This window comes from Anarhichas minor, unplaced genomic scaffold (assembly GCF_050575085.1).
Source record: "Anarhichas minor isolate MPS153535 unplaced genomic scaffold, ASM5057508v1 ptg000033l, whole genome shotgun sequence".
Classification (NCBI taxonomy): Eukaryota; Metazoa; Chordata; class Actinopteri; order Perciformes; family Anarhichadidae; genus Anarhichas; species Anarhichas minor.
Genome location: NW_027466479.1, coordinates 3,547,983 through 3,620,071, shown reverse-complemented (window position 1 = coordinate 3,620,071; position 72,089 = coordinate 3,547,983). Strand labels below are relative to the sequence as shown.

General features: G+C 40.7%; 3 protein-coding genes across 9 annotated transcripts in view; 2 read left to right on the top strand and 1 right to left on the bottom strand.

The window, feature by feature from the left end:
* arhgef2a (Rho guanine nucleotide exchange factor (GEF) 2a) overlaps positions 1-24,146 on the top strand; it is a 60,633-nt gene extending 36,487 nt beyond the window's left edge. Inside the window, exons 13-22 of one of the 3 annotated variants that reach the window (XM_076105684.1) lie at positions 892-968; positions 1,142-1,314; positions 10,288-10,355; positions 11,701-11,889; positions 14,574-14,660; positions 15,190-15,239; positions 17,697-17,744; positions 18,414-18,740; positions 20,141-20,303; positions 21,274-24,146. In XM_076105684.1, the coding sequence (XP_075961799.1) occupies positions 892-968; positions 1,142-1,314; positions 10,288-10,355; positions 11,701-11,889; positions 14,574-14,660; positions 15,190-15,239; positions 17,697-17,744; positions 18,414-18,740; positions 20,141-20,303; positions 21,274-21,302 (1,211 nt within the window). In that variant the 3' untranslated portion in view covers positions 21,303-24,146. Of the gene's footprint in view, positions 1-891; positions 969-1,141; positions 1,315-10,287; positions 10,356-11,700; positions 11,890-14,573; positions 14,661-15,189; positions 15,240-17,693; positions 17,745-18,413; positions 18,741-20,140; positions 20,304-21,273 lie in introns of all 3 variants that reach the window. The other 2 variants (XM_076105686.1, XM_076105683.1) reach the window with 2 other exon arrangements.
* Positions 24,147-33,089: 8,943 nt separating this feature from the next.
* On the top strand, positions 33,090-44,026 carry tpm3 (tropomyosin 3). Of its 3 annotated transcripts, none has more exons than XM_076105708.1 (9): positions 33,090-33,467; positions 36,562-36,612; positions 38,276-38,358; positions 38,978-39,095; positions 39,402-39,472; positions 40,172-40,247; positions 42,139-42,201; positions 42,374-42,443; positions 43,674-44,026. In XM_076105708.1, exons 1-9 carry the CDS (start codon positions 33,354-33,356, stop codon positions 43,754-43,756), a joined length of 729 nt encoding a protein of 242 aa, XP_075961823.1. In that variant the 5' UTR covers positions 33,090-33,353; the 3' UTR covers positions 43,757-44,026. The 3 variants fall into 3 exon arrangements, with proteins under 3 accessions (XP_075961823.1, XP_075961824.1, XP_075961822.1); XM_076105709.1 differs by having other exon boundaries at positions 36,562-36,663; positions 38,327-38,358; XM_076105707.1 differs by having other exon boundaries at positions 36,562-36,687; positions 38,225-38,358.
* A 5,780-nt stretch (positions 44,027-49,806) lies between these two features.
* Positions 49,807-69,777, bottom strand: LOC142965024 (death-associated protein kinase 2). Of its 3 annotated transcripts, XM_076105703.1 has the most exons (13): positions 69,524-69,776; positions 68,880-68,911; positions 63,939-64,073; positions 56,581-56,802; positions 56,001-56,139; positions 55,769-55,898; positions 55,511-55,559; positions 55,213-55,239; positions 54,808-54,960; positions 54,426-54,471; positions 54,244-54,333; positions 52,645-52,731; positions 49,807-51,424 (listed from the first exon to the last, which is right to left on the bottom strand). In XM_076105703.1, the coding sequence occupies exons 3-13, from the start codon at positions 63,998-64,000 to the stop codon at positions 51,344-51,346; spliced, it is 1,086 nt and encodes a 361-aa protein (XP_075961818.1). In that variant the 5' UTR covers positions 64,001-64,073; positions 68,880-68,911; positions 69,524-69,776; the 3' UTR covers positions 49,807-51,343. The 3 variants fall into 3 exon arrangements, with proteins under 3 accessions (XP_075961818.1, XP_075961817.1, XP_075961819.1); XM_076105702.1 differs by lacking the exon at positions 68,880-68,911; XM_076105704.1 differs by lacking the exons at positions 49,807-51,424; positions 52,645-52,731; positions 68,880-68,911 and adding an exon at positions 52,739-53,838 and having other exon boundaries at positions 69,524-69,777.
* Positions 69,778-72,089: the final 2,312 nt, after the last annotated feature.

The window sequence follows — 72,089 nt, the reverse complement described above, 5'->3', positions numbered from 1 at the left end:
GTTTACAGGTTTACATTAAGTCTCATAGGCAAGACCATTAAACAAAAAAATTATAAAACATGTGGCGAGTAGGCAAGTCAGCTAAAACTGCAAGGGTATCGTGAAATAATCACCAGTTCAGTTTATTTTGGTTAAAAGTAGTTCTAAGACAGATGCCACTTTAAAGTTGTATTTATATATATATATATATATATGTATATATACAGTAGAAAGTACTTTATAGTTTGAGGTTTAACAAGATGATTTTGTATGGCGTGATGATCACGTTAACTTAATTTCATTTATATAGCCCAATATCACAAATTCACCTCATGGGGCCTTACAATCCGTACAGCATATGACACCCTCTGTCCTGAAACCCTCGATTCAACTCAGGGAAAGCTCCCCAAAATCCTTTAACAGGGAAAAATAGATTTGTGTGCAGAATAACCGATCGGATGGCCGATCCACACCTCATCCTTTTCCTGTTCCAATGGTAGGGACCTGGGACAGAGGATGTTGTATGTGTACGACATCCCCATCTGAGGCAAATTTGTGATTTTGGGCGAAACAAATACATTTAATTGAGTTGAATTTTACTAAGGTCAGTAATGAAAGAGGACAGACTACACAAATACACAAGCACTCCACAGAGTGCTGGAGCTTTTTTCTTGATGCTTTAAATCTATTAAAGAGAACAGTATCTAACCTAGGAGACAACTCAATGCTCCTGAATAAGGTGGAAAATGATTTACTGAGAACAGTTTTAGCACAGACTTGGGGATAGGTATAGGTAGGCCATTCTGCTTCAGGTTTACATTTGTTAAAATTTTTGTACTTGATGGAAAAAAAACAAGAACTTGAATGTGTTTCTGAATGTGATCGTATGTTGTGTGTCTTTGTGTTGCGTAGATACACAGGTCTTATTGATGACAGACATCCTGGTGTTTCTGCAGGAGAAAGATCAGAGATACATCTTTCCATGTCTGGTAAGAAAATGTATTCACTTACAAATACAAAGACACACTAACATTTAAAATACCAATTGATCAATTGTTTGATTGTAATGACTGGAAAGACAATTGTTCATACTGACGTTCTCCCAACTTTCCTTTGTGTCTTTATTACTTTTCTTCAAACAAAACTATCCTGTGTGATCCAGGACAAATCTCCAGTACTTTCCCTTCAGAACCTGATAGTGAGGGATATAGCCAATCAGGAGAGAGGCATGTTCCTCATCAGTGACTCCTCTCCTCCTGAGATGTACGAGTTCCATGCTGCCTCCAAGGAGAACAAGAATGTCTGGATACGCTACATCCAGCGCACTGTCAGCAAGTGGGTAAATGCACCAACACAAAGACATAACGCTTTTCTCTCTCCACTGAAAACAAAATCTGTTGAATTGAATAAACTGAATTTTTACTTGCTAAACATAACTATTATGATCTTAAAAAAACATTTTATTATATTCAGTATTTAATCACTATCTGTTAAACTAAAATTACATCTTAATGGATTATATATACACTAGTGGCGGGCCGTGCATTTTATACCTGGGCCTTCAGTGCTGTCCTACTACAGTTGAACCACCTCCTAATAACCTCATTATGACGCCTCAGCTATGGGTTATTATTTGTTTCTAGGGGTGTAACAATACACGTATTCGTATTAAGCCGTTCGGTACGAGGCTTACGAACTGAACAATACTTTTGAATAATACTATTGCATTTGGAAAATGCAGAAGCTTAAATTGTGGGAAATATAATGTTCTCCCGGACGGAGGACATCGTATGGTGGTGGAAAGAGCACTTTGAGGAACTCCTAAACCCGACCAACATGTCCTCTGCAGAGGAGGCAGCGCCTGAGGACCTAGGGGGAGGCTCACCCATATCCCTGGCAGAGGTCGCTGAGTAGGCGCCGGGGGTGGATGAGATCCGCCCTGAGATGCTGAAGGCGCTGGACATAGTTGGGCTGTCCTGGCTGACACGCCTCTTCAATGTCGCATGGGGGTCGGGATCAATGCCCATGGAATGGTGGTTCCCATCTTCAAAAAGGGGGACCGGAGAGTGTGCTCGAATTACCGGGGTATCACACTACTCAGCCTCCCGGGGAAGGCTTATGCCAGGGTGCTGGAAAGGAGGCTCCGACCGCTTGTCGAACCTCAGATTCAAGAGGAGCAGTGCGGATTCCGTCCCGGCCGTGGAACAGTGGACCAGCTCTTTACCCTCGCAAGACTACTGGAGGGGCTCTGGGAGTTTGCCCAACCAGTCTACATGTGATTTGTGGACTTGGAGAAGGCTTTCGACCGGGTCCCTCGGGGGGTCTTGTGGGGGGTGCTGCAGGAGTATGGGGTCCCGGACCCGTTACAACGGGCGATCCGGTCTCTGTACGACTGCAGTAGGAGCTGTGTCCACATTCTCGGCAATAAGTCAGACACATTCCCGGTGGGTGTTGGCCTCCGCCAGGGCTGCCCTTTGTCACCGGTCCTGTTCGTGATTTTCATGGACAGGATATCTAGGCGCAGCCTGGGGGCGGAGAACGTCAGTTTCGGGGGTCTCGGGATCGCCTCTCTGCTATTTGTAGATGATGTGGTCCTGTTAGCCTCCTCGGATCATGACCTCCAGCATTCACTTGGGCGGTTTGCAGCCGAGTGTGAAGCGGCGGGGATGAGAGTTAGCACCTCCAAATCTGAGGCCATGGTTCTCTGCCGGAAACCGGTGGATTGCTCCCTCCAGGTGGGGACGGAGTGCCTACCTCAAGCGAAGGAGTTTAAGTATCTTGGGGTCTTGTTCACGAGTAAGGGTAAGATGGAGCGGGAGATCGACAGGCGGATCGGTGCGGCTGCAGCAGTAAAGCAGGCACTGCACCGGACCGTCTTGGTGAAGAGGGAGCTGAGCCGGAAGGCAAAGCTCTCAATTTACCACTCGGTCTACGTTACTACCCTCACCTATGGTCACGAACTCTGGGTCGTGACCGAAAGGACAAGGTCGCGGCTACAAGCGGCCGAAATGAGTTTCCTCCGTAGGGTGGCCGGGCTCAGCCTTAGAGATAGGGTAAGGAGCTCGGTCATCAGGAGGGAACTTGGAGTCGAGCCGCTACTCCTTCGCGTCGAAAGGAGTCAGCTGAGGTGGTTCGGGCATCTAATTAGGATGCCTCCTGGACGCCTCCCACTGGAGGTTTTCCAGGCACGTCCAACTGGGAAGAGACCCCGGGGAAGACCCAGATATTCAAATATTATTCACATCAGGGAGGGAACAATATTAACCATATCATAAAAACGACACCATAGACAAATTAACACAGTTAACACTGCAGATGTAAAAACACAAAAGCAGTCCAAAGCTGCTGTTCACTTAAGACAAAGTCCATCCTCCTTTCTTTGATTACAAAGAATTTATTACCGCGGTTGTACAGAACATCGGTGCGTTTCAGTTCCAGTCAGAGGTCCTCCTGCGAATGTGTTCGTTGAGTTTTAGATCCATTCGTGTCTCAGCAAAATTTTTCAAAAGCACCGTAGTTTGTAAGTGTCCTGTCGTGCTATGGTGTCGTGTTGCTGCCTTGGTAAGCAAATCCAGCTCAGCTCCGAACACCAAGACGCTCAGTTGCAAATAAAACGCATTCTTAGCCATAAAATGTGCAATGCTTCTCCGACGCTGTTAGCCAGGAATACCGTTCGTTCAAATCCTTTTCCTGGCTGGGTCAGGGCTGCTAGCTGTGGGGTTGTCATAACTTCTTACATATCTTTCAACTTGAACTCTTACTACTACTACTAAGTTCTGCCAGCTAGCTTCAGCTTCACAACAGACACGCTGGCCCACTGACCAATCCCACCACACATTAATGCTGAGCTGCACGTTAATGCTGACGTACTTGTAGGCTACCTCGGTAGTTCTGACATGTCAAAAAATATGCCCAACATGTCAAACTAAAAATCTGATTGGTTGAAGACTATGACAATCAACAATATCGTCCCGATTTACTTAAACTGCAAAAGGCTTCCTTGTGGGCCTCTCTTCTTACCTAGAAAAATATTTTTTTAATTTTATTATACTATATTTATCCCGTTAAGGGGGAAAGGGTTCAGTGTCTTGGGACACTTCGACACGTGCCAGCAAAGGATTAAACCGTCGACCTTGCGGTTGTCAGACAACCCTCTGAGCCACGGTTGCCCCAAATAGGGGTGAAATCTGATTGGATAGAAGCTCTACTTAAAACAAGCTGCACTGGACACTTCCGAGTAGGCAGCTCGTCGGAAGGGCTCTGTCGCTATTTGACATTTATTCTGCATTTGCTGTACTATTTACGCGTCTGAGACTTGGAGAGCCTGCTTCTAAAACATATTCCTGCTCGGGTGTACACTGTATTCAGTTCAACATGGGCAAATCTAACACAGCCAGAGGTAAAAAAAAACCGAGAGCGAGGAAAGACAAGATCGCGGCATAGCATCAGACCTAGCCAGCGGCGACACCACACATGGCGACGGTAATAACCCAGCGGTATCACTCGCTGATATACAGAAACTACTTGCCGGTATGGAGGAGCGAATAATCACAAATCTGACAGCACGAATTTCAGCCAACCATGCCACTATTACCAGTTCACCTCCATCTTTTGGAGGGAATTCTGCACTTTGCTGGGAGCCACTGTCAGTCTGTCCTCGGGGTTTCACCCTCAGTCCAACGGTCAGACGGAGAGGAAGAATCAGGAGATGGAAACAGCCCTTCGCTGCATGGTCTCCCGGAATCCTGCCTCCTGGTCCCACCAGTTGATGTGGGTGGAGTACGCCCATAACACCCTGACCAGCTCCACAACAGGCTTGTCACCTTTTCAGTGTGCATATGGGTTCCAGCCACCTCTGTTCCCTGGATTGGAAAAGGAGGTTTCCTGCCCATCTGTCCAGACATTCATCCGCCACTGCCGGCAGACCTGGGCTAGGGCCCGAGCAACCGGTCTGCGGGCCGCGCTGCTACAGCGGCTAACCGACACCGCACTCCAGCCCCTATCTACCAGGTGGATCAGAGGGTGTGGTTGTCAACCAGGGACCTACCTTTGCGGGTGGAGTCTAAAAAGCTGGGCCCAAGGTTCATAGGGCCGTTCGAAATTGAGAGGATCATCAACCCGGCGGCAGTAAGGCTCAAGCTCCCCAGATCCATGCTCATTCACCCCACGTTCCATGTATCCAAGGTCAAACCGGTCCGGGAGAGTCCTTTGGTGCCGGCTGCGCCACCTCCTCGCCTCATCGAAGGAGGTCCAGTTTACTCGGTTAATCGCCTGCTGCGCTCCCGCCGCTGGGGGCGAGGGCTTCAATACCTGGTCGACTGAGAGGGATACGGTCCGGAGGAGAGGCAATGGGTTCCGGCTCGGAACATCTGCGACCCTCGACTCATCGCCAGATTTCATCGACAACACCCAGAACAACCGTCTAGGACCCAGACAACTGCCAGGAACACCCAGCAGGTCCCCGGTGTGGACTATGAGAGACCTCCCTCCGGGCCCAAGAACCCCTATCACCCACCCGTAACAGAAGCAGCATATAATGCAGCTGGCACGAGAGAAAGGTCCCCTGTCCTACAGGGGCTGGGAAATTCACGTTTAAGCCGACTAGAGTGCTGAAGTGGCCAGAAAGAGAGCTACTTTTTCCTGTGTCAAGACCGCACTGAGGAAAGCAGGGCACCAATTCAGCCTGCTCTTCCCGGCTAAGCTTCGAGTGATCGTCGATCGAACCAGACACGAGTTCAACACTCCGAGTGAAGCTACCGCCTTCCTGGAGAACAGACAACCGGCAGTATGAGACCCCTTGGCAACCATGAAGTTAACAATGAAGAAATGACTCTGGCGACATTACCATTTTTTAGCTTAAGTTTGTTGGTCTAACCGGTGAGTGAATATTTTTGCTGGCTAAGCTGACACGTTATATAAAGAGTAAACCTTATGAATAATATATTGCTAAGTTGATCATGTTCACATAACACTGGACATCCACATACACTTCCCCCAACTTTACACACCGAATTTGAAATTGTCCTAACCATTACGGTAATCATATGTTACATTACATGACAACCTTCTTTCCCCTCTGTTGAACTTTAAAATGGTTAATACTTTATGACCGGTAACGTTAAAGCCGCATGTTAGGTCAGCTGAAAGAGTCACGTTTTCGAGCATCTCTGTGTTATTAAGACTGGCGTAGATTACAGGGACATTATATCCCCACTTTGATTTAACATAATCATAGTTAATGCGGCTCGTTCTTAGTTTTTATTTATTCATTACTTTACTCAAATATTTATCTCCTTTCCTCTTTGGTATACTCACCCCATGGATATACAGAACGGCTGTTTGTTGTGATGGTCAGTGTTTAGAAAATGGCTTTCACTGCACTGTTCCGTAGATTCTTTAGAAGAAGTGGTTCTCAGGTTTAAACCCTCTTTGTTTTTGCCTTTACAATCATTCTTAAAGACAGAGTTTAAAGTGCATGATAGAGCTATGCACAAAGTTTGTAACAGTACAAAGGATAGGGTTTACAGGTCTAGGTACACAAGACTGTAGCCTTTTACTCTTAGTGTATTTTCTTTTTCTTTTTTTCCTTTTTTTTTTTTTGCCCATCAAGTGGCTACCACCTGCAATATCACAAAGATTCAATCAGACACAGGTGAAACATTGATAGATCATGATGACTTAAATAAAGCTTTTTTCCAATTCTATTCTAGCCTTTACACCTCAGAACTTAGCAATGACCTTGGCCCCTCATAATTTGACTATCCCCACCGTGTCAGAGGAACAAAACATTAACTTAGGTGCAGATATCGCGGTTGCTGAAATCATCATGACCATAAAATCTATGCAGAACAAGTCCCCAGGCCCGGACAGGTTTACGACGGAATTTTATAAAAAGTTTTGCTATCAGCTGGCACCAACTCTTAAAGCAATGTTTAAAGCACTCTCCTTAAGCATTCTTCCTATAACTCTGAGACATGCCTTTATATCTCTACTGGCTAAGAAGGATAAAGATCCGGTATTTTGCTCATCATATCGCCCTATCTCCCTGCTTAATGTGGATTTCAAAGTGCTGTCTAAGGTCTTAGCTAAGCGCCTGGAGAGTGTGATCCCAGATATTGTCTCACATGATCAAACAGGATTTATCCAAGGCCGACACTCCTACTCAAATTTAAGAAAACTATTCAATGCTGTCCATTCGGCCCGGTTAACGTGCCCAGAGGTAGTGGTTTCTCTTGATGCCGAGAAGGCCTTTGACCGGGTCGAGTGGAAATACTTATTTGCTGCCCTCCAAAAATATGGCTTCTCTGAGGAATTCATTGCCTGGATTAGATTACTTTATTAGCAGCTCTTATCTCTAACAATACTCAATCTGACTACTTCGCCCTTGGACTGGGAACAAGACAGGGGTGTCCTCTTTCTCCTCTCTTGTTCGCACTAGCCATTGAGCCGCCCCTAGCAGTGGCACTGCGACTCTGTAAGGACTTGAAGGGTATACCTCGGGGTGATTTAGAACTGAAAGTTTCTCTTTACGCGGATGATTTGCTGTTGTATGTCTCCGACCCATCTCTATCTCTTCCCTATATTCTAGATATCATGAATCAGTTTGGGAAAATATCAGGGTATAAGCTAAAATTGCAAAAAAGTTAACTTTTCCCTCTAAATTCTGAAGCAGAGGCACTCCCTTCCAGCCTTTTCCCCTTTAAGGTGGCCCAAGATGGTATTAAGTACTTGGGGATTGAGGTCACGTGCTCCTTCCATTCTACTTAAAAAATATATATATATTACCCTTCTGAATAAGTGCAAACAGGATATGACTCGCTGGGCCTCGTTACCGTTATCATTAGTGGGCCGCGTTAACCTAATTAAAATGATAGTATTACCCAAATTTTTATATCTCCTTCAAAATATTCCTATCCTGATTTAAATATTTTTTTTTTTTTTAAATCTTGATTAAAAACATCATCTCTTTCACATGGGGGACCAAACCTAGTCGGATCAGCAAGACTCAACTCCAAAGACCAAAGCGCGCAGGAGGCTTAGCTTTACCCAATTTTCTCTTTTACTAGTGGGCATGCAATATCCAGAAGCTACTTCACTGGTTTGAAGACAGGCCAATGGTAGGAAAGGCAGACTGGGTGCAAATAGAATTCTCCTCCTGCCGGCACCACCTCGGCTCAGTGGTCTGCGCAGCCCTGCCCCTTCTTAGCAATAATTTGAGTACAAACATAATAGTAAATCACACAATAAGAATATGGGCTCAGTTTAGGAGACATTTTGGGCTCTCTACCTTCTCCCCCATCAAATTGAATCATATGTTTATTCCATCCTGTACAGATAACGCATTTACTCTAGGGTTTGATAAAAGGATCAGATCAATCGATAATTTATACATAGAAGACACATTTGCTTCATTTTCCAAACTATCACAAATCTATTACTTACCAAGGAACAATTTTTTCCGTTACTTGCAGGTCAGGAGCTTCGTACGAAATACTTTTGACTCATTTCCAAATAAGCCCATGAATTCCCATGTTGACAGCCTCCTAGAATTGAACCCGAACAGTAGAGGATTGATATCCCAGACTTACGAGCTCATTGACAATATCAACCCACACTCCTTGGAAAAAATGAATATACACTCAGAGGGTCCTCCCAAACCTTTAGTAAAGTATGGAGACCTTTTCTAGACTTCTACGACTCCTTACAAGCAGTGAGCAGTGCCCCTCCCCTTTTTTCTTTTTCTTTCTTTCTTTCTCTCTATTTTTATTTTTTTATTCAATTGTATATTTTTTACATGTGACTTCTCACTCTATTATTTATTTTTTCAAAATTGTTTTACTTTACTCTTGCTCTGTTTGATCAATTAATGCAATTATTTGATCTTATGTCTACATCTCCGCCACCTGAATGTACCTGAGTTTACCTGAATGTATAAGTTCTGTAGCCTGTAACCCTACAATGGGTGGGTAGGGTCGTGAATGAGGTTTTAAATTTCAATCTGTAATTGCATTCAGACATGTGTGAATCCTCTTCCCTGGTGGGATAAAACCTGTGAAAATCAATAAAACATATTTACAAGAAAAACGAAAGGAAAAAAAAGCTGCACTGGAAGCAGCGCTGCAGGCTGGAAGCAGAGCAACTGAGGAAGACAGTAGCTGTGCAATGAGAAAATAAGCTAATGGGAAAAGTAATTAGAATACATGTAGTGTATTTATGAAAAATTATTAAATTATAAAATTGCTATAACTTTGTGATTCTGTTTAGGCCAGCAGAGAAGGCTTTGCCATAATGCCTCTGCTAACCTAACATAGTTGCACTACTGCGTATTACTATAATTGTATTAATACTGTCTGCCTTATATTTATAGTGAACTTTTCCTTATGTGGTGTGTTGTTAGCGTGAAAAAATGAAGATATACCTTTGTTAAAATTCATTGTTTGCTACCCAAACCTCAATGCTGTGAGGTTTGGGTATTCTGGTGAACCACAATGGAAAAATGGCAACAATTGAAGTGTGTTTCCATCGATAAGACAAAATTAAGACCATATTGTTTATTCAAGAAAGAATATAATGTGAAAAACCTTTTGGTATAATTTGTCTAAAGGTTAAGTTTAGTTATAAAAATGGTATTGTCCTCAGAGAGATCATTTGTTGTACAGCACAAACAGAGACACATCACAAAAGGTGCAGTTGGTTAGTTTTAAACAAAGTGGCATTAATGTCTACATACAGTGGTATGAATGTACAACATGAACAACATTAGCCTTAATACAAATCCAAAACTAAATAAAATGTGTTTCCCGCCCGGTTGGTCCTATTTTTAGCAGTCACTGTGTTCTTAGAGCTCAGCTTTGACATAAATAAAGGTAATATTTAGCAAAGCTTCTCAAACAAAGAAAAATGAACAATGCCAGGAATAACAACCATCTACTGGTTACCCTTCCACAACTATACATTACACACAACCCATAGTCCGCACCAACTCTAAAACCACACCATCGTTACAACACATCATCATAACTCCCACAAAACCCTTATTATTGTTGTTGTTTAGTCTGAGCAATGTCCATATGAGTTAACTGTTACATTGTATGGTAGGTTGTATATGACACTTCAGCATGACATGATCTATGGTTGTATATCATTGTTGTTGTACCAATGCCTCTAGTATCAGTATCAAATATGTAACAGTACATTTTAATACCCTAACAAGTGGTTTGTTTTTCTGTAACATTTCTGAAGATATATTTACTGTCCATCACATCATTGATAACAGGACCTGTGTGATCTGTGCTTTTGTGTGCTCAGGTGCCCATCACGAGAGGAGTTCCCCCTTATAGAGACTGAACACAAGGCCCATCTTAGGAGACTCAAAGGTCAGGAAACATAAATGACATGATCAAAGCAGTATTTATAAATGGCATTTCACTGTATGTCTCTTCAATGAGCACATAGTCCTACTCCTCTGTATTGTAACTAGTACTTTTGACTCATTGTGAATTCTTCTTTCTGTTCTGTGAATTCCTGTTGTTGCTGAAGATTCATACTCCCCTTTTGACTAGTTGATGAGGCTTAAATCTATACAACTGGTTATTGCACCAGAATTCTCCCAATGAGTCTGAGATTTAAAGAAAATCTTTAATAAAAGCAATTAAAGTAGCGTGATAACCAGACGGAATTTATTTTAGTGTATTATTCATGTTAGCTGGTATTTTTCCCTAGCCACCAGCAGTGACTGCTACTAGCAGTTTAACATTTTACATGTAGATCAAAAAAATATGTCAATTCAATTTGTTACACCTGTAAGGTAACCTATGTCCCCATTTCTGTTTTGAATGGATTCTGTTTTGCAGCTCTCTCTCTCCTCCGCAAGGGCTGGAACCAGGCTTGAATGAAAGCAAAGTGTATTTTAGGAGTTCATCGAGATTTAGAGATACACACATATTCTATTTTTTTATAGTGTAGAGGGTACCCAAATACCCCAATATCCACCCAACACTGTTGAAGTATTGACAGCACAATGAAAAGGTTGGGATAGGGGGTATAATCTTAGTGAGTGTATGATTAATAGAAAGCTCATGAACCAAACCACACACATCAGCAAAAACATACACAGACTCCCACACACTGGGATGACAGGTGTGTTTTCTCTCTGCGTTAAAGATGTTTTTCACCAGTGTGATGCGAAAAGGTGGTGGAGAAATACAGGAAATTCACATGCAGATGCTATCTGATGTGACTAGCCCTGTTCCGTAACCAACATTTAACTTTGGCAAGTGCATATCAACTTAATTACCATCTTCATCATATCTCAGCTGCTGAGCAATCTCAAGCCATGTGTTCCTTTATTTGGTTGTTGAGATTGTCGTTGCTGTTTCTTGTACAATATTGGGTGTTGAGAAACCAAAATGACAAAACATATGTCCATTTTGACAGCAAGCTGCCTGGAGTTATAGCTGAACTGAGGATTTCATTGATCATATATTTCCATAGGCGGAAATCCACTGAAATCGAGGTGTAATGCAGGGTTTTATACATTTGCGTTTGCTGTGAAAAATGTATTCACACAAAGTTGATGGCTGGAGAGTTTTTGCAGTTGGTGTCTATTCGCCGCATTCAATAGATGTGAGACTTGTTTAAAATAGGCAGGCTTTGTGGTCATGTGTTGTTTTAGATTTGTGTTGGATGCACGATTGATTAATCCTCAGAAACCCTCCACAGCTGACCTCCAGCAGAAGGACCGGGAAATGCTGGAGCTCCTGCAGGAGAGGGTGACTCTATTCTGTGAGCTGGCAGAGGTGACAACTGGTCAGGAGGCCCTACAACCTCCCATCACTCGCTACTTGTTCAGGGCAGACACACCCCAAGCGCCCCGTGCAGAGAAACTCCTACTGGATGCCACAGCTGAGGGTAACACACCAAGTTTCATGCCAACTAAAAATAATTGTTAATAATTTGTTAGTTGGAAAGACCAGCTGGTAATACAGGTTAACATGCATAACTTCAGTGTTGTCTGATTTGACGGAACAGGTCAACTTTTTCACAATTTAAATGAACATTTTTTATCTCCAACCTCAAACTGAATTGTTTTAGTAGCCCTGGGCCCTAACACATTAAACACAGGATGTGACGCCCTGTCTCCATTGTCAAATGTGCCATCTACCATGACCTCCCCACTAGGACTATTGTGTGATATATGAATGTTGTGAAAAATATTCCAGGTCGCTAAGAAATGTATAGCAAAGCAAAGTAGTATAGAAAACATTTTTTGAAGCAGACATGGTTGATTTTTGTACTGTAGCTATTACTATTAATGCACCTGCCGGTGGAATGGAGAGAAGGCTGCAGCAGGCTGATAAATTACATCCGTATATTCCAGAACAGAAGCAGAAAACTGCTTCAACAATACTCTCAATAATACAAGCTGGTTCTGCTGCTGTTCAAAAGACAAGCTTCTGCCTCAGTTTACCAATGTTTATAGTGTCATTTGTTGTGTTTTTGTTTAGTTTTGTATCAATTTAAAACGTTAAAACGTACTTATTAAAAACAAAAATATGACTTTTCGTGATGCTGCTCTAAATTGGCTGCTTGTTTATTTAAAAGATATTGAACAGTATGTCTTAATTAATAGGTACAATTTAAATAGAGCCAAGCTACTTTGTGAAGTACCTCAAGGTTCCTTCCCTTGACTTCTCTTATTTTTGATATACATGAATGACCTACTGCAAAAATGTACCGTCTCTTTTATTTGCTGATGACACGTCTTGTTGCTTCACACAAAAAGCACAGTTATTGCAGAAACAAATGAAGAGCTATCGTCTATATCTTAATGGTTACAGATGAAAAAACGGTCTATCAATACAAAAGCCAAAATATACAAAGACAACATTGTAATAACTTAAATTCCTAGGAGTCATAGATGACAAAAAATTGCCAATACCACTTCAAATGTATCTTTAAAAAGAAAATGATGTCAGTTGGAACAGTCCATTAATTGATAAATCATTCCTGTACTTTTACTTTTTTATTAAAACTTGATTTGTCCTTCATGCTTGGGCCGCCATATGTCCCATTTAACAATAAAAAAATGCCCTATCAAATTTAACAAAATGTATTCATAGTTGAGCATTATTTTGCTTGAAACAAGCTAATTGGGATGCCAGAACAGTAAGGTATTTCGACTTAACAACATTTCTTAAACTAATTCACAAAATTCATAAAATAACACGAAAAGGGCTCAAAATCAATATTATTGATTAAATAACTTAAAATAAGATTACCGCTATTTCTTTCTAGATAAAAATGCACCTCACAGGCAAGACCGGACTACTATCTGGCACAAGTGGGTTTGAATCTATGACATATGAGTCAGAGAGCTTGTGGTTAACTATTGAGCCAACTGACATCCGGTCAAGTGGTTCTAGACAAATCAAGTATGTTACAGATTGCCATGCATTGTGGTAGAGATATTAATGGTCACCAGAGGATAAAGCCTAATGACTTAGTTGATCCTCTGACTGATCCTCTAGTGCCACTAACAGGTCAAAGTTTTTCTTATACAGAGAAATGTTGCGACATCTATTTGATGGAGTGTGACTAAATCTGGTTCGAATAATAAACAGTTTCCTCCTAATGAGTAAACACAATATAAACTCATCAATAGAAGACATTTGTAGGACTGTAGCGAATCGAAGCTTTGAGGCTTTATTCATAACTTGAAATTTGAACTCTAATGCTGTTTTTTATCATTCATGTTGTTATAGCTGGTATTTCTGCACAGTTGCAGATATAGATCTGACTACACTATTTTTATTAGTATTATAATATTTGTAGAATGGGATTCCAATGGTGGCTGCTTAGGACTGTTTTCAACTGGTCCATCCAAAACATGTTAAACACACTTGCACCATGCACTATAGATGGTGAAAGTAAAGAACTTGGTTTTGTTTAATTGTTGTTTAACAATTGGCACAATATCACCTTTGATGACACATTTTTCCAATAGATTAGATTAGATTAGAAAAACTTTATTAATCCCCAGTGGGGAAACTCATTTGCCACCCAAAACCTCATACAGACAACACAGTACACAACAGACAAAAACACATTACAAAGGATAAATAACACCAGACAATGCCATATAAAACATGATAGACATCAGAAAGATAAAAACCTCTAAAGGTGTTCATTAAAAAATCGGACTGCTGCTGGAACGAAAGACCTTCTTAGTCGTTCAGTAGAACACTGAGGCAATACTGGTATTATTTCAAAGTTAGTCCTTTTTTGTGAAGTGTCTATACTTTGTCTTATCACATCTGTAAGCATTGTACATGAACAGTGTGTGCAACTATGGTTGGTATTATTTTCCTCATCACAGAAGCATGTTCGGTCCAGTGAGTATTCTGCCATTATAGTAACAAGATATAAACAAGTGTGTAATCACCACGGGGTGGGATGTGGGATCATGTCTCCCAATATAAGCATTGTGAAAATTTGCTAAAAGAAGGATGATTTATTTCTCACTATATTTTGTCTTGCTTAGAGAAAATGTAAAATATTATATTTGTGAGTTATACAGGTGTGTGTTTCCTCAGTTGACAGGTTGAGTGAACTCCTTCTGGGGTCCAGGGTGAACATCCCTCTTCCATGCCTTCACAACCACATGGAGATGGTAGAAACCAGTGAGTCACTGAAGGCTCCTACCATTCATCATCAGTCATCATTGCTGTCCAGCAACACAAAATGATAACAATCAATAACATTTTAGAGGAACATACAAGAAATATAAAACAGACACAAATTAAGTGAGTCAAACATACAGAACTATTCTTCTTCATCACATTATCATTGGCAAAAGGACTCCTTTAGTTTGCTTTACTAAAGACAGTAACATGAGAGCAGGGTGTGGGCGGGGCTGAGCAGCAGGAGCAGGCATAGGTCGACAGGCAGCAGGTTAAAAACTGACATTACAACTAGTCTCACTACAACATTGAATAATATTATAATTGTAAATAGCTGACTCAAAGAGTTTAGATACTAGATTGATGTATCTATGTGTTCGATTAATGATCATCAAGATCGAATTTAGATTTAAGAAAGATACAAAAACAAATCCCCGTCTATCTTTGTTTGTTTGTTATTAAATAGTCAGACATTCATTATCATAACTGTCTGTAATACTGAGTGACTGCTGTTCTTGTCTCTGCTCAGGTGATCAGGATCTGTTGGTCAATGGAGCCCATGATTTCTTAGCATCAAAGGTGAGCTGGGGGCCAAGAAATGAATGGGTCGAATGCTTTGTCATTATTTCAAAATTCTTAAATCTTCCTCTTACATCCGACTGGTTTTGTTGGAGCATCAGACTATCTTTGCAGCACTCACCAGAGTTTATTACTGCATGCAGTCAATATCAAATGCAACTATTGTGGCCCGTTGTTCTGGTACACTGTTGTTGTTGAACGTTAAATTGTTCTCCTGCTCTCCCGGATTTGGGGGTGGGGGTTTGAGCAGTGGTGGGCCGTGCATGTTATACCTGGGCCTTCACTGCTGTCCTGCAGCTGAAACACAGCTACGGTTATTATTTGTTTTGTGTCAAAATGAAGCCAACACCTATAGATAGAGTGCGTCTCCTCTCTGCTCTGACTGCAGCTGGGACTGCAGCGCCTCTGTGTGCTTTGGGGCGGCGGAGGTGCTCACGGCAGCTCCCGCTGCTCGTTCACGACAGTGCAGAGCTACGTGCTTTCACGAGTCAAAACACCACAAAAGTCTCCAAAAACACCAGAACAAGTCGCTAGATTTGTCGCTAGTAGCTTTTGACAAAAAAAGTCGCCATGAGGGTTTGGAAAGTCACCAGATGTAGCGAGAGAGTCGCCAAGTTGGCAACGCTGGCACCGGATAAATATGTCCCCAGAGCAACACTGGACGTAACAATGGTTCCTATCACATATAAAACCAAACAAAAATCTTTATTAAAACAAGTTGTACAAATAATAATATATAAACAAGCATATTAAAGCTACTGCAGATGTAAAAACAAACGCATTTAACTTACCAGAGCTGCTGTTCACTATTTAAAGACAAAGTCCATCCTCCTTTCATTGTTAACAAAGAGTTTAATCTCACGGTTGTTCAGTACATCCGTGCGTCATAGTTCCAGTAAGAACTCCTTCTCGATTCAGTGAAGACAGTCGAGCCAACCCAGTTGTATTTCTTGAATACATTTTAATGCGTTTGAGGGCTGAAAATGTCCGCTCGACAGAGGCAGCAGATAGCCCACTGACCAATCACGTACTTGTAGGCCAGCTAGCAGGCTCTGGCACGTCAAAGAATACGCCCAACATGTCAAACTAAAGATCTGATTGATCATTCTCTTGTGGCTTCACAGCGGGCTTCTCTCCTGTGTCTGCAGCTTTTCTCCTTCGTGCCAAGATGGCACTCATTTCACCCATCACTATGACAATCAACAATATCGTCCCCATTCACTTAAAGTGCACATGGATTCACTTGTGAGTCTGCAGGCCTCGGGCCTCTCTTCTTACCTAGAGACACAGAGGTGAGATCTGATTGGATAAAAGCTCTACTTAAAACAAGCTGCACTGGAAGCAGAGCAACTGAGGAAGACAGTAGCTGTGCAATGAGAAAATAAGATGATGGGAAAAATATTTTTATAAATTATAATACATGTAGTGTATTTAAGAACAATTATTAAATTATAAAATAGCTCTAACTTTGTGATTCTGTTTAGGCCAGCAGAGAAAGCTTTGCAGGCCCTGACGGCCCATCACTGGGTTTGAGTCATGTCTGAGTAGGCCACTTGCTGAACCATATGTATGGCTTTTGTTTATGTAGTTTGCACAAATCCTTTGCAATAAGTAGCATGGCTAAATTACCCAGAGTTCTCTTCATTTCAACTGTTTTTGGTCATTTGATTAATCACAAATAGATGTGAGAATTTCTAACGCTAATACAATATCAAGTAGTTCCTGCATTATTAGTTTAACTTGAAGAATGACCTTTGTCAAAATCAAGTCGCAAGACCTTAAAAGTATTGAAGTTCAATAAGTCGATGCTGAAACAATATATGTTGCAGCCTTAGCGCCCACAAGACACTCGAGAACACACATGCAGGTATTTGTCTTAGCAAATTTAGCATATTATTCCCATGAAACACTGGGATCCCATTTACCAGTCTTCTTCCAGACTCTCCACTTCATTACAAAAAATGTTTGTGATCAAGTCATCAAGGTGCTGTTGGGATGAAAGGAGCAAATATCACTTGTAACCAGCTCATAACACACCCTGCTATAATTGGATTCTACGGTGTAACCGAGTTTCTAACTGCACCCCAAATAGATCCATCCATTGAATTTCTAAATCCACTTATCCAGTGCGGAGTTGGAGGGTTGAAATCTATGCACTTTCACATTGGGCATGAACATATATCCAACAATTCCCTATGGCATCATATCAGTTCAACTGATGTATACTATTAATAGCTTATTATTGTTTTATGTTAAAATGTAACGTAATTGTGGTTATACTCTCCTCTGTTTGTGGGATATATTAAAAGGATTGCATGAGGAGTCAAGACAAGTCACCGCCTGCAGTAAGTAAGGGGGTGAAGGTTCCTCAAAGTGTGTGTGCATGTGTGTGTGTGTGTGTGTGTGTGTGTGTGAGGGAGCGATAATAATACGTATGCTGCCTGTTTTTGACAGAAGATCTATCAAAGGCTGGTGAATCTCAGTGTTTACCTCCATGCACTCCAGGTTAGTAGGTTTTTACATGATATTTTTGCCCAGAATTTTCTTCGTTAAGTCGGTATATAATATGTGTGTAGCATTCATTATATTTGTTTCTGAAAAGTGCATTCTACGAAACGCTCTTCGCCAAACGGTCTCGCTCGAACCCCAAATGGTCCTCGCTCGGGCTTAAACAGTTTTAACATGCTTGAGTCAGCACATGTTATGCTACATACCATGTTTTTTTTAACAAAAAAGTTTATTACTCAAACAATTAATTATGAATCCACAGTTGGTGCTCTAGTGAGTATATTGTTATGTTGGATTGAGTGAAAATAAACTTCAGTGTGTGTGTTCATGGTAATGAAGGAACATGTCCCCCAGTGCAACAGTCTGGCACACTGATGTGTTTTTATGGTTTTTGGACAACAATGGATATATTGACAATAAGAAACAGAATATTAGCAGCCTTATACTTTAAAGAGTAATACACAAAAAATATTTATAAGTACACTGTTTATTATAAACAATTTACAATAACAAACTTGAAACATTGTATGTGTGAATAATAGTCTATCATACCGAGGAAGGGAATTTCATGTAAGTCTCCAACAGAAAAACTCTTTGGTTTCAGCTTGGTTGTCCATCTTTAGCATGTAAAATATGGAAAACTGAATTCTCTATCATATCCTGCAGGGTGCTGTCATCAAACAAGACTCCATTTTAGAGTTATTGCTGCAGCCACAGGATAATGTGGCACCAGCTGCAGGAGGAGCGTGGCGCCCTCTCTGGCGAGATGTTGGAAATCGGGAGGCCAATGCAGTTTCAAGCATTGGGGAGCTGGCTCTTTTGCAGAGACAACACAGCCTGCTGCAAGAGGAGCTGCTGAGGCTGCGGGATGCCGAGAGCCGGTTCAAGGACAGTGAGAGAGCCCGGGCAAAGCTGGAGAGGCACGTCCGACACATGAAGGTCTGCAGCGGGGCTGCATCTGCCTCCCAGCAGCTAAGGGAGCAGGTTGCTCAAGTGAGAACATTTGTATTGCAATTCCACAAAGTTAGGAGACTCACAAAACAGATTTTTAAAGTCAGAATCAGGTTTATTGCCTCAGTTGATGTACTTATACAACAAATTGGGCATGGTGTTTAGTGCATAATAATAAATAACATAAGAGGAAATAAAATAATTTAAAAAAACTATATGACATATGCACAATATGTCTATTTTTAAATGAAACAGGTGTACAGTTTGTGCAGGGATGTGCAACGTTTTAACCAGGGAATGGGCAAATGTTCCACATATGAAGTATAATGTACAGAGATAATAATCCAAACGATGTGCATTAATGTAATGCATAGAGACCAATCTCTGAGCCCATCGGCTATCGGTCTCAGGCGGATTAGCCTCCGGCTGCAAGGGGCAATGTTTGCAGGGTTCCGGTGTAGCCATCAGATATCTGGGCCAAGACTTCCTCTTCTGTGAGCTGCTCGTTGTTAACAGTCCAATTAGCAACTTCAGATGCAAGACTGGAGTTGGAGTTGTGAGACGGCATGTACGACCAGATTATTTCACAAGTAGCCAGTTTACAAGTGATTTTAAACCAGTAATAAGCGAAATCATCGTCGGATGATAGCCGATGGGTTCCCAGATTGCATTTTGGCTAACACGTTGCTCGGGTTGACTGTTTACCTGCATTCAACCAAAACCTGCTCCAACGTGGTTGGTCAATACTGCTCGGACTAGAAACAAAAACCAGAAAGCCTCTGACTCTGCACAGAATCTGTTTTACATTGAGACAGAAGTGGAGGCTCTACGTTAATGTAATGTGTAGTGTCTGTGTGGTGGGAAAATAGTCAGTGTCAGGGGTGGGGTTAGGAGGTGGTTGAGGTGTTTAAGCTGTTCAATGTAGAAGGAGAGACTTAGTCTCGTCCGGCTGCTTTCTGGAGATTCTGTTTCTTTAACAGCCTGTTTACGTCGCTCTTCAGGATGGAGAGAGTAGTCATTGAAGTGGGGAATCCTACCTTTTAGTCCCTTGTATCAGTCAAGTTCCAAAAACACTAGAACCTACACTTCCCAAAATGCTGCTCAGTAGCATATCTTTTGTAGATACATCCTGCCTGTCAAACTTCACACCCCCAGTTCGAATACAAGCTTTCAGTTAAACATTTTTCGTCTCAGTCACAATGACCCCAATGATGTCATAGTGATGTCATCAGGGATATTATTCTGTCAGACAAATTCCTCACACAAGGCCTTATACAACCATCTAGAGTGAACTGAGTTTGATGTGTATTATGAGTGCTCCTTTTAAATCAGCGCTTTTCAAAAGAATGATAAAAGTCTCAGTCATCAGCAGGTTTACAGTACAGTCCATGTGCCCCATGTTCACTGGGTTTTCGATGGACTCTTTCCTCTTGCTATTGTAGCCTGCCTCTCTGCAACCAGGAAGGGAGGTCTCAACCGGAGCTGACACCCTGTGGGCCAGTCAGGAACCTGCCCACCAATCAGATGGCCTCCAGGATGGCAGTGATTTGGAGGTAGACATGACGTCCGATGATGATGATGGGACGGAATCTGAAAGCTCCAAGGGTCAGATTCGAGACATAACACACAATGACTGTAAATGTTACATGTATCCTTTTCGTATCATCGTGTATTATAGGCAGGTATGGAAAGAGTACTAGAATATTTTAGGTCAGTTAAAATTAACTATGAGTAAATGTTTATTTTACATCTTTAAAGGAATTAATTGTAGAACATATTAGGCCACAAAAAAAGTGCATTAACATGTTAATATTCAACCAACCAACAATACACTTTTCTCTATTGACATTTGCGTCCTGTGCAACTGATTATCAATTATCGATATACAACTATCTTCCTCAGCCCAAGAAGAATTAACCAGATTAGAGAAAGAAGTAAAAAAAACAGCTATGGACAACAAGCATTATTAGGCTACATTAATTAAATAACCTTTCACTTTAAAGAATAATAATAATTTGAATAAAGCATCAAGACAGCCGATACAGATTATAAAGACGATATAAACTCAAACAAGGAAACTTAAGGAGAAGTTCCTGTGCCAAGTTCTTGTTAACGTTTACAGAGGAGCAATAAAAAGCATCCTGACTGCAAACATTGCAAAGTGACATGCTGTTCACGGCCCAGGGCAGGAAAGCTCTACAGCGGGGCATTCAAAGTGTTGAGTTTACATTAACAACAAACAGCAAACTCAAACCAGGAATAGATCAAAACTGGGAGGCTTATGAAATACAAATAATGAATGATGAGTTTACAGTTAGTTACTACTCAGAAGTTTGTTTTTAGATACTTTCAGTTATATTCAGTTATTAGTGCCAGAGAACAATAAAACAAAAAAGCTGTGTGAGCTTTGAACATTTTCCAATAGTCTCTCCCACATGATGTCATATAATAGCAGAATATTGGTTCGTAACTTGAAATGTGTCCGATTTTAGAAACAAGACGCCAATGAAATATAATTTTCTCTTAGTTTTAAAGGAACCGAGGGCTGAATTTTGATTTGTTCTCTTTTTTTCAGACCTTCAAGATATTCCAGAGGAGATCTGATTCTCGCCATGTTTTATAGTGCTAATGAGCTTATAGCTATAGTTGACTATGATGGAAACAGATTGATTCCAACAATGAGCACGTCTATCTTTTCTGCAAGTCTTAATGTTTATTTAGCTGCTTTGCTTTTCAGTAGATGGCTTGGGACAGTGAGCTTTTTTTAAATTTTCAGTTATGCTTTGGATTGTTTGATGATTTATTACCATCACTTGGGTTGTTACTGTTTTCACATTTTTATGTTGTGCGCAAACCTGCAAAACAGGTAGGGGTCATTATCGAGATGATAGAGAAAAATAATGTTTCTATTCAATGCTGCCAGAAAGACCCTTAAGACCCACACTGAAATATCCGAAAAATACATAACCACCAAAAATGTAAAGCAATCCAATACATTTGCCCTGCAATAACTTCTGCTTTTACAATGCTTATCTTATTAAGGTTTGTGTTTGTCAGATCTTAAAGTAAGGCAAGGCAAGTTTATTTGTATAGCAGATTTCAACAACAAGGCAAATCAAAGTGCTTCACATAAAACAATTAAAAACATCAAAACATAAGGCAAAAGAAAAGGAGAAGAACATTCATTGAAAGTAGAGCAGTCCCAGACGACCTAAGGGGTCGGGGTGGTTCATAAGGTAGCAGCACATCAGAGATGGATTTTGGCCCTAAACCTAAAAGTGCTTTATCAACCAACAGCAGGATTTTAAAGCCTATTCTTTGTTGGACAGGAAGCCAGTGCACAGACCTCAGAAGTGGAGTGAAGTAGAAGTTGTAACTTCTAAAAATAACGTCTGTGTCAGTCACTCATGAAACCTTTTACCATTGCTGAGGTCTGGCATCACTATGGCCTTAACACAGTAATGCAGCTCATCGCATCACAATGTAAAAGAAATAGATACACATGAACTAATGTCATTGCCACTCTGTGGATCCAGAAAGGCTTTTATGCCCTCTCCTCAGATGTAAGGCTTAAAGCGTATATAATCAATATGTTCACAATCAATATGTATCAACTGATAAGTTTTTGGGGGTCACTTGTGGCTCACTGGGTTAAGAGGGTTGTCTGGTAACTGCAGGGTCAACGGTTCGATCCTTGACTGGGACGTGTCACGTGGCGAAGTGTCCCTGAGCAAGATGCTGAACCCCTAACGGCTCCCGGGGCGCCTGTCATTGGCAGCCCACTGCTCCTTATACAGGAACAATATAATATAATAAATTAAAAAGGTGTGATAATGCTGGGAATTATCAGCTGAATCTGAAGCGCTTCTCAATTCCAAAGAAATGTAATTTTTTCCGGGTTACAGCCGCAGTTTTAAACACTGTAAATTCAAACAAAACGAATACGCAACAAAACATTTGTTTAGTTCCGTAAAACATCATAGTTTGGCTTGAAATGACTGCTTTTATTTTGGTTTTGAAGTTACGGATGTAAATTTAAATGACTGAACGTTGACTTTTGGCTTCACACACACAAACAGCAGTCTGTTAGTCCTTCCACCCGTTCTCATCCCTGTGTGGACTAAACTATTTGTGATACGTCAAAATCTAATTTTGTGACAAAAGGAGTTTTTAATAATATTTAGAGATAATTCTGCCACCTTAGCTTTAAATAATTTTCATTTTGCACTTAATGTTGACAACAAAAATGACTTCATGGTCAGGAAGAATATGACAGACAAACTGGATCCTCAGATCACCATACCATCCATAGTCTTCCAAACTAAACAACAAAATGTCATTTATGATCAAAAGCAGCTTATGGGTCAGTTGTGATTCATAGGTCTGTTATCTCATCTGCTTCGCTAACAGCTTCTGGTTGAAAGGAGACATCATTGGATGTTGGTAGGAGACAGTCAGTGGTTGTCTCATCATCTAACCCAACTTCCTAAATGATTCACTTAAATAACTACATGTACATTAAGACTGCTGCGAATTTCGGTTTATCCGAGCACACTTAAATACTTGGCTCTGTCAGAGTATTTTTAAATGCATTTGTAGGTAAAAAGTATGCAAAATGTATGTTGACAATGTGATTCATGAGTCCAGCATTTCACAAACTTTTATGTCTCATAGATGTCAGTCCTAAAACCTGGATGGATGGATTATGTATTTGTTCACAGACATAGCAGAGGATCCTCCATCAGCTTCAGTTGAAATGAGTGTTACAGCTCGAGTTTGACGGGCAGAAGTAGTGCAGCTTTCTGGAACACTTTTCTGGGAACTTATAGAGGCTTTACATTTAAATGATTTAAAGTCAGATTTAAAGTCAGTAGTCTGCTTGGCTTGGTTGTTTTGCATGTTTTCCAATCTAACCTCTACCTTTTCTTACTACTGCAATAGAAAATAACTTTTAGCTTTACTGTGTCTTCATTCTTAACAGTTTTTATTGTATCTTAATACCGGCTGATTGCAGTCAGTCTAGTAACACAAAGAAGATTGCCAAATGGATGTAATATTATCTTCAGAATATAGCTTTTCAGTGGATGTTTTTGTTTCTGTTGCTGCAAAATGATACTGCAAAAACTCTCCACAGTTATCCTCATATTAGAATGTTGCAACTGCATGCCTACTTTTCTGCTAAATGTATTTTAGGCGTCGATCTTTTAGAGTGACACCTCTCTGCCTAAAAAGGCAGGATGAGTACAGTATTAGATGGCAAATACTGTTCAAAGCAAACATAGTAATGATATGGATAAAGTATTATGAAGTCAGAAGATGCTTTATTTGTCAGTGACACTGTAAGGCTGAACTGAAAACAAGGGCTGTACTTACTTTTGTACAACCTTTTGTCATTTATGTAAATTGTATTACTACATGAAAAAATAAAATCATGTCATACAAAATGAATCTGTATTGAAGGATGTATTTCCTAGCTGGAGACGAGTAAAAGAAGACTGATGACGATTCCATTTATATAGTTCTGTTAATTGATTCACCTAATGTCTAATGATGTGCCCAGACAGAAATTACAATATTGTTGATACACAATACTATAATCAAATTGCAATAGTGCAGTGGTTCGCACTGTTACTTCTTGGTTGGAACCTTTCCCTGTGCATACATGTTGGGTTACTTGGTGACTGTAGATGCCTGAAGGTGTGACAGTTGTCTGTCAGCCTCTGAGGCCCCGCAAAGTATTCAGGGGCATACATAATGGAAAATTACAGCAATCACAATCACAATATAACGGCAGACTTTACAGACTTATCTGTCCATGTTTGGTTGTTTAGGGTGGGGCTACCTTTTGATTGACAGGTCGCTACCGCTACAGAGCTAAATGCGGCGTCTCTACGTCACTCGCACGGAGTCTCAATATAGTCACTTCTGTTCACTGGTTGCAAAAAGTCAAGATATTGACGGCCGTAATCCAAGTTGGCAATGGTCAAAACTTCCAACTCGAGGCAGTCCACGAACCAATGGGTGACATCACGATGACTACCTCCACTTCTTATAGACAGTGTATACACTTTCAACACAACACTTTCAACACTTGTCTGGAGTTCACAAGTCAGACGTTTGGACCATTTTGCCGAAGCCAGCAGTCTGAGCCGTTTCCAGGAGATTCTGTGCCTAACGTAAGAATAAACCCTCCTGGGGGCACGCTCACATGGTTGGTTGAAAATGGAGGAGACATCTGATTGGCTACAAAAAAGTCCCTGCAAGTGACATCAGGGGAGTCTCAAAAAACCAACACAAATGCAGTGAAGTTCATACATTATAATCAGTGTGTAAATGCAGGTTCACCAGTTTGTGTATAAATGTAACAACACACAAATGTGTTTTTAATGAAAATTTTAAATCCACTTAAAGGAACATTTAGGGTGATTAATTGGCAGCAATATAATGCAATATTCATAACTATGTTTTAATCAGTGTATAATCAGCTGAAACTAAGAATCTTTTTTTTTAAACTTCTCTGCTGGCTGAGACAGAGCAGCAAGGAGGATAGAGGACAGGAGGGCAGAGGAGAGGAGGACAGGAGGGCAGAGGAGAGGAGGACAGAGGAGAGGAGGACAGGCAGACAGAGGAGAGGACAGGAGGACAGAGGGCAGAGGACAAAGGACAGAGGAGAGGAGGACAGGAGGAGAGGAGGACAGGAGAGCAGAGGACAGGAGGACAGAGGAGAGGAGGACAGGAGAGCAGAGGGCAGAGGACAGGAGGGCAGAGGACAGAGGAGAGGAGGACAGGAGAGCAGAGGACAGGAGGGCAGGAGGAGAGGAGGACAGGAGGGCAGAGGACAAAGGACAGGAGGAGAGGAGGACAGGAGGGCAGAGGACAGGCAGAATGACTAATACTGACTGATGTCTGTGTTCTTCATTCTTTATAAACTTCTCTCAGAAATGTTATTTCTTTTATTAACATTTTACATTTGTTTCTAGTGAGATATTATTGACTTTATGTGACTTTGCTGTTGTAAACATAACTGTTGCTGTTCTAGAAACAATATTTAGATACATTTTAAATGTAAATTCTAATCCTTCTCAAAATTTGTTTTTAAAATTCAATATATGTTTTTAAAAGCAATTATTTAGTCATGTAGAAGAACAGAGTATTGATAAGAGTAGCTCCTAGCTGTAATAAAATACTAAAGATATCTACCCATGCCTGTAGGTGTGGAGGCTTGGATTCTACACCACAGGAGAGCAGGCCCCTGATTCACGTTCCACTGCTGTTTACAGTAGAGACGCTTCGATAATAAAATCTACCATAAACTGGTTTACAGTCAAAAGTATTTAATCCTACTGAAGCTAATACAATTACAAAGTGAAGCACATTAATTACAGTATCTATAGATATCTATAGATAGAGAAGCATCTTTACCCTGATCCCAGATGGGAGCACAGCTGCCCTCACGAGACCAGAGGAAAGACACTGAATTCTTTCCCAGCACTTCCGTTCACAGTTTGAAAACCCCTCCCCTTTGTCTAGCTTAGTTCCTATTGGCTAACTTCAACAGTCTCCTCCTGGCATCAGACCGTTGAAGACCCTCGCACGGGTACAACCTGAAATTGCCTGTCTGGAAATCTGTCTGTCGCTAAGCTTAACATACTATATTAAAGGTAAGGATTTGCAACTTTTGGCAAAAACTTCACAAGTTTTACAAGCATAAATGGGACTTCCAAGTACTTGCTATATTATTATCCCCCACCTGTAAGAGGTGCTACTAATTCTACTAAGAAACACTAACTATACATTCTAAAACACTCCTATATTTATGACTAATTATGAATTCTTAAACGCTTCTAATTATGAATTCTTAATTATGAATCATGAAACACTTCTATTATAATTTCTTAAAGCACACTTCTAAACCTACATTTCCTACATAGGTCACCGTACTTCTCCAACATGCTAGGAAAGTGATGCGTGAGCAGAGTATTCAGCTGGTTGCAATCTGTAACTCACCACTAGATGCCACTAAATATTACACACTGTTCCTTTAAATGCATATATTTGTGGATTTCTCTTTGATTCAGTTAAAACAAGAGATATGTTCTGTGTGCATTGTAAAATATTTTTGCGGGTCATTTAAATGTAAATCTCAAAAAACATCTGTGAATCCTTTTCTGTGCATTCATTTATATTGAGACTGACCTGACCACATGTCTGTGTACTCTGTATGCTTCATTACTTGAACACTGTTAAAAGCTTCTACAGAGCCAGCAGGCAGATTATTCCAGAGAAAGGGGCCCTGCAGCCAGCTGACGTCTTTTACTCTGTATATTATTGTATTCTGAGAGCCCACAGCACTATATGAGAAATGTATATGTCATTAGTAGCACCTTAAAGTAAGATCTAATGCCGATAGGGAGCCAATGAAGGGACACTAAGATTAGTGCAATAACTTTTTTTAAACAACAATATTTCAGAACTAATTAAATACAAATATTTTCAGTACTAATCATTTCTTTCTTCACTCCTGATTTTTTTTGTCTTTCTATATATGTATGTCTCTTGAATTCAAATGTGTTATGAATGGAAAATCAAGAAACATTACAGCCTGAAAAGCAATGCAGAATGCACTTTGATGATATATGAATGCTCTGAATATTGCTCCTTTAAATGCACTCTGAGTAGTTTTTGAAACAGACAGTGAAGAAGAACTGTTTCACACATTCCAACAATGAATGCTAAATGACTCCTAACATTATACATAGCCTCTGGCCCTTAATGCTGTCACCATATACAGTACATGAGCACCATCGGGCCACACTGGGCAGAGCCCATAGTAGAAAAGGTCACTGTCCAACAAACCAACGCACAGACACACAGAGGGGAAACAGATATCAACCTTCTCATCACACTTTTGGTTTGTATTTTCCAGAAAGTGACAGAGTTCAGCTACTCCTTTCAAACACAGTCACTTCACTAATAATTCTGCTCCTTTATCTCTGCGATCATCTCTGCCTATTTGTGTTTGCGGCTAGTCTCATATTCTAATCCACTGGACAATGTCAGCCAAAAGATGTTTATTAATAACCAGCTGGGGCCTAGAGCGGGGAATAACTGACATAGTCCCCCTCGTCGCCCCTGTACTCTGTCCATCCCCAGGAGAAATCCAGTTATAGGCATTACAGGCCAGGTGATGGAGTAGGGTTACAGGACAGCCATTCCTACTCAGAGTCACTTTCTATTGTATTTGCTCTGTCTCACAACCTCTCACCCCATCACAAGACAGTTCATACAAAGGAAATGCTTGAAAAACTCTCTAAACACAAAGGAGAATCCTGACAGTCATTTCATACACATGTGAAATCGTGTGGTTGAAGTTATGAACTCAAGCTAATTTTTTCAGTCTTTTTGCCTTTGAAGTCACTATTTATTAGTAGTGACTTCAAATCTGTTTAGTGATCAGAAATGTTAACCATTCCAGGCACTTGTCAGTCCTAAATAGTGAAGAAGAATAATGAAGAACGGCTTCTGCTGTATGACTGCAGTTTCACTTTCATTTTATTGTTTTTCTAATGATTGGGTCAGTGTCAAGGTTCTCATGATTAACTTTATGAAGTGTGACGTCTTTTTTTCAGAAAAAATAAAACATGTTTTTGGGTTTTAATATCCATGCTCTGAAATAGTCAAATCGTCTAATGTGACCTTTACTTCTTTGTAGATGAGTGCTTTGACCTGAAAGCCTTGTGCAAAACCACACTGACTATAATTCGACAGGTTTATCTTATGCTTCTTCATATTCTGTATGGATTTTGCCTTGCTACTAGTTTTACAGCATTGCCAACACATGCAGAAAAAATACATGCGGAATGATCAGGAACGGTGTGCTATGACTTTTCTAAGAGACGAAAATCGCAAAAAACGGTGATCACTCATGGGAAATCATCAGGAAATCGGAATGTACAAAGCTCAACAACACTCCTGTTTTGGCTCTTACCAGTCACAAAACGTCTGACTTTATTGGGCCAAATAGGCATTCGGATTGCTAGCACGGTTTTCACGGAATAGCTGTTAACGTGTTGTGAAATTTTTGGACCATTTCAGATTTCATAATGGGTTTGCATGAGCTAGTGAGGTGAATTTAAAGTCAAAGGATAAGTTGTGCTGGTCACAAACATGTTACTATAGAATCAAACCAGTTTACACATTTGGCTTGGGGTGCCTGAAAGCAACAGGGACTCGAAGAAACTGCTTGCCTGATAGCGGACAGAATTGTCAACACTCTCTTTTCGTCTTCAGTCTGATGTTGCCAACACTCCAATCATTTCCATAGGGGGGGGGGTTGTTTTTCTAACCAATCTGTAGAGACCAAAGTCATTTATGTCGACAGCTGATGTGTTTCCATGACAACATACTTTGTGCCGGTGTTTTAAGAGTGGGCCGGAGTGAGTTAAAAGAAGAAGTTTAAAAAACAGAACAAGCCTACAATGTAGTGTGATATTGACAAATATATTTGGTAATTAAGAGTGTCATATCAAACTCAAAACTATTATTGAGCAGCACAAATGCGAAAGCAAGGCCACTGAATGAAGGATTGAGAGATGTCTGGGTAATTCTCCCAAAGAGATCTGGCTTCTATTCTGGGAGGATTTGTGTAAATATTTTAGAATACATGTAGAGTTGAAGATTCACAATGTGTTTGTAAAGAGCTTTTAATGGAGAAATTGCCATTTTATGTCACAATGCCCACAATGAACGCGGTCGAGTGGGCGGATTAAAAGATCTGAACCCTGGCAAAGCAACGGCCCCATAGGACTCAATGTTAACTGAGACGAGAAATTTCTGGAGGAAAGCAGACAGTGGCAGTTTTTCAACCTGCTCTGTTCCTCACAATTTTGACACCACAAACAAACGTATTTTTTCATGATAATAATGATATTTTCAAAGTAGTAGCTCATGGTAAAACCTTTTTTTCGATGACTTTCAGTTTTTGAGCTGAGTATTTCTTATGACAAGTTCCACAAAAAGTGTACAAATACTCTATATGTGAGCATATAGGCCCATATAGGGTAAACACAGGTTTATGAAAAAAATGTAGTTCGGATAATTGACTACATTACAATTTCTAGTAGGTATATTGATTTTGCATTCCTCAAAACACAGATTCAAAACACGTAGGCCTATAAAAAAATAAATAAAATCAACAGATATTTACAATTATTATAATTTATGAAAACATACAATTAATAAGCTCTCCTCAAAGCCATCAGACTCCATTACAAGACACAGTAGTTGTACCTGAAACAAAATAAAACTTATCAGACCCGTCTTGTTTAGCCTCGTCTCCTCCAACAATCACCCACTCTGGTGAGGTCTAAATAAGGCCACAGAGAACCTGTCTCTACCCCGTTGTCTCTCTCTGTTGCCGGCCTCAGTGCTATTAATGGCTCCTTTAACAAGTCGCTGCACGATGAAAGTTGAAACAAACTTTAAAATTTGGCCTCATAGATCTAATATGAGTGAAGATTCAGCAACTGGATTGGCAATTTCTTGCCTCAAATTTGTTCAGAAACAGATTTTTGTGGACGGCTGAGGTGAAATAACTTAAAGTTTATTTAGTTATCTATTTAGTTTAAAGCATATTTCCTCTGTTTTCAAATCGGGGTCTGGAAATGCATGCTGTGCATAGGACTGTGGGTGTTTTAGGAGCGCGGAGGATTCACACATGCATCCTTTACAAACCTCTGAACGAAGGACTCACTACTCTGTAGAATTTGGATCCTCCACATTGGAACCTTTGGCGGCATTCGATGACGTACTATTCTGAAATACAGCTGCTGACGGATCCTTCCTTGACTTTGAGAAACACCTGTATCTTAACTGGGAACCCAAGACAAGGCTTTCTTTTTTCTAAATAAAACCCCCATAAAGTAACTCTATCCTAATGCTGTGTTCACACCAAACGCAAAGTGAATTTTTATGTTGCGTTACTCACAAGATCATTTGTGTTTATTCGCGCTAGATGCGCCGGAGAGGAGATGTGGCTTATCTCTATTGAAACTGTTGTCAAAGAAGCCAGTTATTTTCACCGTCAACCATGGAAGGAATAACCACTGTTGGCTGCTTCGTACGTTGTGGAAGTCCCACGTATCCCGGGAAACTAAACGCCATCTTGTCTCAGTTCATAACATCATCCGGAGGCACTCGCTGAATTTCATCGAGCTGTATTCACTGTATCTAGCAAACCCAGTGGTGGGCCGTTAGGGCCAGCAAGGCCTTCTCTGCTGGCCTAGACAGAATCACAAAGTTATAGCTATTTTATAATTTAATAATGTTTTCATAAATACACTACATGTATTATCATTTTTTTCCCATCATCTTATTTTCTCATTGCACAGCTACTGTCTTCCTCAGTTGCTCTGCTTCCAGTGCAGCTTGTTTTAAGTAGAGCTTTTATCCAATCAGATCTCACCTCTGTGTCTCTAGGTAAGAAGAGAGGCAGAGGCCTGCAGACTCTCAAGTGAATCCATGTGCACTTTAAGTGAATGGGGACGATATTGTTGATTGTCATAGTGTTCAACCAATCAGATCTTTAGTTTGACATGTTGGGCGTATTCTTTGACGTGTCAGAGCCTGCTAGCTGGCCTACAAGTACGTGATTGGTCAGTGGGCTAGCGTGACATGTTGGGTGGTGACAATCCCAACATCTGCTGCCTCTGTCCAGCGACATTTTCAGCCTCAAACGCATTAAAACGTATTCAAGAAATACAACTGGGGAGGCTCGACTGTCTTCACTGGCGTCCGTGAATCGAGAAGGACTTCTTACTGGAACTAAAACACACAGATGTACTGAACAACCGTGAGATTAAACTCTTTATTACAAAGAAAGGAGGATGGACTTTGTCTTTAAATAGTGAACAGCAGCTTTGGTAAGTGAACTGCTTTTGTTTTTACATCTGCAGTAGCTTTAACTGCCATAAATATAATTTATGTCATTATTTAATATGCTTGATTATATATTATTATTTGTACAACTTGTTTTTATGAAGACGGATTTTTGTTTGGTTTTATATGTGATAGGAACTATTGTTACGTCCTATGTTGCTCTAGGGACATATTTAGTCGGTGCCAGGGTTACCAACTTGGCGACTTTCTCGCTAAATCTGGCGACTTTCTAAACCCTCATGGCGACTTTTTTTGTCAAAAGCTACTAGCGACAAATCTAGCGACTTGTTCTGGTGTTGTTGGAGACTTTTCTGGTGTTTTGATGGTACGTGAGAGCACGTACGTTCTGCACTGTCGAGAACGAGCAGCGGGAGCTGCCGTGTGTCGCCCCAAAGCACTCACAGGCGGTTACTCTCACAGCAGCCTCGCGCTGCAGTCAGAGCAGAGAGGAGACGCACTCTCGGCGTATTCATGTATCTGCACTCTGCAGTTAGTGTATTTATAGGTGTTGAGATTCATTTTTACACGAAACAAATAATAACCATAGCTGTGGCGTCATAATGAGATTATTCAGCTGCAGGACAGCACTGAAGGCCCAGGTATAAAATGCACGGCCACTGAGCAAACCACACCTCTGGTTTACTACAGCTGTATGAACCCAAAATAAACATTTTTGCTGTGATTTAATTGTAATAAACGGATAAAAGGGATGCTGAAATAACTTCATAATGATGCCAAAATGAAGACAAAAAGTCTGAATTCATGTTTTTTTTGTTCTCTCCGAAAGACAACAAGCAAATAACTTTTGTTCAATGGAGCTCAGATCGATGTTGCTAGGCTTTGCTAACATTGGAGCAGCTCCATCAACTATCAAACTGACATCATATAGGCCTAAATACGGCAGCGTCGTTATTGTTTGTACCCTATAGTTTATACACATACATTCATACACATAATTTCGTCCGGTGTGTATTAATATCAGGTATCGTAGAGCTCTGGGTGCCCACCTACGGCTACAATATTTTCTTTGTCCATAGCTTCTAATTCAACAACGGCAGGACGTCAGTGATGACAGGAGTATTCTGAAGAAAAAGAGTAGTTGAAGAAGAAGAATCAAAAGACCCTGGAACATTTGAAAGATAACACATAGACTAAAGTCAATCACAAACCCACAACTGACTGGTCATTTTATTCTGATGACTAACATCCGACCTATAACTAGTCTGTAATTTGAGCACTGTGTGTCAGACAGAAAAAGACAAACGTATTTTGCTTTGTCATGTCTTGTAGCTCAGCCTATTTCATAATGGATAAACTATTTTGATCCCATGCAGGGAAATGAAAGTTATCTTTCTATTCTTTCCAATGTTCTCTTCACTTTAGAAGCCACATCACAAGGAACAGGCCACACTTACAGTGCATCTTATTGTGGAATGCTAATCTATTTCAGTTTCCAAGCATGAAAACATACATGCAAACACATGTTGTTAGTGTGCAGGTTTGCTTCTCATTTGAGAGGTGATTGTGGAAGATAGAGGAGGGTGCGGTCATGTGCGTGAGTTGAGGGGCTTAGTAGTGGGAGTGTCTCCTCCTCTGTCATATAAATGCCCTCCCTCTATCTTTGTCAGAGTTTAGTGTCTCCACCAGGCTCTCAGGTTGTCCGTTTGTCTTCCTATCTCTACACGGTTGCAAAAACCCATTAGCTAAACCTCAGCCAAAATGGAGGCCATCAAAAAGAAGATGCTCATGCTTAAGTTAGACAAGGAGAATGCACTGGACCAGGCTGAACAAGCTGAAGCAGACAAGAAAGCAGCCGAAGACAGAAGCAAGCAGGTGGGTAATAAACACACAGAAGAGATACAATGGGATCCAGTCAGACTAAGACAAATTGGGAACCAGCCCAACCCATGTCCTAAATCAGGTTATCAGGCTAAACACAGTTTGAGGATGTTTTTTTTTTTTTTTTTAATCCCGGGTGAAGTAATCTTCTATAACTGTGTGCTCTTATTTGAAATAACGTTAAAATGAGTAGAGTTGAAACCATGAGTAGCATTCATATGATTAACTCACTGCTGATCATGTGATTGCAGTTACATGAGGTAGATGTGTTGGGAACCCTCCCAGCATGCAACTGCGGCAATCTATTCATAGACACAGATCTCATTTATGTTCCTGAATTTTTACTGGTCATTTTGTTCTACATTGCGCTCCACACGTTTACACTGTTTGCTTTCTTCACTGTTAAACATTTGGATATGACCAGTGAATATGGTCAGACTACAAGTGATGTTGGTGCATGATTGGTGGGTTTTTCCCCTGTGAAAATGAAACCGGACTAAACTTTCTTAATGAGCAGCTTTAATTCCATGAACAATTGTCATCTAAGTGAATTCTGCAGTTAGTTATTCTTATCATTTTTTATTAAACTTTGATGTCAAATTCCCATTTTCATGTCAAACTACAGTCCATACTCTGGCTTCTAACAGTCAGAGTATTTTAGTTTAGTAGTTTAGTTCGAGATTATTTATATTTTTTTGCTCACAGTATCCCAAACCATAATTTGTTATATATTTTATAATGCATAGGTTTAGGTAACTCGTCAACATGAAAATTTAACTAATAAAGCATCACGTTTTTATTATTAATCTAAGAAAGTGAGGTATTTCTTTTTTTTTAAATTATGAACTAATTGTCACTAAGCATGTACTTTTCCATGTTTGGGTTTTAACACTTAAAAAAAACCTGAACTTTCCAAACTTTCCAAATTGGATAACTCTTTAGCTCAAGCTTTTATCAAAAGCGACTTACAATAAGAACATTCAACCCCAAGAAATCACAAAAACTGCTGAACTACTTCAAGCGCTACATTTACAAACAATAAGAGTTTTTTATATTATAATTTTATGGGCCAAGGTGCAGTCTGAACAGATGACTTTTCAGTCTGTGACGGAAGATGTGGAGAGTCCTCCCCGATGCCAATGGGGAGTCAATGGTGAGACTTTGTTCCGACCCCAGAAAACTACACCGCCGTCTCTTTGGGACCACGTTTATGGATGCCTCATTGGCCGCTCGCACCAGTGTGCCGCTCGGGTGTATTTCCACTCGGTAGAAGTCATACAGCACCTGCAAACGCTGGGTCTTGCCATAAACTGGCAGCTCTCCGCCCAGTCGTTAGTTTACCTGGGTGTGGATATGGGTGTGTTCACACTGCCTTCCTGACATGCTTCCAATCGAGTATCCACGTGCTCCGTTCAAAGAGTGAATGAAGCCCTAAAAAGACTGCAACTTTGGAAGCTATGCAGTTGGTGTAGAGAACTGATAAAGGACAACATCGAAGCCATCCTGGATAACCCCTCTCAACCTCGCTACAACAAACTGATGGACAGCTCATTCAGCCACCCAGATGCAAAACAGAGCAAAAAAAAGACGGTTCACTTTAAGCAGCCAGCTTTGCAGTGTATGGTTCTCTCTCGCTCCTTTGCATTATACTATTTTATTTAAAGATGTTGTTACACTACATTATATTATGTTATATTTGTATTATACTTCTACATTAATACAGACAAGTATCAATACATAATCATATTATATATTATTCTGGTGTACACAGCAATAGTAAATTGCGTAAATATTACGCGCACAAATACTGTACTTTGTTTATGCAAATGAATTGCACTTCAGTTGAGACAATGCTTCACTATCTTTTAATCTTAATCAACTTTTAATGTCACACGTGATATTGTACACCGCACAGCACGCGCCTGCATTTAACCTATCCCAGGATAGGTTAAATGCGCTGTATAGTTATACAGCGCACGGGGAGCAGTTTGGGGGTTCGGTGCCTTGCTCAAGGGCACCTCGGATGTGCTCAGGAGGTGAACCTCTCCAACTACCGGTCCAGTCTCCCTCCGTGTGGACTGAGCTACTGCCGCTTCAATTAGTTTAAGTACATTATGAAGCACACTCTGGCCTTATGCGTTGTCGTAAAAATGTGTGCAAAATGATTTCATCAAGATATTTGTTGGTATCTGAGTGCAAGGAAGCTCAGAACTCAATGTATACTGTATTAAAGTCTGTATTTAAACAATAGTCGGATACCCATATTGAAACAGGTTCTGCTTGCTGTAATCATTCCCGCTGTTTGAACTGGTCAATAAGATATTTCTTCATGTGATCGAGAACAAAATCCACAGTCCTCATTCGGAGTAAAAATGCATTCCAAAGTTAATATCAGGCTTCAGTCAAGTGAAGTCAGTTTTTTTTACACAGCCCAATACCACAAATCACAAATTTGCCGCACAGGGCTTTACAATCTGTACAGCATACAACACCCTCTGTCTTGAGATCCTCAAATCAGATCAGGAAAAACTCCCAAAAACCTTTAGGGGAAAAATGGAAGAAAACAAAAAACCTCAGGAGGAGTAACTAAAGAGGAATCCCTCTTCCAGGACAGACACACATGCAATAGATGTTGTGTGTACAGAATAACCAACAGATTAATATGCTATGATGAAAGTTTGAAAGAAAATGGATGTCAAGCAGCTTGCAGGTAGCAAACAGCCTAAGCTGCAAGACCTGGAAAGAGGACAGACTCCGCAAACACACAAGAAGCAAAACTTCTTGCAGTTGGAGTTAGCCAAAGCGATTGGATAGCTTCCAAGGTTGCAGGCGTTTTAGTCCTTTATTCACACAGAATATGTGGATTTTTCTTTATAAGCAATGCCAAGAAGGGATCTTTTGATGGCCAGTAGGAAAGGAGGAAGTGCTTCAATGTTCATATTGGCATGTTGAAGACATGTTGCCATACCTTTAACTGGAATGCATAGAAGCTATTCAATTCCAGGGCATTACAATCAATGTATTAAGCATGACAACAAATTCTCTGATGAACACACTGCTAACTCTGTTTGATCTCCCATGCCATCAGCATGAAGACGAACTTCTGCAAATGCAAAAGAAGCTGAAGGGGACGGAGGATGAGCTTGATAAATACTCGGAGGCCCTGAAGGATGCTCAGGAGAAGCTTGAGGTGGCCGACAAGAAGGCTGCTGATGTGAGTAATACAATTCCAAAAGTGCAATACACACTTGTTGTGATTAATTCGCAGTTTGTCTATCCTTATTTCAAAGAATAAAAGAATACTCTTCTGCACCACATTTCTACCTCAGGAAGAGGGGCTGTCGTAACATTATGTACAGAAATGCTTTATGTACATTGCTTCTCATACTGACATACAATGTGAACTGAGTGATAAAAGCTGTGATGCTGCCAGTGTAAACCAGGGCTGGCTGGTTCCCAGCTTCCCCCTTGCATTCCATTCTCATCATGCTCTGCGTGGACTCCTCACAGCTGTCGGGGGGGATTTCAGAGCCTTATTTTGGCCATGATGTCAGTCGCTCAACCTTGACTGCAGGCTTAACAATGGTCCAAGTCCATTTTGAGTGCATCATCCATTCCTCCCGGGTCACAGTATTTATTTAGTCCCTTTCCTTTTGAAGAGAATGAATATGCAAACAAGAATAAAAGATTACAATTTTGTACATTAGCTATTACAGCACATGAACAATGGACTTTTATATGTATGAGTATGGTTCCTGTTAACTGGCAACCATTTTGATCTACGATCATTGAAGGAAGGAAAGAAAACATTCCAGCCTTTAGTCTTCTGCCTCTTTTTAGTTTCAGAGTCATTACTGAAAAATGTATTTCAAAGTTTACATATAGAAAGCACAGCTGTCAGCAAAGGCCGCTGTTCTAAGAATGCCTGGCTGGAACAAAATACCAGGGTAAGGGCGTGGTTCCAGGAGTAGCAAGCTCCAAATTCTCCAAATTCTAGTTAATCAACTAAAAGCACTAAAAACACTCACTAAAAATACTCAAGTCCTCATCCCATATGATGACTGGACTTTCCCTTTTTCAAAAAGATCAAGCGCAAAGAGGGGTTGACTTCAGCATTTTGGCCCAGATGAGACCACCGCCCATGTTCACGCTGCCCTAGGTAGAAGCTACCGGTTGACAACCTCCGTCAGCCGGCCGTTGACATTTTGAGAGCCGTTGAGGGGCATTACAAATGCCCCCAATCTTATATATTGTACCTTTAAACCTTAAGAGCAATGGTCAAGTTGCTGCCACCATCGTTTTCCAAAGCAGGAACGTTCACATAAAGCATGTCACACTCCTCCATCATCATCACCAGCTTAGTGTTCATTTAAAGAAAGAAACAATGGGCCGATCTACCTGTTGGGTCGCTCAGAAAAAAGAGCCAGTTGTGTTTGTTAGAGTTACATTTATTTTTTCCAACTATGTTTAGAATTTGTTATGAATATATACAGTTTGTAAGTTTAGCAGAATATCGGTGTTAATATCTGTGTAATACAGCATTTTAATGCGCAGGCTGTATTATAAAGCATTACAGCAAGAGTTAACATGTCTCGGACAATACAGCTAACACAGACTCTGTCACAGATGATGAACCATGATGTAAGGGTAATACTTGCTTCTTAGCAAGGAACATGTTTTCTATAAGCTACAGTGTGTCTACACCATGGAAGAAAACACTTTTCACTCTGGTCATTGTTTTTTGTGCTCAGGCTGAAGCTGAAGTGGCTTCCCTGAACAGACGTATCCAGCTGGTGGAGGAGGAGTTGGACCGAGCTCAGGAGAGACTGGCAACGGCTCTGCAGAAGTTAGAGGATGCAGAGAAGGCTGCTGATGAGAGCGAGAGGTGATTTCCTGCTATGAATGAGTCATTATGATCAGTGTTATTAGATAAGACGGATACGTAGATCACATTGCCATCATGGTTCACAAATATGACCAGGGCCAGTTCAAAGCCATGCTGGGATAGTGCACTAGAAGAGGAGCAGTGTTTCTCCACAGAAACATGCTCTGTTGCACTTTTAACCAACAACAACAATGATGTCACAGGGTCCTGGAGTACACCTGCACATCACTGCAGCAGAGTAACAGATTAAAACAACCAAAATAAGATTAATAATGTTTCATTCCATGTCTTCACTACAATTAACATAATGTAGAGTTGATACCAATCTGATAATTATTTATTTTCTTCTACTAGTTAGGAAGCTTTGTTGGAGATCACTATCCAAACACATTATGGACATTTAAACTGAAATATAAACTTCTCGTAGATCAATCCGAAATAGCAAGCATTTATTTACCTTACATAACGAAGACATGCGGCATGTGTTTTTTTTGCTGACTTTTATGACACAACAGTAGTTTCTGGTTAGTAATTTACTTTTTTATAAAATATAATGGAATAAAATGGAAAACGCTTCAATATTTGTGAGGTACGAAATAAGTAATGTTTGTGTGTGCAGAGCTATGAAGGTGATTGAGAACAGGGCTCAGAAGGATGAAGAGAAGATGGAGCTTCAGGAGATTCAGCTGAAGGAGGCCAAACACATTGCGGAGGAGGCTGACCGCAAGTATGAGGAGGTGAGTTGGTGACCACGAGGCTCTTATGATGCAGCTTCTTCACAAGCATCTCAAAGGAGCTTTTTCCTCATGTACCACTATTAACAATGGTGTGTTCGCTTCACAATAAGCCAATAACAGAATTTAGTGACACTGAGATCAGCACTCTAACTGACCAGTCCACAAAATACACACTGGTGACTTTTGATGAATAAGATCATAAAATAATCCTATATTAGTCTCGCAGCAGGGAACTTTACAGGATTACAGCAGCATACAGTGTAGTGGCCCTATAAATACATATGGATTTCTAATGCGTTTGTCCAGGTGGCTCGTAAGCTGGTGATTGTAGAAGGAGAGCTGGAGCGAACCGAGGAGAGGGCAGAGCTGGCTGAGGCGTGAGTATCCACACCACATGTGACTTTCTATGTGTCGGTCAGGGCCTCTGGAAGAAGAATGAAACATTACCAACTGAGTTACAAAGTTAAGCCCCTCAGCAAACGTCTCTGACAAAGGAGAACGTGTGTTGAACTCCAATTACTATTCTCTAACTTCTGCTCATGTGGGCAGTTTGATTTGACTCAGCAACTCACTGGTGGCTTAGCTGATATTCCACAGAGAAAATAGCTCCACCCCACCCATAACATGACCATGCTATCATGATAATGATCCAATAACTGATAGGGGCAATTCTACTTTTAACACTTACACACTGTACATTGGCAGTACCAACAGTGCATTTAGCTTCTGTATTTTCTTTCTGGTAATATATTGAAAGCAGGACTTTTAAGGTACAATATGGACTTATTCTACAACATTATTGCAAAATGAAATGCAATATGTTGTCCTTTTATGCTACACAAGAAGAAATAATACAAAACAAAACAATTCTTAATGGTGGAGTTCTGTGGATGAGTTGAGGAGCCTGAGGAAGGAAAGTATTTTTACACTGCTTTTACTTAAGGGAAGGACCTGAATACTCTTTTTAAAATGTGCAGTTCTCACCACAGTTTCTCCAAACTAATCTGATATCCTTCCTACCACCTCTTTCCCTCCTTTCTTCCTTCCTTCCTTTCCTGAAATCAAAACGTATCAAGTAAATGTGCTGAGCTGGAGGAGGAACTGAAGAACGTCACCAATAACTTGAAGTCTCTGGAGGCCCAGGCTGAGAAGGTAGAGACAACTCAAGCCTTGCTTTATTTATTCTGCGTATACAGACAGTAACAAATGAAAGGGAAAGAAAAATGAGTGGAAATACACAAACAGAGCTATTTCTATTATACTCCCTAAAAAGTATAAAAAGATGCACAGATGTCAAAAGACAACACGATTAGCTGTGACCAACATGGTCTCACTCCCAACTCGTCAAATACTAGCGCTGGTCAGTCCCCCTCACCGTCTGATACCGACTCCCCGAGGCATCCTTCAGCGTCTGTATGGGATAAACTAGCTTCAACAAAGTTGAATATGAAATCATCCTTGACAGTATCAGATAGGTAATGCAACTGACATAGTATAAAGAATGAGAAAGTCCACAAAGGGAGGACAGGACTTGGTAAATGGTAAACTTGTATAGAGCTTTTCTAGTTTTCCGAGCACTCAAAGCGCTTTAACACTACATGTCATCATTCACCCATTCACACCCATTCATACAGTGATGACAGGAGCTAACATGCATGGTACCACCTGTCCATCAGGACTCTCTAACATTCATACCTATTCACACACCGAAGGCTCAGACTACAAGAGCAATTAGAGTTAAGTCTTACCCAAGGACACATCGACATGGACTACACCACTAAGCTACAGTCGCCCCCCAGTTTGTGTGGAACCAAGTCAGCAATTAGTTATTTTACTTACTTTTGTTACGTAACTTACGTACTTAACTAACAGCAGTTACGTAACAAACTTAATTTATGTATTTTGAGTCTGAACTTCTATGTTTCCTGTAAACACAGAAGTTTATTTTTTTAAAGACTCTATGCATGTAACGAGTGGAAACTGACAAGCTGTCCTTGACATGTCCAGAGCTGATGCTAGAGGACGACCTAACTAGGGATGCACTGATACTGATATCAGGCAATACTAACTCAAATAGATGGATTGAGTATCGTGATATTTCAGTTCCATGTTCATGTACCGTATCAATTATATACTGGAATTTTAATTCCTGTTTAAGTTTTGATCAATTAGTTGCTGCATTAAAAAGATCAACGTATCCAACAACGGTTTGGGTTAAAATAAGTGGTGTTACTTAAATACAGAAGTTATGTGACAAATAAATCAACGTAGACTTCTCGTTTCACCCGGGACACAAACAGCGGGCTCATGGGAGAAAGGCCGGTGTATATTTGACCTACATAGTTTGAACATAGTTTGAAGCCTAGGGCCACTGACCAAGCGTCTGTATTTGACTGTATTTGTCTATGCGAGTCCTGAATGCTGTTATTCAGTGAAGTTTGGGTCAAAATGTCCTCTTCACTGCTAATTAATACAAATGTGGTACTAAGACTGTAACATTGAAAGATCCCCATTTGCATTTTGTAACTTGTAATGTAATTGTACATAGACCGGGGGCTGTGCGTAGTTGCATCAAAAGCTTATCCCTTCATGGCCAGTATGGACACAGAAAAATGCAGCAAACTATAACTCACTCAAAGTGCATATGAGTATGTTAGTACTATTGTGGTGTTGCTGAAAATGGAAGTAGAGTAGCCTCAGTGGAAAAAGTGTGAGTATAATTATTACCCACAAAATACAATTTCATTACATTATGTGCATCTATTACAGACAAGAGGCCTTGACCTTTATTCCTGTTCGGTGCCAGCATTCAGTTTTTCAGCAGAAATGAATGTGTCCTTTAAGAGTTTTTGTCCTATTCATTAATGTTTCCTTCCCTAACCCTCGCTGCCCTCCACAGATATTGTGAAAATAAGTATTTCTTAAATGATGGTGTTGGTAATCCAGGGATTTTCAGAATCGCCCCACACTAAATGTAAATGTGTGTCATTTCTTCTTTTTTAAGAGGAAATCAGCATCTTAATAATGTTGTTTCTCATTGCAGTACTCTCAAAAGGAGGACAAGTATGAGGAAGAGATCAAGATCTTGACCGACAAGCTGAAAGAGGTGAGCTAGAAGCAATGATGACCAATAATTTCCTGAATATAAAACCATCCTACACCCTAAGAGACTTCAGTAAGATGTGTTAAGACACAAAAGGTTGACATACCCTTGCATATTAAGTTTACTATAGTTTTTTGACATCAGACGTTATCTGACTTGTGCTTTGTCATCTCAGGCTGAGACCCGGGCTGAGTTTGCTGAGAGATCTGTGGCCAAGCTGGAGAAGACCATTGATGATCTGGAAGGTACAACATTGAATACACTTTCAACCAACACTAAGGGCACCCTTTACATAGACTTTAAATTCACTAACCAAAATATTTCAAAAAAGGAAACGCCGATACAGCGTAATATAACAGCCAAACCTTTTGGACACGAGTGGGACGTGTTGAGAGCTCTGATCTGTGATGCAGTGATGGGAGTCATCTTTCACGAACTCAGTGACATCTGAGTCTGTGCTCGAAGTGCATGTTCATGAGTGAGTCAGTTTTGTACAAATAATGTAGGTTACTTTTAATTTGCACCATCCAATCATGCAAGCACATTAAAATGTGCGACATCATGTGTGATTAAAGTGTGGGATGTAATTTACTGGCTAGCTAACAATAACTGTTAACAATTTAACTGCGCGTTAACAGGTTTGCTTTCAGCGTCAGCGCTTGGTAAACGTTACCGTTTGCCCCACGGAGCTCTAAAGAATGAAGTCACCCCAGTCTATTGTTAACGTTACATTGGTGAACCCTGTCGTTTTTCATCCAGAGAAAAGTTTTAAAAAACGTGATCAATATAAGCTCTTTCCACTGTATTTTGTTATCAGATCAATTCAGGTACATGATAATACAGTATTATTTTGTTGACAGCTGATAGATAGATGTACTGCATGTATGAGTGTAAATGGCAGTAGAAAAAAAAATGTACGCACAAAATGAAGCAGATAAGACAGCTGGCTAGTTAGCTGGCTTGCTAATTGCACATGCTTTAATGCATTACCTGCTACATATAATTAACTAAACAGCGCTGGGTCTCACGGTCCCTCCGTCTCACTCCCCGTTGCTCTGTAGACAGACAAGCTACAAAGCTAACTATACATCTTCGGAGCTGCGTCTGCTCTCCTCCAGATGAGCTGCAACAACACTTTTCGGCCGCACTAAAGTGTGTTGTCACCATAACAACTAACAACAATTGACATTTTCTTTTGTACTAGTCAAATGACTACGGACAACAGGTCAATGTACGTTCCATTCCTATTGTATTTCTATGGGTCTACCTAACTTTCTTTTCCCCCATTTCCACACTGGATGTGGACCAATAATGTCCTGAGGTTGAACCCGGTTTCTAACCAGATTAACCAGTTTCTTTCTATTGCATTGCCATATTTCTGGTCCCTAAAGATCTTATCACAATACTAATTTCACTTCTCTTGTGTTTTCCCATTTCCTTTACAACCTACTTTTTATTGGTGTGTGGACATACAGATGAGCTTTATGCACAGAAACTCAAGTACAAAGCCATCAGCGAGGAACTGGACCACGCCCTCAATGACATGACATCTATGTAAGTGATATGTGTAACTTCCTAGTGAGCAGCTTATTGAGCCTGCCAGTGTGACATTCCTTTAATTTGGATCAAATATTATTGTACACTGATCTGTCAGACTGCAATGCAACTTTTTCTTTTTTTTTACGCTACTTCGAATAGTTCACTGCATTACAATTACTAGTAGAAAATATTTATTTTGTATTCCTTTTTTATAAAAATAAAAAATATATATACAAACCTACACAACATACAATTAACAAGCTCTCCTCAAAGCCAGCAGACTCCATTGCAAAACACAGTAGTTGTACCTGAAACAAAATAAAACTTATCAGACCCGTCTTGTTTAGCCTCGTCTCCTCCAACAATCACCCACTCTGGTGAGGTCTAAATAAGGCCACAGAGAACCTGTCTCTACCCCGTTGTCTCTCTCTGTTGCCGGCCTCAGTGCTATTAATGGCTCCTTTAACAAGTCGCAACACAATGAAAGTTGAAACCAACTTTTAAATTTGGCCTCATAGATCTAATATGAGTGAAGATTTAACAACTGGATCGGCAATTTCTTGCCTCAGATTTGTTAATTTAAAGTTTATTTAGTTCTCTCCGTGTCTGGAATCCTGTGGTCCTCAGAGCTGTTCAGTTTTAATTTAAGCACACACATATTTGGTTCTGTTCTGTCAAGGAGAATTATCTAGGGAGATTTCAGTTGTGCTGCTCACATGCAATCATGCAACATCATAGACAATGGTATGTCAGAAAAAAATAATTGGAACATTGTTGTTACTTCTAATAAGTTCCCCTTTAGACATGTTTTAAAGTATGTAAAAATACTCTGCTGTGATAAATATGGTTAGTTACTCTTGCGTCTTGTGTTTTCAGCTAAAAATCCAGAAGCTCCACCATCCTGCCAAGTTGCGGTTTCAAGACCCCACCACCACCACCAATTCCCTCTCATCGATCTTTTTTCTAATTTCTCAACTGTTGCGTTGTGTGTGTGCCGGTTGTACTTTGTTTTTAGCACTTTCTTTATGAAAGTTGAACTTGCTCCTCTTCAATTGTTCTCTTGTCTCTGTTTAATCGGATTTCACTTTTCATGTATTCCTTCTGTATCAACTCTGTTATCGACCAGAGTTAATGAAGTGAGGGACGACAGCTTGAGTTAAGGAATCTGTGTCCATGGCTGTTCTTGTTACATACTGTTTGCATAAGCATATCAAAAATCGTGCACACAAAAACCTCAAACGCCTCACTAAACTTTATTTGTTAATGGTCACAAACATACAAATAGATGCAAATTGACCTCTGCATGTAACCCATCCTAAGCATTAGAAGTAGTGGGGTGCTGTACAACTCAGTGTCTCGCTCAAGGACACTTGGACATGTAGACAGGAGGAGCCGAGGATTGAGTGAAGCCACGATGGTTAGGTACACTGCAATATCGAGCAACATCTGACACTACACTTAACACTGTGTCTCCGGCACAGACTCTTCTGTAGGCCTCACTAGATCAATGTGCTGGGGATTAAACCCTAAATGTTTTGAGTATAGCCCCGAATAGAATTTGAAATGATTTAAAGCTCAAACAAAAACGCAGTGGGGGGGTCTGACGGTCATCGGCACTGAGTGACTCATTGCAGGAAAAATAGAGGAGACATGGTAGCTACAGTTTCAGGTGGGAAAAAAATAAGGAAAGGCAAGATGATAACCTATGTAGTGTGATTTATAATATGAAATACATCATAGGAGTTGTACTTTATTCTACAAAGCTCACGTTGCAAAACATCATTTTGGTTACAGTGTGGCTCTTATACAAACTACAACACTAAATGACTCTCTTTACGATAAATTAAAACTCTGAACGCTTCTTAAAGTCACTGTGGAGAGAAAGACGGACAGAAAGCCACAGACGGACAGTACCAGGTGATGGACATGGTGTTGCATGCACTACACTACATGAACTGTATCTGAAAAGTATGTGTGCATGAATGAAAAAAAACCTTTTTGATATTTCAATAAACTAGTCACAAAGTGATGGAAGAAGTACTCTGATCTCTACTTAAGTAAAAGTAGTAATACTTCACTGTGACTCTGTCACGTATTATAGTATTAAGTAGTTTTTTTGTTGCCAACAAGTACAGGAGCCACAAAACTTTTTAATTTTTCTTTGGGCAAGACACTGAACTCCAACCCGTAGGCTGTGCCTGCAGTATGTGGGTATGAATGTTAGTTAGTCCTGATGGGCAGGTGGTACCCCTGCCGTGTGCATGGGTGTGAATGGGTGAATGACATGCAGTGTTAAAGTGCTTTGAAGAAGGAAGACTAGAAAAGCTCTATACATGTATTATCCATTTACCATTTTTTTATTTATTTAAGATATTTCGAACTAAACTTGCTCCTCGTTGAAGCCTGGTGTTGGATTGTGTCCCTTTCACACTGTAGCTGATAATTGTTTTAAATGATATCATATGTTTTACTTTACAAGACTAAAGAAATGAAGCATCATCTCAATCTGAATACCTGACATCACTTGAGTCAATACTTCAGAGGAATGCTCTTAAGTGCCAATTTAAGAGTTAAAGAGCAACAAAAAGGGTTTGTTTATTGCAGAGACACAGGAGCTTAGCAAGTTTATAAGATTGAGACTAGCATCAGTCTCAAAAAATGACTAGGAGTAATTCTAATTTTATTCTCATAATTTATTTTGTCCTGAGGGCTATGTCTTAAAACAATATGGTTATTATACTTTGTACATGGGCAACCTGTTTCATTTTACATTTCAATGGTTGTTTTCTTTCTCACACAGATGCTGTGACAGAATCAGAAGTGGAAGCTTCAGTAGATGTTTCTGTAATGCCAGACAGGGATGTTGGTATGTGATATGTTTTCTAAGGAAGGCAACCGCTGACAGGATTGTGTTTATGGTGTCCTAATGTGGGTCCAGTTTTGGCAAACCTATACTGTGTGTGCAAAGAAGGAGCAAACTAATTTAGTATTTGTTAAGGACCTATAGAGGATTCCAACAGGGCCCCTGGAGAAATGTGCCCATGTGGCAGAGTGCGGCCGCTGTATGCCCTCAGTGTGTGACAGCGTGTCTTTTTTTAAGTACATTTTTAAAGACATTTTAATCGGGAGAGACTTCATTAGAATGAACAATAATTTATTACACAATGCATATGAAGAGTGAAAAGTCTTTGGCGATTGGACTCCATTGTGATGTAGTATAACAGCGGGGTAGTGATGCTGAGGTCAGATATGGCATACTCCCCCTGGACACTGGTGGTGATGAAGGGAGTTGCTGATGAGGAATTCAATCCAATTCAATTCATTTTTGTACAGCCCAAAATCACAAATTTGCCTCAGAGGGCTTTATAATCTGTACACATGCGACATCCTCTGTCCCAGGACCCTCACATCAGAACATGAAAAACTCCCCCTCAAAAAGAAAGGGAAGAAACAGAGGAGGAACCCTCTCCCAGGATGGACAGAAGTGTGATAGATGTCATGTACAGAATGAACAACATAACAGAGTTACGACTCATTCAATGCAAATGACAGAACCCAACGATGGTTGTGTAGAAGTGCACCATCATTGTCTTTGGCAGGTTGAATTTCTTCAGCTGCCTCAGGAAGTACAGCCTCTGCTGAGCCTTCTTGGTGATGGAGCTGATGTTAAGCTCCCACTTGAGGTCCTGGGTTATGATGGAGCCCAGGAAACGGAAGGACTCCACAGTGTCTGCGTTCTTTCTGAAATCCACAACCATCTCCACTGTCTTTAGAGTGTTGAGCTCTGCACCAGGTCACCAGATGGTCAGTCTCCCACCTGTAGGCGGACTCATCCCCACCCAATGAGGGTGGTGTCATCCGCAAACTTCAGGAGCTTGACGGACTGGTGACTGGAGGTGCAGCTGTTGGTGTACAGCGAGATGGGATGAGTGAAACAGAGGCATGAGCTGGAGGAGGGGGGCCTGGTGGTCTGGGGCTGGTTGATGGAGCCTTTGGGGGTGGGGTCAGGACTGTCCAATTGTCTTTCAAATCTACAGTAGAACTCGTTCAGCTGCCAGGCATAGGTTGTTCATGGAGTAGGGTGTTTTAGGTTTGTAGTTGGTGATTACTTGAGGTGGATGGAGAAGACTGCAAAACAGTCCTTACAGAACTGCGGTTGGATGCTGGCCAGGACGAGGAGGAAACCATTGTCTTCTTAGAACCATTCATGTTTTAACTACAGTAACAAACCGACTATGAGCTTTCCTGTATGAAGGCAGTCGACAACAACAAAAAGAAACGAAAGTTACGAATGTAACTACGGTTCTATGAATCCTGGATGACCGCTAGAGGCAGTGCTTCACACTGGATATCTTCCGTCTCGCGCATGCGCAGGTCGAATATTTATATCAACAAAGTCACCTGTGACCTCGGATGACCCCCGTCGTCTATAAGTTCCGGTGTCATCCTGAGTTCAGTCCTATGGAATCTTCTCGCGAGTTCACGGGATTCCGAGTGACCAAGAACTCTGGCGGTCATCCAGGATTCATAGAACTGTAGTTACATTCGGAACTTTCGTTCTATTTCATCCTTACTGACCGCCAGAGGCAGTGCTTCAACACACAAGGTACAAAACAATAGCATTATAAATTAGGGTAAGTAGCCATGTATAAATAATGAAATAATACAATTTCAAACTCGTAACATTCAGTAAATAACGACCCATATTAAATAAAATAATTGGTGGGCTACAATGCACTAGAACCAGACAAAGAATATTTTAAAAAGGCTGCAAATTATGGCAAGTTAAAAAGAGAAATCATATTAAAAGTGTTGTGTTTATTAAGTATAAGTATTTTATCATATACATTTAAATAATTAGTTTGTGCTGCCAATATGAGATATTCATTGATACTCTTAGTATGTCCCACTGTTTGACATTGTTTATATGGGACCCCACAGTTATTTTTGCATAATTGAATTTAATTAATCTAACAGGTCAATTTGCAGTTGCATCCTTATTTATTTATATGCAAGCAATAATTAGTCTCTAAAAGTGACGTTTGGGAATGCGCTGCACTGCTTTCGCCACCAGCAGGTGCCGTTGGGTGAGTCTAAGAGGTAGGGAGGCACTAAACATGGGCGTAGTCAAACGTTTCACTCAACACAAGAGTGACACAAAAGGTGTGGCTGCCAATCCCAAGTCTGTTTGCAGAGTGGGGAACTCACTCAAGCCCAGGATGCTCAGTTTACCACTCCCCCGTTTCATGGGGGAGATTGTGTTGAAGGCTGAGCTGAACTCAACAAACAACATTCTGATGTAGGTGTTGTTATTTTCAAGATGAGTGAGGGCTGAGTGGAGAGCAGTGGAGACAGCATCCTCTGTGGATCTGTTGGCTCTGTATGTAAACTGGTGAGGGTCCAGGCTGGCTGGGATGTTGGTTTTGATGTGCTGGAGAACCAGTTTCTCAAAGCACTTCATCAGAATGGGGCTGAGTGTCATTTAGACTGGACACCGCAGATGTTTTAGGTACAGGAACAATGAAGCAGATGTGAACTCTCTCCTGTGACAGAGATATGATGAAAATGTCAATGATGACATCAGTTAGCTGGTTGGTACATGTTAGTACACGACCAGGGATGTTATCAGGCCCAGCAGCTTTATTCATCTTCACTCTTATCATGACTCATGTTTACAAAGTTTACTGAGGTAATAAATCAAGTGAAAAGTAGAGCCATTTTCTCATAGACTTCTACAATCGGTCTTCTATAAGCAACCAGAGGAGTCGCCCCCTAATGGCCATTAGAAAGAATGCACCTTTAAAGGCACTTCTGCATTGGCTTCAATTTTCTTGTCTCACTGTCTGTAGTTGATGGAAAGTAGGCTACTTCAAGATCATGGTATGTAAATAAATTCTATATATATTTAGACTCAAGTATAGCTCATAACAGTGATTAAAGTCACTGCAGTTTCATTGTTGTATATTTACTGCAATTTGCTTTGTCAAATTAATCAACTGAATGAGATGTAAAGGAAATGAAGCACTTAACAGACAAATACAGCAAAACAAACATACTCATGCACACGAGTTATAACATGGGTTATACTTGTTTAAGTCTTGGATCAGATGACAGATGACAATAAAAAAGATAATATGTGTACATGGTGAACTTTTTACAACACATGTATGATGGTGCCATTTTAAAATGATACATCACAAGACAAGTAATATAATACATGAGTACAAGACATCAAACAAGACATATTGTTGTAAGTACTCATTCAAATATCGCATCTTCTCCAGTGTGAAAAATGATCAGTGGATTTGAGTTCCACAGTTCCTACTTGAGCTTGGAATCAGCCACAGAGTTTCAGCTCGTGTTCAAACCTTACTGCACATTCAAAACATTTTCCACAAATCTCTGTTCTTGGAGAAGTATTATTTTGAGAAAATAAGTCATATTACAAAAATAAAGTTATAACGTAATAAGATGAAGTCATATTATTTAAAGCAAAATTCTACCTGTCCAATAGTCAGCTGATATGGTAGAATCCCCTTCAGCCATCTGACGGACACAGAATCCTGTTTGGGACTCTGAATGAGACAAAGTTTCGAGAAGCAACTGCACGCTGCTTTTCATGGGAGGCCGTAAAAAAACAGAACAACAAAAACAGAAGACACATGTGACCAAAAATAACTCTCACCACTGTGTGGTTTATTGTCCACACAAATGTTCATTTGACCGCCTCCGATAAAGTGCAGCTCACAGCTGCTTCCCTCAGCTTTTCAGAGGGAGGCATCCTGGACTAGAAGGACAGTCCCAAACAGAACTAAGATGTTTAGAAGCGAGGGGGACAGAGAGAAAAGGAAAGACCCCACACTTTAGTCCAAACTTTTTACAAGTCAAAATAACGACAGGCTATAGAAGCTTATCGGCTTAAAATACGGGATTGTCCCATATTGAAAAATCAAATGCACTGTCCTTTACTGAATCAAAACGAGACAGAATCTGTCCCGTATTTTGGTGCACAGAACAGGTGGACGGTGTCTTCCTCACTGAGCCTTCATGCCCATCTAGTTGACGGAGCTTTGGCACTTCTTACAACCAGATGAAGCTACAGCCTCTCACATGATAGCAAAAAAAGGAGGCAGGACTTGTAGTAGAGAAGAAGATTTGGTAACAGTTTGTGTACATTGACTACATACTGATGGACAACAGTGGCTCTATTATATTTTGTTGCTAGGTTTTTTTACTGTTCCTTGTGTTCTTTACCATTAGTATTATCGTAGGACATCTTAAACAATTTTTTATTCTCTTTGATAACACAATGTGCATAGAAAATGCACATTGTGTTATCAAAGAGTTTCCCAAAATCAGCAACCACCCAAATACATTGTACACTTCCCAACAAGCGACATTAAAGGCATGTATCCTCAGTGACAATGAGCTGAGAGCAGTCCACTGAAGGTCTTTCATGAAGAAATGTGCGTCAGATGAGGCAGTGCTCACTCCCATCCTAAGCACTTCTGGGACAGTAGACGTCTGTTTCACTTGAACATTTCCCTTCAGCGATGCTCCCCTCCTGCTGAACATCCTGGAATCTTCTGCTTTTCTCTGCTCAGCTCTATGAACTGCTGCTGAGTCTTCGACGCAGCAGAGAGGCAGGCTTGCTTTCTGTGTCCTCTACGTCGCTTTCACATTGTCTCTGGAGGAAAGGATCAGTACAGATTAATTTACATCTAACACCTCACGATTATGAGTGTCATATACATCTGCACTTCTGGAACTGGAAATATGGATTTGAATGAGACCATCTAAACTACTCATACATGTGCGTATATATATATATATATGCATGCCTTCAATAAGTCACTCATACATACACATAACTCCTGCCATGCAAAAAAAATATATATTTAAGAAATAACGCCAAATATCCATTCTAGAAATTCCCCTACATTCATTCTGCAGCGGAGCACCGCCCTGAGTCCAAGAACGAAGAAGGTGTCTGTGGATCATTCACATGTCTGTATAACACTAGAACAGTTCGGTGTTTTCTAAACTGCTAAAGCTAGTTGAACAAGTGAAGTGAAGATAATGCTGTCAGTAGCGGATTCAAACAGGCTCGCCAACATGCTGACGGACTCAGTGTTGTGTTTTTATCTGAGCTAGACCAGAGGACATTCAGACAGAAGAACAGATCCTCATTGTTCACTGGGAAGTGACCACAATAGTCAAGAGTCAAACTAAAGTGAATGTGTAGCTTTCAACCAGTTACACTGCAAGACAATCAGTGTTTATTGACCAGAAAACCCCATGTGCAAGAGAAGATTCATTTTCTATCAAACTACACTGACCACTCAACGCTTTAACATTTGACATGACAGTCTATAGTGCCCACATATTACTAAAAAGTATTTCTATATGTGCTGCCCTTAAATTTACTTTAAATTAATTCAATACTTCACAACTCTAATACATTGCATGGCCACTTAAAATATGATATGATGTTATGTGTAAATCTGTAAATAGGTTAAGTCAAAACAGGCAGAAATTGCTAAATATTGGTTCATGGTCTAAGGGCCAATTTGAGATTACAACGTCAATGTAATCTGAAGAGTTTAAGACAGAAATGACTTCAATGAATTGAGTTGACATGAAGTGTTTAAACTAGTATGTGTAATGTTTACACAGTAACATTTATTACAAATATGCTTTAGCCATATTCCAGTTTATTTAAAGAAATGAACCGCATGCCATTTAAGAATGGGCAGCGGGCCACAGTTGGCAGTTTGGCCACCCAGGCCTACACATAATGTTTTCTCTACATTGTTTTGGTCTCTACAATAAACAACCAGAGCAATCTCTTACAATAATAGAAAAATAAATACGTATGAATATGTGACTGACATAAAGTGGTCTCACCTGTAGAGGATCTGGATCTGAACTGCCCTTCCGCAGCAGTTTCAACCGGACCAGCCGGTTACACATCCACACCATGTTATAGGACATCTAGGGGGTAAAGAGACAATGTCTTACAGTGTTCAGTAAAGCTTGCCAGCCAACCAGAATACATGAACGTTAGTACTATGTCCGAGGATCATACTTTGATGGGGCAGAACTTTATTCTCATTTATTCCGGTCATTAAAACAAGTAGCTAGACCCAGTGTGGAACCCCTGATTAGCACACAGGACGACTAGCCTCAATATCAACAGTGACTCTTTCAGAACAGCTCACCAGTCAGAAAAGGACAGTTAACGGCTATATCCTGTTGTTGTGTCAGAGGATGTAACAATGAATGAAGGTACCCATCCTATTGTGTGTCTGTGTGAGCAGCAGGAAACACAAGGGAAAATATGAATTGCCTGAAACGGTGGAGGGTGCTTCTGTCTGTGCAATCTGCCACTTCATCTATTCATTTTTTAACATTTATTTAGTTCCTTGTTGTAGACCCCTTCAGGCTTTGCCTGTACAGTAAGAGCTCTGAGCATGTTTGGTTAGCCTTTTTTACAGAATTGATTTAGAAATAATTGCAGGTAACGGGTCAGTTCCGATGGTGAGCATTGCGGGTGCACTTCAGGTTTGTAGAACTGGAAACGTGCAGGACTCTGGACAGAAGATGAAAAGTGTCTTGCCCTTCTGCAAATTACATTTGTCGCTGAATAAAAGATGAAAATAAGAAGGACCCCCGATTGCCATCAGGTTTTTCGCCAGTGGACCACTACAGTGTGTCTATAATTATCAATAAAAACATGCAGTGGATATTTGGGGTGAGGCAGCTATTTGTAATAAGATTTGGGTAATTGACCTTAGAACATATTACACTCATTTTTGTTGATGTGCTTCTCTGATTTTAACACAGATGTTTTTATTGACCTTCAATATTTTTTTTTCTTAGCCTTCTACTAATAATGGCAACACAATTACATCACAGTGCTGTTTACAGGTGAAAACACTGCTGGGCTCTCTTCAGTAAAAGCTTATTGGGGGCGGCTGTGTCTCAGGGTGTAGAGCGGGTCAGTTCGATCCCAGACTCCTCCTGTCTGCATGTTAAAGCGTCCTTGAGCTGAACCCCAGTTGATTCCCGGCGATTTACAGCCGCCCACTGCTCCTAAAGCTGAGGACGGTTAAATACAGAGGCCATATATGAAGTATGTATGTGACCATTGAACTATTAATATAAATGTTATATTGAGAACACTAATACAGCTGTTAAGTGCAACACAAGAAACTTAATGGAACAACATTATTTTGGACTAAATGAAGCACCATCCACTACTCATCCGGCTCAAGTGTGTCGATCCCCCGAATTATGTGTCCATGACCTAAAGTCAATGTAACACTCAGGGGCGGTATGAAATAATGACTGTCACTGCTCACAAGGCTAAGTAACTCAAATGGTACCGCTGACCACGAAACGCACCACCCCTAGTTTGAGTCTTATTGCATGTTGATCCTCATCTCCCTTTGATACAAATATACTATACTTACATGTTGGTTTGACATACATATCCACACTCACCTTCCATTTTCTTCTGGCGTTGAACTTCTTAAAGTTCTTCATATTGATTGAGGATCGATTCCTATTGGCCACCTGTTTGCGTGTGATGGGCTGAAACAGACGAACATTTGCAGTCATTCTAAGTAACACGCAGTAACATTTAGCAGCAAACAATTGAAGAAGGTTAGAAGACTTGTAGTAACCTTAATCCATGGATGAAGCAGACAATCCTCAGCTGTCATTCTTTCACTGAAATACACATCAATACAGAAGTCATGACAACGGATCACGAGAGCAGGAAGAACTGACAAGTAAAACTCATTTTGTTGTCTCATGTCTTGGAAGCCTATGTAGCCTAGGACCCATTTGGTGCAGGACACCTAAATAAACCAATGACTCAGTCGATCAATCTACACGTTTCAATATATTGGGGATGAATAAAGTATATATCTAATCTAACCTAATATACTGTAAACAACAGCAGTACATCATGCGTCCTATTCCTATCACAGACCCAGCGAAGACTTATTTCAACAACCTTGCTTTTGCTCTAACAGGGGACTAACCATGACAAAGACGACATACCTGGGGATTTTGACCAGAAGTTTCTGGATGAAGTCTTTGGCCATGGAGCTGGTCATGCTGAAATACTGTACAGGGAACGCGTAGTTCATGACACTGATGTTCGTCAGAGTCTCCTCATCTGTCTCACCTTGGAATGGCGACAAACCGCTCAATCTGAGGACAGAGTGCGACATCTCAGGCCATCAATACAGATCAAGGTTTTTGTGCTTCCAGCTGAAAAAAGCTGAAGACTATAATAGACACCATGATTATAAGATCTATAAACCATAAAAAGGTGGTTGAATTCACATTGTTTCAAATAGTGCGAGACAGCAGATGCTTTTGATCATTAAATGTGTGCATCAACATACAGTACGTAATGTCTGCAAGCACTCACATGCCAACCAACACCGAAACACAACTTACAGTATGTAGGTAATAACTGCGACGCTCCTGGAGGAGAAAAAAGCACAAGACGCAGGCAGTCATGTGGTGTGCTTTCAACGTTTTCAAGACAAATACTGTCTGCGTGGACATCCCCTCAGTCACTCAATGTGTCACTGTGTTGACACAGTGAGAGGGGCTCAGAACAGGCCCTGCCATGTCACTATCAGAGGAATTTATACAGAGACAAAGCAGTGAAGAGACAAGCTTTGGATACCAAATGTTTGTGTGTGCAATCATGGATATGAACAGTTTCTGTTGGAGATCGAACAATACTCACCACATATCTGCTGCTGTGCTCAGAGGTTCACTGTTGATTACCTCAGGGGCTGAAAGAGAGGGGCAGACAGACAGACATATGAAAGAAGTCCTGCACCAGTGCTTTGACACAGAAAACAATATTTTGAGCCCTGGACTTGCCTCATACCTGCCGGTCTTAGTGCATGTTCGTGAATGATTTAATATGCAAATAGAAAAATTCTCACAGATTGATTTCTAAAAAAAACAAAGACACAAATGAAGGACTACTCATCCTCACCAATGTACTGTGGGGTGCCACTCGTGCTTTTGTACTCCTCCCCTTGATGAAAATGGTGGGCCAGGCCAAAGTCGATGAGTTTGATGTTGGGCTGAGCAGCCACTTTGTCTGACAGCATGATGTTCTCTGGCTGAATAGAGACACAAATGTCGTGATGATGGAATGTCCAATTTGAGTTCACATCTGTTTCCAAACATCCAGAACATGCAGAGAAGCGACAGTTTACTGGTACCTTGAGGTCAAAGTGGCCGATGTTCTTGCTGTGCATAAAGCCCAGTCCCTCCAGGATCTGTTTCATGAACTCAATGGCCTCACTCTCCAGCAGGTTCTCCTTCTCAGCAATGAAGTCAAACAACTCCCCTCCACTAACACTGAAATGTCAAACAGACATGTGTTAAGTGTTTCTCTTATTTTGTCCCCTCCCCTCAATCCCCCCTTTCACAGCATCTAGAGAACTACTATGGCATTCAGGTATTGTAGGGCTCCTTCTAAGCTAACACAAACACAACGATTCTTAGTTTGAGGTCATCATACACCAATGAAAACATAGTTATGAGTATTATATTCCATTTCTGCCAATAAATCCCAGTAAAAGTTAGACACTGTTCCTTTAAGATTGGAAGCAAAGGGTTTACTGGCACAACATTTTTGTTATTAGCGACACTTTTCCAAATGTCTGCTGTGACAGAGGTCTGATTCTCACGCCTACCTACTGACGCTGCCATGACACATGACACTTCACGCAGATGCACACTAGATGCTAGAGAACATACTACAATAACAGGACTAAATCAAACACACACACAACTCACAGCTCCAGAACGAGCACCACCTCGGCTCGGCTCTCAAAAACGTCTTTGAGAGTCACAATGTTTGAATGTTGTACAGCCTGGAGGATCTCCACCTCCTTCTCCACAGAGCTCCGGTCCAGGCCCAGGCGGCTGCACGTGTTCTTCCGAATCTTCAGGAATTTGCCTGCCCAACAAGTCCCAGTAGCCCGCTCCCGAACCTGTCGAACCTGACCAAAGTGCCCACTGTAGGGGCAAGAACATACAGTAATTCACAGACAGTAAACACTGAGCTTGAGATACAGCAGCATTGTGTTGTTTTGACAATCTAACTACAAAGCAAATAATCTGTCTTTCTGTCTGTCTGTCTTTCACATATATCAATATGGTGGGTGTATTCCTTGGGACCCCATGGGGTGCTTTGTCACATTTGGTGCAATTTGGACAGGGGACATGTTCAAAATGATAAAAAAAAAACGTTGAATAACCAAATTAACAACACTGTGTACCAGCGGGGGTGGAGCGTCAGGGCTCTGCGGTCCAGCATGTAGTCTGCAGCGTCAGACAGCAGCTCATAGACTACAGTTCACTTTGGTTGCTGGATATAGCCTGATAACACTGGATGCTGGATAAAATTACACTTTACACAACATTCACCCTGGAGTACACGAGCATGAGCAGATAACCCAAAAGGAACAGCAACTCTGTCATCGCAACTCAAATTGTGTTTGTTTTTGCCAACTAAAAACGTTGCCACCGCCCACAGAACTCTGTTAAGCCAAGCCAGCCGCCTGTGCTCCCACTGTGTGTGTCCCACTGGCTAGTTAATTGCTCTGGTCCCCCCCCCCCGTTTAAAACTGTTCTGCTCTGATTTCGTTGTTTGCACTGTTTGTGCTGTAAGCGCCGTTAGCTCCTCGCCGCTGGCCATGTCGAGAGCCGTACAGAGGAAATCCCGACTGAATCATAGATATGCTTAAAGCTTATTCAATAGTATTAATAGTAAAACTATTATTAGGCCGGAGTCTTGCATTCTAATGTTTACTTCACGTACAGCACGAAGTACTTAAATTTAGTTCAGGTCTTTTCAGGGTGGAGCATTCAATTGTAATCTGATGCTGGATAGTTTCATGAATAATAACGCATCATATTTGAACATAATTTGTATAGCATTTTGTGAGTCAATTTGAATCTGCAATGTAAGCAGAAACATTTCTCTGTCAGGTAAATATATTATTACAATGTTTTCCTCTGAAGTAGAAGTTCACAGTAAGAAGTAAACAGTTGAGTTGTATATGTTTTATGTGCTTTGTGGACCTTTGGTGAATTATTTCAGGGTACAATGAGTTAGAATAGTAACATAATTTAATACTTTTATATCTAAACATAATAATGTTAAGGGCCATTTCATTTTGGGGCCCCATGCCCAGGTTGTCTACCTTACCTCACAGTAAAGTCAGCCCCAGACGGGCAGGGGGACGGCCGGATGGTAGGAGTTGCTCTGGACACGGGATCTCAGGGAAGCCGGACTGGGAAGACTGGGAGTCAGACCGGGGCTCAAGGAAGCCGGACTGGGGAGACTGGGGCTTAGACCGGGGCTCAGGGAAGCCGGACTGGGGAGACTGGGAGTCAGACTGGGGCTCAGGGAAGCCGGACTGGGAAGACTGGGAGTCAGACCGGGGCTCAAGGAAGCCGGACTGGGGAGACTGGGGCTTAGACCGGGGCTCAGGGAAGCCGGACTGGGGAGACTGGGAGTCAGACTGGGGCTCAGGGAAGCCGGACTGGGGAGACTGGGAGTCAGACCGGGGCTCAGGGAAGCCGGACTGGGGAGACTGGGAGTCAGACCGGGGCTCCAGGGAACAGGACTCAGACTCTCGGAGACGGGGGGGAACAGGACTCAGACTCTCGGAGACGGGGGGAACAGGACTCAGACTCTCGGAGACGGGGGGGAACAGGACTCAGACTCTCGGAGACGGGGGGAACAGGACTCAGACTCTCAGAGACGGGGCTTCGGGGAACAGGACTCGGATGGTGGTGCAGCGGGGTCAGGAACTGGTGATCGCTGGGATTCGGCAGCTGGAGTTGGCCTGACCGCCGACAAGACACAGGACTCAGGCTTTAACTGTGGCTCGGAAGCTAACACCGGAGGTAGCTGTGGTTTGGAAGCGGCAGCTGGAACCGGACAATTTTTATTTTCTTTGAAAAGTTTGGCAAACATGCTTATTGTTACTCTTTATATCTGATTAATTTCAACATCACTTTAAACATCAGTTAAAGGTGCTTCATAATATTCTCACCATAACTGAAGGGGCTTTTCACAAATTAAATGATCCATCTGGAAGAGCACGAGTCACAGAATTGAATTCTTTGAAAGGAATTGGAAAATCTCTGTGGAACCATTTAGGAAAGAACAGGCATTTGTTTGTGATATGTATGTTGCAGTTGTGAGTGAGGTGAGATATTGTGGACAAAACATAGCTGTCAAGCCAGAAGGGCTTGCTGATGTAATTTTGATCATTTGACAGGTAATTTGTTCGGCAAAAAATTGCATGTCAAAAGAAAATGCAGACATCAAATTCTCATCAAACATGTGATTTGATGTACTTCACCAACCAATTGCCAGATTGTTCCTGAAACCTGTTTTTGTAATTAGTTATAAGTTTTGTTAAGGTTTTGTTTTTGATCATTTATGACGCGTGTTAATTCCACTTGATGCCTGTCCTGCCTTGTTTTGAACTGAGCCTCAGTAAAACTTTGATTTTTGCAACTTTATTCTCTGGTCTGTTATCTGTTCACTTGAGTCGTACTCTGATCATCACAATTCCAAATCTTCTGGAGGTATTGAAAATAATCACAACAGAGGTATTAACAGTTATTACCAAAGTCAAACCGCTTTAAGGATCTCTAAAAGAAATGTGTGCTTGATTGTGTCAAAGGACTCGTAAAAGATCAAAAACTAAATAACAGCCTTAGACTTAACTGGATCTGCATAATCCATCAGATCTAAGATGAGTGTTATGTTACACTCAATATGTTGGTTTTTCATAAATCCTGTTTGAGTTTCAGCAATAATAGGATCTAGCCCTTTCCTTTATCCGTTTAAACATCAAGGCCAAAATCTTCCAATCTCTTGTTAAAAGAGTGATAGGATGCCAAGTTCCTACTAATAAAGGGTCTTTATCGGGTTTGGGGATGACATACTGTATATAGTGTGAATGTGTCACAGTGGCTGGGACAAGGCTGTCCCATTTCGAAGACTTCTTCAAATGCAGCCTTCTTTTCCCAGATTTGGATTTTGTTTTAAACCTTGTGTCCACAAGTAGATCAGCAGCAAAAGATGTGGCAGATTAATACACTTTTAAATGCAAGTATTGGGTTTCAACTCACTGAAATAGCTAATGATCCAAATGTTAAAAAACAAGGAACCTTATAACATATTTTTGTTAAAATATGTTAGGTTTTTAGACTTTAGAAACTGACAAGGTTCTTGGAGCCACTGCACTATTTACAGCAGCTCGGCTGCCTGCATCCAACCTTAGTAACAGCCTTTGAAAGTAAAACTTTAGGTTGACTTATATGTTATGGAGATTGTGGTGATTTTATAGATAATTTATACTTCATATTATGAACATAAATGGACCAAAGTGGTATAGTGGTGTAGACAGGTTGTGAACCTGAAATATCACTTTCAAAGTCCAGTGCAAACGATGGGGTTGACAACACGGCTAACCTCAACTTGGGTATTTTGCAACTTAAGCTGCTTTTGTTTGGTGTTGTGAACCAAACTAACTCTACATGTTATTATCTTTTAGGGAAAAAGGAGCATACGGCTCAGTTGATCAAACTGAGGGGGGGCTAATGATGGCCTCTTCAAAAATTCTGCCAGCGTAGCCTGGAAGTAAGCCATTAGTCAATTTGTAATATCGCCATTTGACCTTTGCTCTTGTACTTAAGGTTACAGTTATATTAGCCCTCTTCGTGTAAAAGGCCTTTACAAATACGACAACCAGTAGATGGGGGCAACACTCTTTTTCTTTGTGTTTTTTAGTGCTGTCACAGGAATGCAACCTATGACTGTCACCTTTTTCTTTTTTAAACCCAAAATAGGGCATCCAAGTAAGTGATTTCTGCTGTTTCTGCTTTTCTAATCTTCTAGGTTTGCATCCTTGTGTTAAAATCGATAGTTGTTTCCCTGTTCATCATTATCTCAATGTGATAAAAACTATTTTGGAGAAAATGGGCTTGCAGGGGAAAAGAAGTATAAAGTATGGGCATGTTTGTTACTACAAGTTAATAAACACTTTTGCTGACATTTATTTACCCTCTGCTGTTTTAGTTAACTGTCTTGATTGATTTCCTCTGCCTTAGGATTGCAAGTATCGAGGGTCAGGAGAGGGAGAGTGTGGTTTGTCCTCATGGATGAGGTGTAGGGACAGATACCTTCTACAGCCCTCCCCCTGTACAAGAACTCTGAATGAATGAAAACTAATTATTCAACTTAGCAACTGATTGAATGACTAACTGATTAATGACAACTAGGGGTGTAACAATACATGTATTCATATTGAACCGTTCAGTACGATGCTCACGGTTCGGTACGCATTACGAACCGAACAATACGTTTGAGTAATACTATTGCATTTGGAAAATGCAGGCGCTTAAATTGCGGGAAATATAATGGAGCCGCATGGCAACCCATTCAACGTAACAGACAACGTGCTGTCTGACACTCCACCACGTAACATGAATTGTGGCCTATCTTCTATTTGCAATTAATATGCATTCAATCCAGTTCAATTATTTAAATTTAAATGATCATCTACTCTGGCTGAGGTAGTGTCAGAAATCTATGTTGAAAAGCGCTCCTAGCGCTGGATATTATGTGTTACAATATGTTTACTTGTAGAAGGTTTAAAGTAAAAGGAGAGTTACTGAATGTATTGTGCACTGTGAGAGAAACCAGAGACCTTATGACACCACCATATAAGGTAATAAATTCTGCAACAGGAACTAAACACAGTCTTCGGAGAGAGGGGGATGTTGCTGAAACGTGTCTGACAGAAGACCAACAGATCACAGAATAGGAGAAGCAGAACAGGTTACAGCCAATCCCTGGGCTGAGAACTGTGGTGACGAATGTGAAATATGAGACTTTTCAGAGGCTTTTCTGAGACAAAGGACTTTGAATCTACGGAGAAGACCAGATCTGATGTAGCTGGACTGCGGAACGCCAGGCTGTTGTGTAGAACATGTCAGAACTCTATTCCATGGGATATATTTTTGTAATTCATAGTGTGATTCAGTTTGTAACTGCATTTGCTTTTGTTAGATATTAAATACCTTTTGATTTTAACTTGAACCAGCTGATTCTGGCTTGTTTTGCTGACGGACGAAGGAGCAGAGGGGGGGGCTTTTTCTTTGATGAGAAATTCTGAACACAACATAGTTTATCAAGAGTAAAATAATAGCTGTGATCTATACACACCTCTGCATTAGCAACCCGCTGAAATGAAGGTACAGGCACCTTAACCCTCATTACTTCAGGGTTCTTGAGAGCAACGTGGGACTGTTGGTACACTGGCTGTGGTCATTACAGTGAACAGTGTGATGAGAGGGCATGTGAGCCCTTGTTGCTGTAGTTTATCTCCTTGGAGCAGAGGCTGCATTCAGCATACCCTGCCTTATCAATGTATTTAAAACACTGTGACAGCAGGAAGCTGTACTGCTCTCTCTTCACGTCTGTTTAGACCTCCACCTTTATCCAGGCCCAGCTCCACTCACATCTCAGCCCTGCGTCAAGCTGCGCTACACAACCTGCAACCAGATCCGCCGGTGTTCCGGTTTAACATTAATGAGGGACCGCGTGAACTGAACCGGAACACGGGGGGGTTGCATGTTTCACCACGTTACATTTTTTCCTCCTAAATCACGATACTGACGAACGTTAACAGTCCACAGAGTTTTGCATGCAGTGGACGTTAACTTAACCCAGCAAGTCTGAACGGTAACGGAACATAACGGAACTTAAACTGTAACGGAGGGAAAGACGCTGTAGACATCTTAACGCTGATTGGCCAAGACTCAACACATCACATCAAAGATGTTTATTGCGAAGATCACAACATCACCTTTTCTCCTCGTCTCACTCCAATCTGAGAAACGCTGGCTGGCTCAGCATAAAATATACCATGTGCCGGTGGAGCCTCGGTGAAGCATCTCCTCCATCGTAATAAAATAATAATTTCTGTCTCTTTATCATATAAGTACCCTCTTCTATGCTCTTTCTTGTCTTTAGAAACGTAAAATCTATTTATTTTCTTTAAAGAGAAATTAGGGTTTACCTGTAAACCAATTGAACACCAAAAAACCTTGAGATGTGCTGAAGGAATACCACCGAGAATGAGCTGGTAATCAACAACTGTTTGAAATGACATAACACAGTCACAAAGAGCAGTTCTATACGCATAACTATCGTGGATTCAAAATCAAAGTAGTATATGGGGCCTAATCTAGGCAGAAGCTATGAAATAAGAGGATCAAGGGTTTCTTAACGAAATATGTTAAAAGGGGTTAATTAGGTTTCCACCTCTCCAATGGCTAAGACACTGGCTATTCAAATACAAAAGAAAATATTGCCTACGTCAGTAGAGACAAACAAACTAAGGCTGCATCCACCTTTACTCGGATTCCATTTTTAAACAGAGTCTTCAAACAAAAACAATCGACTTCCACGCGGACGTTCCAGTACTGTTTCCAAAATGATTTCCGTCCATACGAACACTGTTGAAAACAAATATCACATGACTTCACGGATCGACAACGGCCCTGAACATCACAGGTATTAACTGTTGAAAAAGTAACCATGTGAAGTAAAATTGAAAATTGTAAAAGCAACACTGATATGCACCGAGACACATCGAGAATCATTGTGCATTTGTTTAGTTGACAGGTGAATCATGATTGAATCGAACCGTGAGGCCGGTGAAGATTCGCAACTTCAGTCAAAACTTAAAATGACTTCAGGAAAAACTGGATGCTAAAGGTTTGGTTAACAATCCAACAGAATGTGTTCTTCACCTACTTCTATGTCAGTCTAAAATGTTTTAAGACATGGAATATGGAACTGTGTTGGCTTCATAAAGCTGTTAAAGTGATGGCGTTTCTCCTTTTTTGGGCGATTTTCTTTTTAAGTTACAGAGTTAAGCTATTTGGTTTCTTTGAGATATGGGCACACTTAAATTAAATCTGAAAATCAGCACTTTACCTTCACAGACAATGTTTCATTTCCAATCCAATGAGTTGGCATACAGAAGAAACACAACAACATCTGTAAAAGTCCAAATACCTAATGCTGCATTGAGGTAAACGAGTTGATGTATCCATACCTTCCCAGAACTTCCCCGATCTCATAGAAGTCTTCGACATTTTCAGGCTTGAAGACCGCCATCTTGCTTTGCTTCACTCCTGTTAGTCCAACTTCAAGTGGTTCATGGTCCTCCAAACATACACCAAAGTTGGACCTGATGAGTAACAGTAACATGCCAGTAAGTGCAAATTAACACACACTATGTGCTCTTCTCCAAACAAATCTACATTTAACAACAAAAACAAACAAAGACTTTGTTTCTTTAAAATCTTAAATGATAGCTCACAGTTATTTTTCCTAATAATGGGTGTCCAAGTCCTTTTCTTTCTTCTTCTTTTTTAAATGTTTGAAAGGACTTTAGTTTGAAATATACTGGTTTATCACAAAATATAAAAAACAAAGTTACATGAAGATACAGTTGATAAAGTGCAACTCTATTGGCTGTGTAAACTTTGATCATCGATCATTGATTATACTGCATGAATTTTTTGCATGACTTGTCCTCTGATCATGTCAGGACATAATGACTGTACGCTAAGAGATCGGACATGGCTCACATTGGGATCCAATCCGACCACATGTCGAGGTGGCCTGGCTCTCATTGACTTCAGAGCACTCAAAGCGCTTTAATACGACTTGTCATCATTCACCCATTCACACACTGATGGCAGAGGCTACCATGCAAGGTGCCACCTGCACATCAGGACTCTAACTAACATTAATACTGTAGGCACAGCAATTTGGGCTTCAGTGTTTGTTTGTTGCCTTTAGGTTTAGTATGCTTATAGTTGTATAATGCATGTTTGTTGATTTATATTATTGATATCTGATCAATAATATAAAATATTGTAATGTTAAAGATAAATGAACTGTTATATTTAAAGGAGCAGTTTCTGTGATTATTTTGTGCATGTGTTGTGATAATAGCTTGTTGTTATAGTCAGTGCTCAAATTCATCCCGCCACAGGCCACTCTGAATGTAGAATAGTATTTTGACTATTGACATTGTGAGTCATTTTAATTATTGTTATAATTGTATTAATAATACCAATCATTATTTCTTTCATACTTGCCAATAACCAAATCCGCTCCTTCCAGATACCAACACACACAAATGTGGACACAGCTATGTTCAAATGGTGCATTGTATCACATAAATTGCATTGAAAAGACAAGTGTAACCATGGCCATTCTTTACCAAGACTATATAAGATATCAGTTTCATGAAAGCCTTTCTGTGGAATAGAAAGGTCCCTGGATGACATCATCAGCTTCTACAGAAGCCCAGATCACATGTGGCTGTAGTGCTTCCTAATTTACACTTCTTCTTTTGGGCTGTGAACCTGAGGGTTTTTAACATTGAATGCAATACCACGAGACAATAAATCAACCCCTTACTTAACTAAAGATGGAGACTCTTTCCTCGAACTCTGTCCTGCCCACTGCCCTATCACTAGCTCTTTATCTCCTATTGTATACTTTTACATTCTTTGAAAATTGTCCCAAAAAAAGTTATATTCTAGTCATCACCTAGTATATGCCAATAGGAGTTTTGACCTTGTACCTTTTCCTCAATTCCCCTCACTCTCTGATGACACGTGACTTGGTTCTTACATCACAGCACTCACACACATCAGCTTTGTGAAACTAACTTCCCTCAGTTCTTCTCACTTCCCTTTATGATACAGTATTAAAGAACCCAGCATCAAGCTGTGCATTATAACCGACGAAAGTTCTTTGGCCGATTCCAATTTTTGTTTTTTTTAAAGTTTGATTTTCTTGCCAAGGACTTGACACAAAGGTTCAAAAAACTATTTCAACCATCCCGAAGTCAGTGTAAACCACAATACTAATTCTAATGGAAAATCGATCAAAATGAGCTTTCAATATCCTCCTACTTCCCTGATGTCTCTGGTGTGGCATTATTTTTGCCTTCTCCATGAGTTATGTAAACAACAAATGCATCATTGACAGAAAAGCTACTGTTTAGTTTAGGGGTTAGGCTGCAGAAGATTTAGAAATTCAGATGTAACTCATAAACTCTGAGTAATTTAAGCTAGTGTAGTGAAGTACCCTCCTGCCATCTAGTGGATCGTCTTTGTTCATGTTGTGAAACAGTTTGTTCCCGATTGACTGGTGAAATAAGTTGTCATTACATATTTAATTACATTTACATTTGACCATAGAGTGTGGTATATTCAAAACAATATTACCGTATTTTCCGCACTATAAAGCGCACCGGATTATAAGGCGCACCTTCAATGAATGGCCTATTTTAGAACTGTTTTTATATATAGGGCGCACCGGATTATAAGGCGCATAGAATAGAATAGCGTCGTAAGCGTGTCTCTTGAAAGGTGCCATTTTGGGGTCTTTATACACTCAAGTGGTGTTGGACTAGGAGTAAGCACAGTACCGGTGTTTACCGCGGTGCGGCTTTGTAGTTTACCAGTCGTACTGAAACATTTTGACAGAGCGCCGTGTACAACCAGTATGGATCAACCAATTAACCAATTGATCCATATATAAGGCGCTCCGGATTACAAGGCGCACTGTCGTTTTTTGAGAAAATTAAAGGCTTTTAAGTGCGCCTTATAGTGCGGAAAATACGGTACGCTTGATACCATGCAGCTTCTCTTTTTTTTTAAATAATTAGAAAATGTAAATGAGAGTCATGGCAAAAAAACAACAATCTGTTGATTTTAATGAATCAAGACTCCATCATTTAACAATGGCATACCCGTCAGTGCTGCAAAAGAATGTTTAAATACAAAACCAAATCGTGACCTTGTAACCGAAAGCCAAATCAAATTGTGACACCCTGTAAACTGGCAAAGACTCGAATTGTTATCCCTTAACTTTAAATGTCATCTATGGTGGTTATTTGCATAAACATCACGGTTTTATGTTTTTCACTATTATTAATATTTCTAATAGGCCTAAAACTAATGAACTAAATATTTATTCTAATCATCAACTATATCCTTATACTTTGCTATTTGTCATCTAGAGTGGTTATTTGCATAAAAACACACAATTCAAATGATTCTGACTCAGGACTCACGTCACTAGCAAGTGACTCAGGACTCAAGTCACAAGTGACTCAGGACTCAAGTCACTAGCAAGTTATAAGGACTCCTAACTAGCTAGTGTCAAACGAGTCACATGACTAGCATGTTACTATGGACTCATGTCACTAACAAGTGACAAATGAGTCATAAACTTCACTCAAAAATGTTATTTATTTTAGTGACATTTTACATTGGTTTCCAGTGAGATATGAATGACTATATATAGTGACTTTGCTGTTGTAAACATAACTGTTGCTGCTCTAGAAACAATATCCAAATTAGAAATAACTTACAATTATCTTCTGATTTTATTTGTTTTTAAAATCTTGCATATCTTTTTAAAAACAAATATTTAGTCATGTAGAAGTAGCCCCTAGTTGTACTAAAATCCTAAATATACCTTAGAAAGGGAGGGGCTGAGGTGAGGGGTATTTAGTAGGTTGCATGCATATACAATGTCCTCTCCATGCGGTCCACAGAGCACATGAAACAGCCCTGAAGTATCTCATAGGCCTCCTCCGACCATCTCCTCACTGTCCTGTGGTTGCAGGCTGACTTTTCACTGGAGCACGGGGGTTTTACCAGGTTGAGGTCTGACATTTGGGGGGGGGGGGTATGCGATCACTATGAGGGCACTCGGGTGTTGAGTCTGGAGTCGAGCTATGGCAGTGTGAATGACTAGCGCTGATATCGAGTTGGCAGAGGGGGGAGTGTAATGTGGCAAATAATAAGGCCGGAGTCCCACGGCAAAAAGTTCCATGTCCGGGCAACAAATAAGTTCCTTGATCGTAATGTCAGCAGGATTGCACTGCTGTTTTTTAACTAGAACAGCAAGTCCCCGCCTTTACGCTTACCGCTCTCGCTACGATCACTGTCAGCCCAAATAGGCTGAAAGCCATCGGGATCGGGTCTATCCTGATGCAACCACGTTTTCAGTAAAGCACATTATACCACACTCCCAGAACTGTTAGTTCATCCATAGCAGGAGCAACTGCAACAGAATGCATGTACACTAATATGTATATGACGACATGTGTGTGGGTGTCTGCTTGAAATCTGGGCATTGTGATTGAACCAACTAACTTTCACTGAGCATGTTGCATCTATCACTTGGCAGTGTTGCTTATTTAACATCAGAAAGATGAGGTCTTATGTGATTGAATATGCCACTTGTAAAGGCACTGGTTCCCTGTGGCTGAAGACTAGAAAAGCGCTATACAAGTACAAGTCTATTTACCATTTACACATTTCTGCTACAGAATGATGATATCAAACAAGAAGAGCCTGCATACTGAATAAAGACCTGAAAACCTCACAAGGGACCATGTGATGCAATTCTGCAGGTGATGCTGTTCGTCATAAGGCAGGAGACATTGATGTATTTCTAGAAATGTACTTTGAAGAAAGACGAAAGTTGAATCTGATTCAACTATAATTTTTGCATCTTTGATTTTAAAAGTGCTGTATAAACAAAGTCTATTCTTTTTATTATTATCATTATCATCAGGATAATAGACTGAGATGTATTATTGTTAAAGCAATAATCAGCCCTGAATTCATCATCTTATAGTCTACTTCAGCTCTAAAAACATATGCAACAAAGAATTGTTTGCTGTAAAAGAACATCGTTTAGATTTAGTGGAACATTTCTTGCTGATGTCTTGTAGTAGTCCAAGAGGGTTCAAGGTTCTGAGTCAGACCAGCTGAGACTGGAGCCATGATAGTAGGAAGACGCTGCTGAGATACACTGTCCAGTTAATCTGCATGAATGCCGGTAAAGTTCCAAAAGTGTGCACAAAGTCTCATGAGTCTTATTATTATTATATATAAATGTATATTTAACATAGCACATCTTTTCACAAGGCTCAGACGTGGACTCATCATCTTACCACTAGAAGAGCTGTGCCTGCTGGATCTTCTCCTGTAAAATGTGTTGAAAATGATTACAAGTCTGTGATCAGTTCAAATGTAGACAAGTTTAGTCAGATGATTCCCAGTATTGCCTTTGCATTCAGAAATGTCCACTGAATGGTAGAGAATGGTATCAGGGTAGACCGGGTCCTCTGTGATCTTTATAAAGCGAAGGTTTTATTTTCTATTGCAAAAATAGGTCAAAAAGATAGGGATGAATGAAGGAAAGAGGAGTGGTCACCACCAAGATCAAAATATGGTTTATGGATTTATGTTTTTTTGTTAACTTACTTCTCATACAATACTCGTTTTATACAACATATCTCTGTGAAATAGGCCTTAGCTTTCCTAATACAATGTGCATTAGACTTCATTATCAGGTCTGCACCGGCCAGTCGCCTACATTAGTCATCTCTACCTGTGGGACTAGTTTATGTAATCCTGCAGTTTTTACTGAGTGCAATAGCCACTTTATAATCTCACAAGTGCGACAGTTCAAATTGAAAGCTGCTGCGTGGATTTCAGACTGTGTACGTACGGAACATGAACCGGGAACACAGTTTTCTCTCTGCCATCGACATAGACATGGAAGTAGTCTTTGCAACAGAACCAGGTTACGTACCCAGTGTGACTGCTCGGCTTCTAGGTCGCCTATCCCATCGATCAGACCAGGCTCTGCTCCCGAGAGATGTCGATGTCCTCGATGTGCGTGCGGCGCTGTGCTCTCGGCCCTGCGGCGCACTGGCGGTTGAGGAATGCGGATGTCCTGTCCAAATACGAGTTTAGCGACCTGAGGGGTCCACGGCACCTCCTACCGGTTACACGTTCAACCACCTGCCTTTCATTTTAGTCTTCATGTTGACGAGGACGAGACAAACTGAGATGTTCTAATGTACAGTCTGTGGATACATTGCTCCCAGAGCTGCTACGTAATAAAAGCACTGCAGACAGCCTTCAAAATAAAAGCGGAGAACGTTTTAATTAGAAACAGACAGTGCTTTGTTTTTGTGTTATTCACTAGTTAGACAAAAGCCTTCTGACGTTGCATTGGTACAGTTATACAGGAAAAGGTCCAAAAATAAAGGTGCTATTGATAACATTGATAAGATTCAGCCACATCCAGTGTGCATATTTATTTACAGTACAGCTTTGTATAGGACAACCTGGGATCTTTTCCTTATTGTTTTACACTTTAAGGTCATTTATAGAAGAACAGCATCTTGGGATGCCGGATGTTTGAAATAAGTGAGGGAACTGGTCTGATACCAAGTTGTAACAGGTGTCTGGTTCCACACCTGAATCACCACACATCCATCAGCCAAGGTACATTTTGGTTGTGTTTGCCTAAACACATAGACATTTTCATTGACTGTATCTTGACCCATTTCTCAGTCACCCTGAACAAATTATGAATATCAGATTGTGTAAATTGCCACTGATTCCAAACACAGAAATACATGAATTGTTCAACCTTTTATCTAACCAAGTTTAATGACAGTTGTCTAATGAGTGTCAACTGAACAACAGCAGCTAACTTGAACTACCACAGTCAGCCTGGAGAGAAAATGATGACACTCCTCGGTCACTGAATCAGACACCTATTAATTCATGCATGTCCATAGATGTTCATTTGTGTGGAATTAAAGGTCCAGTGAGTAGAATTTAGTGGTATCAAGTAGAACGGACTTGGCGGAAATGCAATTGAATATTCATAAACAGCCTGTGTTTTAAATAGTGTATAATCCCATTAAAACACCAATAATGTGTTTTCATTCGTTTAGAATGAGCCCTTTATCTCTTCGTGGTTCATCTTCACAGAGTCCGCCATGTTGCACTGCCATGTCTCTACAGTAACCCAGAAAGGACAAACCAAAAACTGGCTCTAGAGAGAGAGTTCTGTGTCTTTATTGCAGCCACCGTAGGTTCTCCTACACACTTGAAAGGGGAAGGGTGACATTTTTTAGACTTGCCTCTCTGTCCTATGTCCTCACCTCACCAACCTCTTCATTTCCTCACTGTCCCATGGAATTGTCCCTTCTGCCTTCAAAAATGCTTCTGTCACCCCAATCCTCAAAAAAACTGGTATTGATCCATTCTGCCTCAACCACCACTAGCTAATCTCCAGCCTTCCCTCCCTCTTAAAAAACATTGTCTCCAAACCCACCTGCACTCCAATACCCTATTTGTACCCCTACAGTCCGTTTTTTGCCCATTCCACAACACAGAAACTGCACATCTGAAAGTTTTTAATGACCTCCTCATCTCTGCTGGCACCGGAGCCGTTAACATTCGCATGCTTCTTGACCTGAGTGCAGCTTTCAATATCGTCAACCACAACATCCTGTTCTCCAGGCTTGTAGGCATTACACTTAGCTGGCTCCAGTCCCACCTAACCAATAGATCACACTACATCTCCCTCTACGCAACCACTCCTCATCCACAGTCACACAAAGTGCTGTCCATGATTCTGTACTCGGCCCATCCCTCTTCATCATCTACATCATCCCTTTTAATCAGATTGTGGACTGGATTTCCACTGCAATAGGATTGAAACACCCAGATATTCCTCAGCACCAAAACCACAGCCCAACCCACCCCTCTGCCACATTGACTCCTGCCTTTCTGCAATAAAAGCCTGGATGCAACAAAAAAATGTCAAACTCAACAGCGACAAAACAGAATCGTTCCTCATCGTCTGCAACTTCACCCTCAGCAAAATCAACAGCTCCATACATTGATGATACCAATGTCTTCCTGCAGACATCCTCTACCCTTACTAAACCCTCTCTGTCTCTCAAATACTGAGTCTCTCCCAATTTTCCAATCCCGCCTCAGGGCTTAAACCATTACAATTTGACAAATTACAAATAAGATACACAATCAACCAAGGCAATGAGTGCCAGTTGAATCCTTAACCGGTAACTTACTTTTCTTCCTCAAGACCGTGTTAAGAAAGATGGCACGTTCCCGTTGTTCAGTTTGTCAAAGGTGAGACAGATATAATCTTATTTTGGAGCTTAGATTTGGAAACTGAGTGTTGACGCTTCATTTAAAGTATGTACTTTAACTTTATATTCATCAGAATATACTAGTGTGATGCAAGCTAACTCACACGCACATTTAGATTAGCTAATGTTACTGCCAGACTAGCTTCACCCAGCTCAGCTCACTCCATGTAGCGTAAGGCT

Bases quoted from the DNA above. Each gene is read 5' to 3' on its own strand.
- LOC142965024 (XM_076105703.1), bottom strand. From the start codon at position 64,000: ATGGCGGTCTTCAAGCCTGAAAATGTCGAAGACTTCTATGAGATCGGG. The intron at 55,240-55,510 runs GTGAGTATTGTT...TTTCTCCTCCAG, and splicing joins AGCACAGCAGCAGATATGTG to GAGCGTCGCAGTTATTACCT. The intron at 51,425-52,644 runs GTGAGACCACTT...CCTTTCCTCCAG, and splicing joins CAGATCCAGATCCTCTACAG to AGACAATGTGAAAGCGACGT.
- tpm3 (XM_076105707.1), top strand. From the start codon at position 33,354: ATGGAGGCCATCAAAAAGAAGATGCTCATGCTTAAGTTAGACAAGGAG. The intron at 39,473-40,171 runs GTGAGTATCCAC...AAACGTATCAAG, and splicing joins AGGGCAGAGCTGGCTGAGGC to TAAATGTGCTGAGCTGGAGG. The intron at 40,248-42,138 runs GTAGAGACAACT...TTCTCATTGCAG, and splicing joins TGGAGGCCCAGGCTGAGAAG to TACTCTCAAAAGGAGGACAA.